General features: G+C 42.7%; 1 pseudogene across 1 annotated transcript; it reads right to left on the bottom strand.

Moving 5' to 3' along the window:
* Positions 1 to 3072: 3072 nt before the first annotated feature.
* Positions 3073 to 31197, bottom strand: LOC307047965 (U3 small nucleolar RNA-associated protein 25 homolog; annotated as a pseudogene). Its single transcript has 12 exons — positions 30949 to 31197; positions 29792 to 29831; positions 28856 to 29087; positions 26687 to 26857; positions 24224 to 24312; positions 22112 to 22522; positions 19934 to 20153; positions 12395 to 12597; positions 11031 to 11213; positions 10782 to 10894; positions 9812 to 10057; positions 3073 to 3618 (listed from the first exon to the last, which is right to left on the bottom strand). The product of its transcript is annotated as a U3 small nucleolar RNA-associated protein 25 homolog (transcript).
* Between the last annotated feature and the right edge of the window lie 19477 nt (positions 31198 to 50674).

Genomic DNA, 50674 nt, shown 5'->3' with positions numbered 1-50674 from the left:
GGAAATAGAAGATGGGGGTAATCAGAGTCCCTTCTTCCTCATATCTCTGAACTAGGCAAATAACTCATTTCTTTTCTCATAATACACAGGCTCTATGGTAAACACAGCACAAATATGCCAATAACCACAGGGCACTCTATGGATAAGACAATTCTTTGTAGAGTGGATACATGTATAACTGATTTGCTTTGCTGTACACCTGAAACTAATGCAACATTGTAAATCAACTATACTCCATTTTAAAAATATATATTTAAGAAAATGTTCTTTGTACCATGAGTTTGGCTGGCTTAAGCCTATAAATTTGCAAAACTTTAGGAACCCATCTATATATGGAATGAATAGTTCTACTCTCCATGTTGAGAGACAAATAAAAATGCCTATTTAAATATCTAGCAGGAAAAGTACCCCAAAAGTGATTTCACTTTTTTTTTTCTTAACATATTCTTTTTTTTTTTTTTTTTAACCCCACATTTGTTTATTTATTTATTTTTGGCTGTGTTGGGTCTTCGTTTCTGTGCGAGGGCTTTCTCTAGTTGTGGCAAGTGAGGGCCACTCTTCATCGCGGTGCGCGGGCCTCTCACTGTCGCGACCTCTCTTGTTGCGGAGCACAGGCTCCAGACGCGCAGGCTCAGTAGTTGTGGCTCACGGGCCTAGTTGCTCCACGGCATGTGGGATCTTCCCAGACCAGGGCTCGAACCCATGTCCCCTGCATTAGCAGGCAGATTCTCAACCACTGCGCCACCAGGGAAGCCCTTTTTTTTTTTTTTTTTGATGAGCAATTTTAAGCATGTCCAAGAGGAAGAAAATCTGTACCAATATGGGTTGTTCCACTGAGCCTAATGGGAGCCACATGTCTATCTGACAAGGGAGTTACAAGTTTGGAAAGGGAGAAAACAAAAGGAACCCTGTGTTGTTAGTCTGAAATTGGAGGTAAGGTGTAAATTCATGGTTTTCAATATATGGATACAGAAATAAATTTAGATGTCATGGGCACATAGGTATGTGTATACATACACACACATGCAGATATTCCCAAACTCTGACCACTGAGATGGCCTGGGACCAGTGGCTCCACAACAGTACTGGGTACACTTAGCACTCAAATCTTTGCTTTAAGATAATTTTCCACTAAAGAAAGCAGGGCTGGAATAGGGAAAGTACAAGACAAACTTGGAATGTCTTATAGTGTCAGAAAATAAAGAAATGCCCAAGTTAAAGGGGGATGTGTCAAGAAGACACAGGAGCCAGCTTGAAGGTGTTCCTGCTGGCCATATCTGAGACCATTTAAGCATCTAAAGGAATAACGATAATAACCAATTACAACCCACTGAATAAAAACTGAAGAATCCATACTTGTAATATTAATATAAATTAATAAAGGGGGAATGAGTGATTCTATAGTGGAAAAGTCTGGCAAGCACCACCTTAAACAAGTGGTCAGTTAGTGTCATAATGATGGGACAGGTGGAAATCATGCACCGCTTGAAGAGATGCAGCGAGGAAGACGCAGCATTGCTTCTATGCTGCTCCTGCCAAAGATGCATAAACTAAACCTAACCTAACCTAATCTGACAGGAAACACCATCCAAAGTAACTGGCCTGTAATCTTCTAAAGTGTCAACGTCCATTACTCAGCCATAAAAAGAAATGAAATTGAATTATTTGTAGTGAGGTGGATGGACATAGAGACTGTCATACAGAGTGAAGTAAGTCAGAAAGAGAAAAATACCATATGCTAATGCATATATATGGAATCTGAAAAAAAAAAAGGTTCTGAAGAACCTAGGGGCAGGCTAGGTAGACGGAGACGTAGAGAATGGACTTGAGGACACGGGGAGGGGGAAGGATAAGCTGGGACGAAGTGAGAGAGTACCATGGATTTATAATACACTACCAAGTGTAAAATAGATAGCTAGTGGGAAGCAGCTGCATAGCACAGGGAGATCAGCTCGGTGCTTTGTGACCACCTAGAGGGGTGGGATAGGGAAGGTGGGAGGGAGACGCAAGAGGGAGGAGATATGGGGATATATGTATAGCTGATTCACTTTGTTATAAAGCAGAAACACCATTGTAAAGCCATTATACTCCAATAAAGATGTTAAAAAAAATTTTTTTAATTAAAAAAATAAAGTGTCTAGGTCAAGAAAAAGCTGGGGTACCATTCAGAATAAAGGCCACTACAGAGACATGACAACTCAAAGCAGTATGTAACTCTGAACTGCATCCTTTTGCTATAAAGGTTATTATTGGGACATTTGGCAAAATCTGAATGGGGCCCAAGGATTAGTGGCAATTTCCTGATTTGACAGTTGTTTTGAGGTTACATAGAAAAATGTCCTTGTTTACATGAAATACATACTAAATTCAGGAGTGATTTTTAGGAGTGACAGGCCCAGCAACTTGGCAATTTATTTTCAGATGATTCAGGTTCTGAATTGGTAATTTTTCTGTCCGAGAATAGTTCAATTTTTTTTTTTTTTTTTTTTTTGCCACGCTGTGCAGCTTGCAGGATCTGTGTTCCCTGACCAGGAACTGAAACTGGGCCTCGGCAGTGAAAGCGCCGAGCCCAAACCACTGGACCGCCAGGGAACTCCCTAAAAATGTTTTTAAAAGTGTAACTTCTTTTCCTTTTTATGTTATATGACTTAAAAAATGACTATAGCAATGAAGACAGTGATGTTGACGATGAATTTGCGACATCAAGAATTTCATAAAATTATTTCTTGAAATAAGGTAGAAATTAATGTTATTTTATATAATGTGATTTTTAAGTATATATTTTCATTAAAACATTTAGGAGTTAAAAAAAGATCAGTGAACGAATGTGCTCTTCTAGGTTGAATTAAAATAGAATATTTAAGGTTTAAAAAAGTTTGGCTGGGGAAAAATAACAGTTTTGCAAAACCTTTGCGATCCAAAACTAAGATGATATTCAACAGCAAGAAGTATTCCAATTTCTCATAACCAGTTCTCACAAGCAAAGAAATGCATGCCTCACTTTAAGAAGGTGTCAAATAGAAACAGGCAAATCTGAAAGAATTTACCCAGTGTAATAAATTAGAGGTGAAATCACAACAAAAGAATTTATGGCGTACAAAAAAATTCACAAGTAGAAGATTCCTTCTATCAACTTCTCAGAGTTCCATGAGCTCTCCCCTGACCTCTGAAAGATGGGTTTTACCAAAATCTGGTTTACACGGAACTTTTCAGGTATATATGGTCTGAAAAGAAAGAAGTATCTGCTAAGAACCTGCCTGGTGCTCCTTCCTTGTTGCAGCCCTTCTTTGTGTAAGTGATCAGAATCAGGTCCAAGAGACACAGAATCAAGCATGACATATCACACCAAACACCATTTCCTGTCCAACCAATTCTCATCTCTCTCCAGTAATGAAGAGGTGGACGTTCTTCTTGGACTGCAGCATCTGTGCAGCCCGCTCCACCCCGACCACAGCAGACAGCCTCTGGGCATCGTACTTGGAGTAGGGGACAGTGCAGGTCCAGGCAGCTTCCTCTCCTCTGGTGGTGGCTTGCAGCATGTTACAGACTTCACTGTAGAAGTGGGGATATGTTGGCAGTTCATAGAAAATTAGGTTCCTGATGCCTTTTATTGTGTATCTGTTAGAAGGAGAAAGAGAGGCTATGTCTACATGAGAAATTCTATGGAAAAGCCACCGAAGAGTTTTACAGGGACATAGTCACTCTCGCTGTTTCATGCAAGGAGAAAGACCATGGCACAAATAACACACAGACCAAAAGTTACTCTAATTTGAGCTGGAGGGGCTCATTTTTTGTGACAGTGTATTTGAATTCCTAATGTTTGGCTTAAGATAATGATAAAATGAATTTGCACTTCTTGAGCCTAATCTGAGCAGACTGAGGTAGGGTGGGGAAGAATAGTAGACAAGGATTAGAAATCTGTCACAGAAAATTTGAAAAGCAGGCATTTCCAATTTAACGTTATCCTAATTATAATCAGGCAAAACAGTGTTCTGTAATGGAGATGAGGTCAGACCAGACCCAGTACATAAAATAAACAGCATAAACTGTAAATGCACTCCCATTAGTCTTTTCTTGTCATTCTGTAGACATGTTAACTCCATGGCAGATGTCCCAAGTTCACCCATTTACAAAATCCTGCCCGAGGACCCATTAGGCATTATGGGAAGGCAATTAATTTCAACAGCTTCCTCGCTTCTTTCCCTGCTGCACAGGGCTGCATGGTGTGTGTGTGGGGGGGGTGCAGACCCTAGGGACGCGCCTTACGGTTCGGGTTGAGATCAATCATTCCCTCTTGGGCTCCATGACCAAAGATTTTATACGTTGACAAGTTTCTGATTTTTCCTGTTAAGACTCTCATACAGGGCTGATGTCAGACTCCCTCGGGAATTTTATTTTGTTCATGGACGGTAAGTTTTCCTTGTCTTTTTATCCCTTGGCTCATCCTGATCTCTCTGGAGACCCTCCTCTCCCAAAATATAACTGCAGTCCATTACTTGGATCAGCTTTCCACATCCTCTTTCCATAAAGGAACTTTAATGGCTAATGATGTTGAAAAAACACAGTTCTGCCTCAGTAGTTATCAAAACAAACACAGAGTTCCATTTCTGCTTAGTATGTAGAAAACTCAAGAGAATACTGCTCCCATGCTAACAAGAAAAAGATAATCTACAACAGTGTTCCTTTTCCTGAGCCTAGACAGCTGATGTCACAGGGCAACCAAGTGAACTGATTCAACGGTGCCCTGGTGTGTGTTTAACAACTGATTCTCAGTGGGGGAGGATAGGTGCTGATTTGAAGCATTTGCCAATTTCTGTGGTGTAAATACTCCATTTCAAGCTACCAGTGTCATGTTGCTGAACTTGGAACTGGGAAGAGATGTGCAACCATACCTTAAGAGCTGGTATGAGCCAGCTTCAGCCCATCACTGACTGAATTCCAAAGAGTGACAAGATGGTCTGAAGAAAGACAGGACATATGAACCACTTCACCTTTGGCAGAGCACAGTGGGGAAGAGGGCAGCTGCTAAGAAAGTGGGTAGGAAGAAAAAAGCTACACTTTTAACAAGTTCTTAAAGGGCAATTATGGGCTTGCATGACAGTTCAGAATCCCTGGGATTCCCGGACACTCCTTTACTTCACAGTCATGAGGGCTTTTCCAAAGGTCTCCACTGGGAGCCCTGGAAAGACTGGACGCAAGGCAGAAGACCTGAGAGACCCCGATGGTGGTGCAGACATGAAAACTCACTCTCTTCTCAGAGCCATGTTGTATATGAAGCTAAAGCCTGAAGCCAGTGAGAGGGGCAAAGGTCAACTGCCAGGGGGGAGTCAGAAGCAGCAAAACTGTGTGCCCTAAGGGAGGAGCATTAACCCCTCACCCCATCCCTCCCCACCACAGGACTTACATCCAGTAAAAAGAGCAGTCTGGGCAAAGGGGAAAGGGCATGAAGCCTGTTCAGCCCAAGATCCTGCACTGATGTAAGCAGATGTTTGCCACCACTGCAGAGAAGCAGGGAACTCTTTCCCACCAAGACCCCTCGTAGAACAAGGCAGAGGCTGGCCACCATGGAGGGTGGTGCAGGAGCCCTGAGAAAGCGCCAGCTCCAAAGCCCAGGACGGACAGAACCTGCCTGCATCTGAGCTGGACCAGGAGGAGGACAACTGCCCCACATCAAGCCTTAGGGGAGGAGCGAGCAGGAGCAGCCTGCTGCTGGGGGAGGGGCCGGAGCGTGGGAGAGGCTCTCCCTCGGCACAGGGGTGCAGGGCACGGTGAAAGCTGAGAGGGGAGCAGGACACTGAGACAAGGCCCTCCAGCACTGGGCCCCACAGTGGGCCACTGTCTGCTGGAGGAACTGGCAGTTTGTGGTAAATAGAAGGCAACGACGGTAACAACCAAATCCTCACTAGATTCACAACTGCCACGCTAGTGGCCTGACAGAAGAGGCGTCCAGGCCAACTACTTACTCAGGCACTACATTCAACTGACAATTACAAAAAACACAGAAAAGCAAGAAAAAGACATTAAAACCATGAGGTATCATTTTGACTATCAAGTCACTGGAAAAAAGGAGAATTTACAGAAATATTTACAGAATTTACAGAAACAGGCTAATGGAGTATAAATTATTGTGTGTGTATTTCACCGGGGAGGGGAGAAGATGGGAGTGGCAACACACAGCAAATTTTAAACTGGGTACAGCTTTTGAACAAATAAGTTTTCCTTTCCAAATTTATCCTAAGGAAATGCCTAGGCAACTATGCTATCAACTATGCATATGGATGCTCTTGGCATTATTGTATATAATAACAGAAAACAACAAATCAATATGCCCATTAAAAGGAAACTGGGTTAATTATATACCCATACAATGTAACACTATGCAACCATTAAAAAGGATGCTATACACACCTTAAAGGTTACTTATAATTACACAGAAAAGGTATTTTTACAATGTAAAGATTTAGCAGACCTACACCTTGACCAAGTGATTACATTTAGTATCACCAAAAATGGGACAAACTGACACCCTGGGCCTCTTGAGGAGATGCAGGGGGAAGTACACAATATCCTCTATGTAGAATTCTTACTAAAATAATGTTTAAATCTTTGGTCCCCGAACTCTGATGCTCACTCAATCACCTATTTGTTTTTTAAAAATACCTGTAATTGGTCCCCATCCCCAAACACCATGATTTAATTGATACTGGGGTATGATCAGGGCATTCAGATTTTTAAAAGCTCCCCAAGGGGATTCTAATATGTAGCAAAGTTTGGGAACACTGATCTAAATAATAAGAAAACAGCCAAATCCAGATGTGGGACATTCTACAGGAAACTGGACTGGACTCTTCAAAAAATATCAGTATCACAGCAAGAAACAAAGGAAGAGAATTATTCTAGATCAGCGTTTCTTAACCCTGGCACTACTGCCATTTTAAGCCAGGTAATTCTTTGTTGTAAGGGCTGTCCTGTGCACTGTAGGACGTCTAGCAGCACCCAGGCCTTGACCCGCTTGAACCACTAGACCACTAGAATAACCCTCCAACTGTACCAACCAAAAATGTCTCCAGATATTTCCAAATGTCCCTTGGGGAGCAAAACTGCTCCTGCTTGAGAACTGCTAAAATAGACTAAAGAAACATGTCACGCAAGTGCAATGTAGGATTCTTAACTAAATCCTGGATTGGGGTGGGGGGGTGGTGAGAAACAGCTGTAATAGTCATTTTGGGAACAACTAGGAAAATTTGCATACAGACTAAATATTAGATGGTATTACTGCAGTAATGTCAAGTGGTATGTTAATGGTGTTGTGGTTAGATAAAAGAATGTTGTTTTTAAGCTCTACAGGCTGAAAGATTTAGGAGTTAAGTGTCATGAAGCCTCCCATAATCTACTCTCAAATGGTTCAAGAAGAAAAAATAAGAGATGTGAGTGGAAAGAGAGAAGGAGAGACAGAGAATGTGGGTGCATGAGAATGTGGCAAAATGCTAACAGCTGGTGAAGCCTAAGTGGAAGGAGTTAGAGATGTTCACTGGGATAGTCTTACAATGTCTTTTGAAATGAAATCTTCCCAAATAAAAAGTTGGAGCGGGGGCAGGATATAGTAGAACTATATATATATATTAACTTAAAAATACATCCATAACATACAAGTATATACCAAAATGCTAACTTATTTAAGCTTTTTTTCAATAAGCACATGAAACATTCAAGATAAAAGAAAAAAAATCCAAATGCGTACACTGTGATCCCAATGTTGGTGTCCTTTTTAAAATGCCTGTGTCTGTGTGTGTGTGCACGTGCACATGTTTTTTACATCAAAGAGACAGGAAAGAAATACACCAAAATGGGTATTTATATCAGTAAGATGATAGGTGATCCCATTTTTTTAACCTAGATTTTCTAGGTTCTCTACAATAATTGTGTAATACTCTTATAATGAGAGTATTTTTAAAGCAAAATAAAACAACAAAACCAATTCCAATAGGTATTATATTTAAAACCCAAGAAAATCTCTCTTAGTACCAATTCGTGCACAGTAGAGACTAGGCATCTCCTGGAAATAAGAGCACGTGACCAGAACCTCTTCAGAGGGGCAGTTAGTAACAATTCCCATGACCTTCTGCACCTCTTCCCCTGCCTTCCTCCTCTCCTGTATGTGCTTTGGGTCTTCGGTGACCCCTACAAATATGGCGTAACACTGTGACAGGACCTAAAACTAAGGACATTCCCGATGTCTATGTTACCTGACAACTGTTAAAGATAAATGAGGCAACCACAACTGACTTGCAAGGCTGGCTCCTGCATACAGTCTATAAAGACGAGGTCTGTTACTTCTATAACTGGGGTTCTCCCTGAGGCAGGGAGCACTCAGAAACACCCCACTAGCGTTTCCCACCTCCAGAAATCCTACCTCCAGAGTTTCTGATTGCCCCCTGCTTAAGAATCCTTCCTGTGCTAACCCACTGATAATGCTCAGAGAAAGAACTGTGAACTGTCCTCCCCTCAGGAGGGCCATCATGACCAAATGCCCATCCCATCCTAAGATTCTACTGGTTTCATCTCCCCAAAGAAAACAAATCCTCAGGATGAAAGTTTTTTGCTAGCTCACAAATGAACTGCAATATGTCTAACACGGCCTACTTCCATAGAGAATATAAATACAGAATTTTAAAGCTGGATACTAAAGTGTAAAATACATGTACTTTTCCCAAGGTCAAATGAAAAAATCAAATCACAAAGACACTGCAGATCAAAATACCCATCATCACCTTGGTGACCTCTCAAGCAAAAAAAATCTATAGCTGGGAACCTTGAGATAATTGGCAGTTGCAGATTATCTCCATTCAACTTAAACACCCACTAACCTGGTCCAGGGTACAAAGCTAATGGCACGTGTTCGGTTTGTCTTTATAGTGACTTTGGGGACAAAACAGTTTGGTCAATAAATGAACAGTGTAAGACAGAAGACTGTCCTGCCTACTTAAGAGAAAGGGCTCCTTTGACATCATGCCCTCTCCTTGAAAAGCTGCTACTTGAGAGCAGTCTTCATCCCAGCTTAGTTCACAGACAATCACGCTGGGAAGTTTTCCAATCCATCCACTTCATTTAAAGGACTTGCTTTGATGTATCAAGCTTTTGGAAAACTAAGGGCTCTTTAGACCTGCTGAGTGCAAACTCCCCCAAAATACCATTTCCAACATGAATGAAAACAACAACTCACTGGAACAAAGCAAATAATGATGCCAGCAAGAAGCAAACCCTGAAGCCCTTAAATACTCACCTCTAAGCCCCTCACCTTTTGCTTCTCCTAAACTTCAAGGAGCCCCTTAGTCCTGGTTCTCCTTGGTGCAGAAGTGTGTGTGCACTGCCTCAGGACAAATGAGAGCTTTCTGAACACTGACCCTGTACTCAACTTCCATCTCCACAGACCACACAGTCCCCAGTGTTTCATCTGTGCTTCTACGACAGGTTCCTCCCTTTCCTGTATTCAGTTGAGAGCTGCTCAACTCTGTAATATCCTTCTTGAGGGGTATACCCACAGCTACAGGAGGTACCCTAAGTATGGACCCACTCCAGATCTATATACAGGTTATGCTGTAGTCACTCATTCGTTTCTACCACCTTTTCCAACAATGCCCATTTTGAAAGAAATCCAACCAACCAATCAAGAAAAGTCTGTCCAGCCCCCCAAACTCTGGCTTGTCTGCAGGAGGTGAAGCAAGGGAGGACCTTATAACACAGCAAAGCCCACCATGCACTTGGAAGCAGACCCTCCAGAGAGGACACTTGAAACCTGGCCCTACTTTACCTTTTGTAGAAATGGAAGTGCTCTGTGAGGAGCAGGAACTGCTTCTCTCCTTGAAGGAAGAAGTGTCTGGCCCTGGAGACACCAGACTTCTGGGTGTACTCGCAGATATGAGTGAAGTTCAGTTCCTCCTTCTTGAAGTAATTTCGGAGACGCACAAAGTCAAAGTAGGAGGGGACATAGATAAGCGTGTGAGACATGACTGCATCACGATACTGAGGCAAAATCTTGTTGACGAAAAAGTTAAACCTGATTTGGAAAGGCAAAGGGCAGAGTCAGTGGTCTAGAGGTGAGCCATAGTGTCACTGCCAACTGCATGACCCTGGGCAAGTCACAATCGCCTTCTACCTCCCCTAAGAGGCCAATTTGGCCTACCTCATTGCAAAGAGATTATATAGGGATAAAACTTGTTAAGCACATCAAAAAGTAAGTGCCAACACTATTCATCATAAAGAATAGATGTGATGCTTGTATATCCCAGAGAATTATTCTAGGAAGTACGTAACTGTATCATTCATTCATTCAGTTGTCAATCAGTCAGTCAACAAATAATTACTGAACACCTACCATGTGTTAAGCACCATTCTGCTACCATGGGTCCCCTGACTAAACACAATGAGAAGACAGGGGGAAATTACATAGAGAATTAGAAAAACAGTTGTTGCCCTGAAGGGCTTAGAATTAAGTTGTTGACATGAGGCATTAAAAAATTAATGTAATTTTAAAATGCCACAGTCTAGGGGAAAGTACCCTTGATTTACTAACCCTGACACTATTGGAACTAGGACAACACACCATTTCTCTGGCCTTCAGTGTCCTCCTCTGTCAGTGGCATGATTGGATTCAATTATCTCATTTCATTTCGTAAATGGTAACTAAGAAAGCCAACACGGAATACAATTCTAAATTTGAACGCCCAAGTAAAATCCCTCTCTGTGACCCCCCAGGGATCCAATGGGACAGGGGAGGGTACCTGGCATCAATCACTGAAGCTAGGTTTTCAGGTTCCATCCTCTGGAAGACATGTGGGAGCTGCACCAGGACATGACTGATGCAGCCTGTCATCGGGACATTCCTCACAGCCACCTGCCAGGAGTCAGTGAGAACATTAGGAAGTGAGCTATCCCCATTGTTGACCAAATGCTGTCCTCTCCTTCTGCCTCATGACCCAAACAATACACAATACTTCATGAAAATTCAGAGAAAGAAGGAGAGAACCCACCTGGCCTTGCACATTGACGCAGTACTTGTTGAACACAGAGTTGATCTGGGCATCCTGCAGGACCCCAAACAGCAGCGTCTGACGATAGTACTTGGACCAATTATTGGGGTTCCACATGCGCACTCGAGAAAAGTCCACCCCATGTGAGTCCAAGGGCAGTAGGTTCATGTGGTTCATCAAATGCTTTGAGCAGAAATAATACTCCATTAATACTTATTGAACACTTAACCTGTTGGGCGTTGCTAACCTTTCTATAAGCCCATCATCTTATTTAACCCCATGAAGTAGATACTATCATCTCCCAAATTACAACAAGAAAACAGGCTCAGATGGGTGAGTGACTTGCCCATAGTCAAGCGAACAAGAAGAAAAGCTCAAACTGGCCACCTTGTGGATCTTTCAAAAAGGATCAAGATGCTACCTATACAGAATATTTCTTTTAAAGGAAATTCTGAAATGCCACTCTGGTCACTCTATAAGCCACTCAGTTCCAGACTTGGACAAGAAGGGAAATGACATGGAAAACAGAGCTGCTGTCCTTCCATGACTTGGTTCCCAAAACGTTAGAAAATTCCCTGAGTGACTACATGTGCCTTTTGCTCAAAATAAAGATGACTCAACCATCGACGTGCCTTTCCTATTTTAATCATATTTTTACCTTGTAATGTATATTGAAGGGTCACAAGTACTATAAGTTTATTCCCTACTTTATAAATAAGTACTCCCCTTTATCTGTCCCAAACTTACTCCAAGTCCTGGGGTTGTAGAAAAGGTAAATTCTCACATGCCTTATAAAAATAAACCTATAGTTCTGTGATGAGGATTGTTCCAAAGCACAATCCTAAACCCCAAAACATTGCAGAGTATGTTGAGAGGGAGAAAAAAAATCATAGTACAAATTACAGTAGGGGGACAAAAACATCTTACGTTTCTCTGTAAAACATCACAAATTAAGAAATCATGAGCAATGTTTTCCATCTCCACTGAAGACCAAACAAAAGAGAACGAGCATAAATAGGAGGAACTATTTTAGATAAAAACATTCCTGGTGAGGAGGGATTTCAATCAACCAACCAACCAACCAACCAACCAACCAACCACACTAAACTGGTCTATTACTAGAAGCAACTTTTAAGGGGAAGAAATCTTTTCTGGAGATTTGAAAATGTTGACAAGAATTTTTATCTTTCTGGATACTTTACTGACCAACTTGTGGGTAGAAGAGGGGACAACATTTCCCGTTTTCAAATTGGAAAATGTGGAATATTTCCATTTCCAAGCTGAGTTTTAATCTGGACTTTAATAACCATTTCAGACTCAAACCACTGAGCTTCTTGTCTCTAAATGTTAATGACCAGCATTACCAAGACATGCTCCCAGTTCTGCATCAGGTAAATGTCAGCTTGATCAATGACGAGAAGCTCAATAGAAGACAGAAAGTCAAAATCTCTCTTCTTCTCTCCTTCTCCACCAATGATGGTCCTCAAGCCCAGAGGGGAGGCAATGAGGATGTCTGACGAATAGAAGGGGGCATAAAGTCGGATGCTTCTCTGCAGTATTGCTACCCCTATACACAAAACAGCCAAGCACACATCAGTTCATGAGTCACCACCAAGCCATTAGCTTCCACCCTCTCAAACTGCAGCCTCCCCTTGTACCTTCCACATCTTCCCCTTTGCATGTAATTGTGCTCAAACTGCTTTAATTATTAAAATCATCATCGTCATCATCATCATCCCTCCTTTGCATCTACGGTCCCTTCTAGCTCCCACCCTCTTCTTTTCCTTCACTGGCAAACCTTCCAAAAAATTATCTCTACTTTAAAATCTCCCACTCACTCCTTAATGTACTGCAATCTCCCTCTGAGTCTCAGGACACCACTGAAATGACTCTTGCCAAGGTCACCAACAGCTCTCAGTTACCAATTCAATGGCACTTTAGTGTTTCTTGTCACGAATGCATAAGCACACCCTCCTTGAAATGTTCTTTTCCTTACTGGTGGTTTCTATCACTTTAACACTTACTTCTATTACTGACCTGGTCCTTATCTATTTTTCCATATTCAAAGAGCTCTTCAACAAATCCCTGGATTCACCCACAAGTTCTCTTTCACTCTACATAAAGCTTTGGATAAATATATTCACTAATTATGGCTTTAACATTATCATCACAAAAATTTATATTTCCTGCCCACATCTCTTTCCTAAGCAACAAGTAGCAGTCTGTAAAGAGCCCAGATCATATGTGAAGGAGATTCACTTGCTAATCTTAAAGCATCTACCAGAGGGGCAGAAGTTGGCTGGGACTCTCTCTGGGGACAGAATGCTGGCAGATGCCATTTTTACAAATTCCCTCTACCTTGATGGCACTGGTGGGTGCCACTTTTTTGCACTCTCACTCTAAGTTGCTAACAGTGGTGGTGGGTGAGTACCCCCTACCCCACGGCCCTGCACTGCCTGTGTGCAGCACTGACAAACATGGACAACGAGCAGCCACGCCTACCCCATCTCATGCCACTCGCGGGACACGACCTGAGGCAACAATCGCATGTAGCCCACACAGGGGACACTCCTTGAGCACCAGGCTCAGGCAGATGGGGGTGGGACTGCATTTCTAGACTCCATGGGAGTGAAACAAACAGTTTATAAGACGACCAAGAACTAGGAAAAAGTTAAAAATACAGTTCATCTCCCACACAGGGCCACTCCTTCAAGACGGGGCAGTAACTGTTTTGCATAATACACAGAAACAAACACGGAGAGTCAAGCAAAATGAGGAAGCAGAGGAACATGTTCCAAATGAAGGAAGAAGATAAAACCCCAGAAAAAATATTTAATGAAACAGATGTAAGTGATTTATCTGATAAAGAATTCAAAGTCATAGTCCTAAAGATGCTCACCAAACTTGGGAGATGAATGAACGAACACAGTGAGAAACTCAAGAAAGAGACAGAATATAAGAAAGTTCTAAACAGAACTCACACAGCTGAAGATTATAATAATTGAACTGAAAAATACACTAGAGGGAATCAACAGCAGACTAGATGGTAGAAAAGAACAGATCAGTGACCTGGCAGACAAGGCAGTAGAAATCACCCCAACAGAACAGCAAAGAGAAAAAATATTTTTAAAATATGAGGACAGTTTAAGGGAACTGTGGGACAACATCAAGTGTACTATCATCGGTGTTAAGGGGTCGCAGAAGAAGAGAGAGAAAGGGGCACTAACATCCACATTATAGGGGTCCCAGAAGGAGGACAGAGAAAGAAAGGGGCAGAAAACTTATCTGAAGAAATAATGGCTAAAAATGTCCCTAACGTGGTGAAGGAAACAGACATTCAGGTCCAGCAAGAACCAAGAGTCCCAAACAAAATGAACCCAAGGAGATTCATACCAAGACACATTATAATTAATATGTTAAAAGTCAAAGGTAAAGAGGGAATCTTAAGCAGCAAGAGAAAAACAACTAATTACAGACAAGGGAATCCCCATAAGAATATCAGCTGATTTTTCATCAGAAACTTTGTGGTCCAGAAGGAGATGGCATGATATGTTCAAATATGCTGAAAGGAAAAAACTTCCAACAAAGAAGGAAGGAAATAATAGAAGTCAGATGAGAAATACTGAATAAATGAAATGGAGACAAAAAAAAAAGATCAATGAAACTAAGAGCTGGTTCTGTGAAAAGATAAACAAAATTAACAAACCTTTAGTCAGACTCAAGAAAAAAAGAGAAGGGGCCCAAATAAAATCAGAAATGAAAGAGAAGCTATAACTGACACTATAGAAATACAAAGTATCATAAGAGACTACTACAAACAATTATACACCAACAAGTCAGATAACCTAGAAGAAATACATAAATTCCTAGAAACACACAATCTTCTAAAACTGAATCATGAAGAAACAGAAAATGTGAATAGATCAATTACTAGTAATGTGATTGAATCAGTAATCAAAAAGCTCCCCCAAAACAAAAGACCAGGACCAGAGAGCTTCATGATAAATTCTACGAAATACTTAAAGAAGATTTAATACCTATCCTTCTCAAACATATTTCAAAAAACTGAAGAGGCGGAAACACTTCCAAACTCATTTTATGAGGCCAGCATAACCCTGATACTGAAACACCACAAAAAAAGAAATGTACAGGCTACTATGCCTGATAAACACAGATGCAAAAATCCTTGACAAATTATTAGCAAACTGAATCCAACAATACATTAAAAGGACCATACACTATAATCAAGTAGAATTTATTCCAGGGATGCAAGGATGGGTTGACAAAGTGGGTATAGAGGGAACGTATCTCAACATAACAAAGGCATATACGATAAACCCACAGCTAACATCATATTCAGTGGTGAAAAGCTGAAAGCATTTCCTCTAAAATCAGGAACAAGACAAGGATGCACACTTCTGCCACTTTTATTCAACATAGTATTGGAAATCCTAGCCACAGCAACTAGGCAAGAAAAAGAAATAAAAGATAACCAAATTGGAAAGGAGGAAGTAAAACTGACTATTTGCAGATGACATGATACTTTATGGAGAAAACCCTAAAGACTCCACCGAAAAACTGTCAGAACTAATAAATAAATTTAGTAATGTTGCAGGATACAAAGTTAACAAAAATCTGTTGTGTTTATATACATTAATAATGAACTATTAGAAAGAGAAATTAAGAAAACAATCCATTTACAATAGCATCAAAAAGAATAAACTACCTAGAAAAAAATCTAACCAAGAAGGTAAAAAACTTGTACTTGGAAAACTACAAGGTATTGATGAAAGAAATTAAAGATGACAGAAGCATGAAAAAATACACCATGCTCATAGATTGGAAGACTTAGTACTGTTAAAATGTCCATACTGGACACCAAGGGGGGAAAGTGGGGGTGGGGGTGGGGGTGTGATGAATTGGGAGATTGGGACTGACATGTATATACTAATATGTATTAAATGGATAACTAATAAGAACCTGCTGTATAAAGAAAGAAAGAAAATTCAAAAACAAAGTCCATACTACCCAAAGAAATCTACAGATTTAATGCAATCCTTATCAAAATACCCATGACATTTTTCATAAAACTAGAATAATCCTAAAATTTGTACAGAGTTGCAAAGGATCCTGAATAGCCAAACTGATTATGAGAAAGAAGAACAAAGCTGAAGGTATAACACTCCCTGATTTTAAACTACACTACAAGTCTACAGTAATCAAAATTGTACGGTAATAGCACAAAAACAGACACAGATCAACAGAACAGAGAGCCCAGAAAGAAATCCATATTTATATGGTCAATTAATCTATGACAAAGGAGACAAGAATATACAATGCAGAAAAGACAGTCTCATCAACAAATGGTGATGGGAAAACTAGACAGCTACATGCAAAAGAATGAAACTGGACCACTAGCTTACACCATCTACAAAAATCAACTCAAAATGGATTAAAGACTTGAACATAAGACCTGAAAACCACAGAACTCCCAGAAGAAAACATAGGCAGTAACTTCCCTGACAACAGTCTTAGCAATATTTTTTTGGATCTGACTCCACAGGCAAGGGCAATGAAACCAAAAATAAACAAATGGGACTACATCAAACTAAAAAGCTTGTGCACAGCGATGGAAACCATCAATGAAACAAAAAGGCAATCTACTGAATGGGAGAGGATATTTGCAAATCTAGTAAGGGGTTAAGATCCAAAATATATAAAGAACTCATGTAACTCATTATCAAAAAACCCCAAACAGGGCTTCCCTGGTGGCGCAGTGGTTAAGAGTCCGCCTGCCGATGCAGGGGATATGGGTTCGTGCCCTGGTCTGGAAAGATCCCACGTGCCGTGGAGCGGCTAGGCCCGTGAGCCATGGCCGCTGAGCCTGCGCGTCCGGAGCCTGCGCTCCGCAATGGGAGAGGCCACAACAGTGAGAGGCCCGCGTACTGCAAAAAAAAAAAAAAGAGGACCTGAATAGACATTTTTCCAAAGAAGTCGTACTGATAGCCAACAGTCAAATGTAGAGATGCTCAACATCACTCATCATCAGGAAAATGCAAATCAAAATCACAATGAGAAATCAAAACTACAATGAGGTACCATCTCACACTGGTCAGAATGGCCATCATTAAAAAGTCTACAAATAACAAATGCTGGAGAGGGTGTGGAGAGAAGGGAACCCTCCTACACTGTTGTTGGGAATGTAAGTTGGTGCAGTCACTATGGAAAACAGTATGGAGTTTCCTTGGAAAACTAAAAATATAATTACCATATGATCCAGCAATCCCACTCCTGGGCATATATCTGGACAAAACTATAATTCAAAAAGATACATGCACCCCTATGTTCATAGCAGCACTATTCACAATAGCCAAGACATGGAAACAACCTAAATGTCCATTGACAGATGAATGGATAAAGATGTGATACATATATACAATGGAATACTACTCAGTCATAAACATGAACAAAATAATGCCATTTGGCAGCAACATGGATGCAACTACAGATTATCATACTAAGAGGAGTCTGTCAGAAAGAGAAAGACAAATACCATATGATATCACGTATATATGAAATCTAAAATATGGCACAAATGAACCTATCTACAAAACAGAAACAGACTCACAGACCTGTGGTTGCCAAGGTCAGGGGTGGGGAAAGGGATGGATTGAGAGTCTGGGGTTAGTTGATGCAAACTATTACCTTTAGAATGGGTAAACAACAAGGTCCTACTGTATAGCACAGGGAACTATATCCAATCTCCTGGGATATGCCATAATGCAAAAGAATATAAAAAAGGATGTATATATGTGTATAACTGAGTCACTGCCGTACAGCAGAAATGAGCACAACATTGTAAATCAACTATACCTACTCCAATTAAAAAAAAAAAAAAGAAGAAGAATGTATCAGGTGGCTAGTAAGTGCTGTGATCAAAATGAAATAATATAAAATGATAGGCTGTGATTTTGGAGTTATAAATTCTTACAGCCACCATGTATTATAAGTTGCTATTAACCAAAGCACAGAGAGAAAAAAAACCACAATGAGATATCACCTCAAACCTGTCAGAATAGGTCTTATCCAAAAGACAAGAAATAACAAATGCTGGCAAAGATGTGGAGAAAAGGGAACCCGTGTGCATTGTTAGTGGAAATGTAAATTGGTGCGGCCACTATGGAAAACAGTATGGATGTTCTTCAAAAATTAAAAATAGAATCACCATACAATTGAGCAATTCAACTTCTGGGTGTTTATCCAAAGAAAAAAACCCACTAATTCAAAAAGATATATGCACTCCTACGTTCAATGCAACATTTATAATAGCCAAAATATGGAATATGGAAGCAGCCTAAGTGTCCACAGATGATGAATGGATAAAGATGTGGTGTGTACACACACACACACACACACACACACACACACACAATGGAATATTACTGAGCCATAAATGAATGAAATCTTGCCACCTGCGACAACAAGGATAGACCTTGAGGGTATCACAGTAAGTGAAATAAGTCAGACAAAGACAAATATCAACAGCATGTGATTTCACTTATATGTGGAATCTAAAAAACAAAAAACCAGACGGATACAGAGAACAGACTGGTGGTTGCCAGCAGGGAGGGCAGGGTTGGAGGGTGGGCAAAATGGATGGGGGAGATCAGGAGGTATAAAACTTCCAGTTATAAAGTGAACAGGTCACAGGGATCCAATGTATGCCATGGGGAATACAGTCAATAATACTGCATTAACTTTGTATGGTGACAAACGGTAACTTTACTTATTGTTGTGATAAGTTTGTAAGGTATATAGACATTGAATCACTATGTTGTACACCTGAAACTAATATGTCAATTATATATCAATTAAACAAAAGACTGATTTATCAGCTCCTTGTTGGCCGCCTGCATATGTTTAAAACTAACCATAAGCTCTAATCCCCTTGCACTGCACACTCCAGCCATGCTAAAGCCTCTGAATCCTAAGTCATGCCGGTTTATTCACCCTGATGCCTCCACACTTCCCGTTTCCTGTCTGAAACTTTTTCTTCCACTCTCATCGCTCCACTTTGTACCTGGCTAAATCTGACTCAGGTTTCAACTTAGTATGGATGGTACCTCCAACAGAAGGCCTTCCCTAACAGTCCTGAGCCCATTTTGAGTAAGGATATTTGCTTTAAATACTTTAACTAGAACACCCACTATCCTCTAACCGTAACACATCTCATCCCATACTGTCTGATTTGTCTTAAGGCTGGACTTGCTTAACAGTAACTTTTAATTCCATATCTCCAGCTTAACAGTGCCTGGCACATAGTAGATGCTTAATAAGTGGTAAATGGGCATACGTGACTAATAAATATTTTCCAGGAACTTTTTCAATGAACAAGCAACCAAGTACATGGGAGCTGAATGACAAACAAGCAAAAATGTGCAAAGCTGGGGGGGAGTCAGTAAGTCCAGAGTGGAGATAATTCAGGTGTGGGCACTCCACATGGCAGGCAGGAGGGAAGTCCATTACGTACAGATGCTCTAGTTTATTCATCTTCCCCAGGCTGACCCACCCAGCCCCATCACCTCCAACTCCCCGAAGAAGCCCTGTAGCATTGACTGTGAGCTACCAGCTATAGGCATGCTGAGACATTTGTTATAAACATGCAGGTGCCTTTCATACATGCCTTCACAGACACTCCATCCCATTAGCCAAGTATGTACCCCATTAGCCAAGGCAAGACTCTCCCCTGGCAGACGAGTGGTCTCAAATGCGTCCTGGTTCTGCTAGGAGGCTGAGACAGTGACCCTCTGAAAGAATGCCTAATTCCAGGCTTCTAGCTTCCAGCTATGTGCACCTCACACCTCAGGTCCCTCAGGGTCTCAGTTTTGACAAGGAGGAATTACCAGTCCTGAAGTGGTCATCGATGTTGCCGACAAATACAGCTTCATAATCCTCAGGCCTCTTCAGGTTGGGTGGTCTCTCCTTGGGATCTGAGCCATACTCTCCATTAAACCTCTTTTTGTTGCTTACAATTATTTTCTTCTTGCTGTCGCCCTCAAGAAGACTGATGAAGAGCTGTACCACCCGCAAAGCAGCTTCCCGGAATGGCACCACTATCAGCACCTGTGGAGGGAGTGATGGGCAGCCTTGGAGGGGCACGGGGAAGGAAGGACAGCTCGAGGTGAGCCTGCTGGGGACCTAAGGAGCCCTCCGTTCCACAGCCCCTGGCCAAGGACCACATCCGTGTCACCCCCTTTACACAGGACCTGACTCAGTACTGAAGGCTGAGCATCTTTCCGACCCACAGCACCATGTCCTATGGACTTCAATCTCATGGCTCCTTGGGGTGGGGGGCGCAATTCTTAAGCAGAATGTAGAAATTTTTTTTGCGGTACGTGGGCCTCTCACTGTTGTGGCCTCTCCCGCTGCGGAGCACAGGCTCCGGACGCGCAGGCTCAGCGGCCATGGCTCACGGTCCCAGCCGCTCCGCGGCATGTGGGATCTTCCCGGACCGGGGCACGAACCCGTGTCCCCTGCATCGGCAGGCGGACTCTCAACCACTGCGCCACCAGGGAAGCCCAGAAATACTTTTTGAGGTAAGTCAATGCCGTTAACAGAGGTGTCCATTAGCAAAAACCCAAGGGCATAAACACACAAAGCTCTTTGAGGACAAGAAATTTTACTCATTTCTGTCTCCCACAGAACTTAGTTCAGTATTTTGATCCGTAAGACCCAAGGAATATGCTGAACAAATGAATTAGATGTATTAAGTAGAGAATAAAGTTAGTAAGGAAAGGACTAAAGCATCATTACTTTTCTAGTACATTTCCTAGTACATTTTTCAGAAATGATGATAAAGGATTTCTGAAATAAGATGATATTTCAATGGGAAATATAGGATTCAGTTTTCCAAACATTTCCAAAAGTGCTTAATTTTAACTGTTGAGGAAAAAAAACAGAAGATGCTTAACAAATGATTACCTTCTAACTACTCTTGTGTAAACAATACAATCAATGGATATAACCCCAGTCAGATCAGGCAATTCACCAAATTCTGAATGTGATTCATGGGTAATCTACCTCATATTCTATTTTGCAATTCTAAATGGAAACAGATAATCTTATTATCCTGATGTTCAAGATTCTGAGATAGTTTCTCAGAAAGGCAACCAGCACAGCCAGAGGGGTGTAGTGATTCAGTTTGGTACAGTGCAGGGATGATGGATCAGTTTTGAAGAGGACCAAGTTACTGTCCCGGCTGTCACACTAAGTAAGTGTCTAGGCTTTGGTTTCCCCAACTATCAAACAAGAGGGTTGGACTAAGAAATCTCTAAGAGCCATATCAGTATCAAAATCCTAAAATCCTATTAAGCCCAATGAGAAGAATCTAAGAAGATGAGGCTTCTTCAATATAGACACAGAGGCTAAGGGGTAAGGGGGTATGGGTGGCACAGTATCTAGCTCCAGCACATCATGAAAAATGTAGACAGAATTAAACGATGTAAGCTCCCAATCCACTGGAGCTTAGGCTTATGAGCCACATAAATGTAATCATCACTTTAAGCAGTAATAAGGATACAATGCAAAAACAGGGATTTTGTTTTCCAAGGTTTACATATTTATGTGGCTTGGTGAAGAGAATCCTTGGTTCTAGTCCTGTCTCTGCTACTTTTTCCCTGGTTCTCTTTAGCAAGGTCCTCTACGAATCTGGGTCTCTGTCCACAGGTGTAATATGTAGGGATTGAATAAAAGGCTCCTTAAGGTCCCATCCAGCTCTGACAATCACAAAGAAGAGATTTATAGTGGAGTGTTACTTATGTAGGATCAGGGTTTAGCTTTAAGGAGAGAATTATCATGGAGGTACCTCCTACTCCAGTTTCCAGTTAGATCTGCTATTAGAGACAGTCCACTGAGCTGTCTGCAGCACTGCTGTGACATTACCTGGCCCATCTAATATGCTCATTCTTGGACTCATTCATTATTCCAATCATTAAAACATCTGAGAACCTGCTAAGTGCCAGGACCCATATGTTAGAGCCTTACAGCCTCCTTGAGGGCAAAGTTCTGCTGCTGCCACTCACCTTGGGCCTCGTTAGCCCTTGGTCCCTGAAGTCATCATCATCACCCAACCCAAGTTTCTGGCTTCGGCATCTGCTGTTGTTGGCAAGCACCTGGGCATTGGCTTTGAGAACGTGATTTATCACATGCAGGCAGTACACGTGGCGAATCTCTTCCCCTTTCTTCAGGGCAGTCCTTTCTGGGTAGAACAGGTCCCGGTAAGAATTCATAATTAAGAAGAGCTCTTTCTGGAGGGGTGTGAAGGGGCTACTTGAATTTGGGGGACCAGAGAGGAACTGGCTGTTGGTCTTGATCCAGGTGGATTCCAGAGGCTTCTGGAGATGAAGTGACTTTAAGTCAATGTCCTTTGGGGGTTTAAAGGTTTCCAACTGTTAAAACCTGGATGAAAAGACAAGCTGGCCCAGGATGGGCCACTGTGGGAGAAATGATCAAGAACTAAGTTAGAAATGAATTATAGTACCTTACATTCATATAGTGCTTTATAATTTACCAAGGCCTTTCACAACTTACAGATCCTCTCACTTTATCCTCACAACAACCTTACAAGCTAAACACTATAATGCTCTTCTTGCAGTTTAGGAAATGCTGAGGTTCAGAGCTTATAGGATTCAGACAAACAGAGGCGAACAGAGCTAAGGGTTAGAGCCCAAGGTTTCTGACTTTAGAAACCTTGTGAGCTCTTCACTAGATCAGTGGGTCACAAACTGTCCTGTGGACCACACTGTAGGAAGTCAAAATTTACTCTAGACAAAAGAAAAGGGGGCCCAACGGTCAAATAACTTCGGTAACCACCACAAAACCTAATCCCCCTCAGGGAGAGTCACATGCAGATCGGACACTAAAGGTTCTGCTGAGTCCTGTAACAAGGACTCCGTTCCACTTCGTTTGACCCAGAGTTTTCCAAATTTACTTGGACGTGGAACAAGGTTTTTGTTGTTGTTTTGGATTTTTTTTTTTTTGGAGACATATATTAGAATCAAAAAGAATAGTATTTTGTGGAATACCAGTTTGGGAATTTTTGCACTGTAACAAACTGCTGATCTTAGCAATAAAGAAAGGATGACCTCTGCAATAAAAAAGAATTAACTATTGATATATGCCAACAACTGGGATGAATCTCCAAGGAATTATGCTGCGTGAAAAAAGCCAACCTGTATGATTTTATTTATATAACGCTTTTGAAATAACAAAATTATAGAAATGGAGAACAGATTAGTGGTTACCAAGGGTTAGGAATGGGGGAAGGGAGGTGGGTGTGGTTATAAAATGGCACCAGGGAAGAGGAGGGATCTTTATGGTGCTGGAAATGCTCTGTATGTTGACTGTGGTGGTGGCCAGGGCAACCTACACGTGATAAAACAGTAGAGAACTAAATAACACAAAGGAGCAGGAGCAAAAGTGAGGAAATCTGAATAAGACAGGTAGGTTGTATCAGTGGAAATTTCCTACTTGTGATATTGTACTACAGTTTTGTAAGATGCTACCACTGGGGGAAACCGGGCAAAGGGCACATGGGATACCTTTGTATTATTTCTTACAACTGCATCTATAATTATTATCTCAATAAAAATTTCAATGAAACAAGGATGACCAATTCTTATGAATAGCATCAGTGGTGAAAAAAAAAATCACCGAAAAAAGAAGCAAAAACTGCTCCATACTGAATAATTTAGGTGTGAACTTATCTCAGATATTTCAAACAAATGAACAGCAGTAGCTACTGTCTGACTGAACACTTCGTACATGTCTTCCAGTAAACTAAATTACTTTATTTTGATGCAGGCATTACTGTCCCCCTCTAACAGATGAGAACAGTGAAGATTAAAAAGGTAGATTAACTTGCCTTAGGTCATGAGATAGCCCCTTGCAGACGTTGGTCTAAACCCTGGTGTACCTGTCTCCAAAGCATTCTTATCTTATTGGTCCCCACCTTCCAGCTTCCCAGTGCCTTTTCTAGCTATGCCTGTGCCTTACTGGGCTCTTCCAGTCTTCCTCTATCTTGCTCCCTATCAAGCCATCTGCCACGGGTGTGTATCATACATTCAGGGAGACCACTAAAACCCAAGACCACTGCTTTTCTCCATTTGTAACTGTGATGATGGAACAATGCTTACTTTTAGCTGGTGGGTAGTTTTGGGATTTGTGGCAACAGCCTGGATTTCTTTTTCTTTCAGTTCTTTGTTTACATGTTGTGCAAATGGATCTAATTCAGAAATAAAGAATATTAGAACACTTAGGGCAAATGACAGGGATTTTCCAGTCTTCCCCTGTGAATGACATCCTGTTTTCATGATGTTAACTCATCTTTTTCCCCATCAACTTTCCCCATCATTTATCCCAGTCCAGAGCTTAAAAGTTTCTGACAGGTTCATCTCCCTAAAGCATTTCTTTAATCACGTTATTCCCCACCTCAAAAACCTTTGAAGAAACTTCTTGGACTGAAATTCAACATACACCTCTAACCTACCTCTCTAATGTAATTTTTGAATTACGTGGCTCTCAAATTCTTCTGCCACTGTGGCTTTCCTTCCTTTAACTGAAAATTCTATCCTCTTGTTCACCGCATTTCTATATATCCAAATAGTATCCGTTGAATGTTACCCCCTGACTCACAGTAAGTAACTATTTCCCAAGAGCCTACTGTGTCAGGCACAGTTCTGGCTCCAAAGAAGCCATCTCTGGTCCCCTATAGACAGTCATCACTTTCTCTCAAGCGCCCCACCCTGCCCTCAGTTATCCACACCAACACATATATGTGCATGTCCTACCTCACCTAACTAGACTGCAAGATCCCTGAGGGCAGGTTCCATGTCTGATTTAACCTGCACTGGAAGACAAATATAAATGCTCAACACTCAACTGAGGTGAACAAATGATCAAAATGGCAGGGTCAGTGCTCTGCACTGGCCACCCAACCTTCTCTTCCAGCCCCACTCATGTAAGAAGCAAAGTTAAATGACCCATTCAGGGACCCAGGTAGTAAAACTTCAAATGCAGTGCACCTTATATTAAGACCTAAGATAAAGGTGAACAATAGGAAATAAGAATTCTAGGTGATAATATATCAGTACAGACCAAACAACCAGAGAAACTTTAGGATAGTCAAGCCTCCTAATGTTTCCTCCAGGGTTTTTTTTTTTTTAACGTTTTTTGAGTTCAGAACGTGGTTTTTGCCCAAATTCTACCTGCTACTTCTTCCTCTTGTCTAGAATAGCTAACAGAACCAAATGAGGATTAAAATTTCAACTTCAGTGGCACAGCTGGTTGAAGAATGGCACTGGGACCAAAAAAGGCAGTCAGGACACAGAATGAGACCAACCTGACTTGCCCACCCAGGCACAGGCTAAGACACAGGACCTGAGAGACAGCAGAGCCCTGCCTCAGCCTACCACAGGCTTGTCTAAGTAACAGTCATGGGGACAGAGGCATGGCCCAGTGTTCTGTATCTTGACTTTGGCGATGACAATATAAATATACACATTTGTCAAAACTTATCGAATTATATACTTAAAATGGGTACACCTTGTTGAATGTAATTCATACCTCAATAAAGTTGATTTTAAAGTTAAATTAAAAAGTCGCCTGTGGGGACTTTCCCAGTGGCACAGTGGTTAAGAATCCGCCTGCCGGGCTTCCCTGGTGGCGCAGTGGTTGAGAGTCCGCCTGCCGATGCAGGGGACACGGGTTCGTGCCCTGGTCCGGGAAGATCCCACATGCCGTGGAGCGGCTGGGCCTGTGAGCCATGGCCACTGAGCCTGCGTGTCCAGAGCCTGTGCTCCGCAACGGAAGAGGCCACAACAGTGGGAGGCCCGCGTACCGCAAAAAAAAAAAAAAAAAAAAAAAAAAAAGAATCCACCTGCCAATGCCGCGGAGCAACTAAGCCCATGCGCCACAACTACAGAGCCTGAGCTCTAGAGCCAGCGAGCCACAACTACTGAGCCCATGTGTCACAACTGCTGAGCCTGCGTGTCACAACTGCTGAAGCCCGTGTGCCTAGAGCCTGCGCTCCACAACAAGAGAAGCCACCACCGTGAGAAGACCACGCACTGCCACAAAGACCCAATGCAGCCAAAAATAAAGAGAGAGACTGGGGAGACAGGGTGGAGCTTTCTGGCTTCTGAGGTGCTTCCTAGTAATAAGGACCAATCAGATTAGCCACTGCCGGGTCTCACAAATCTGTAAAATTACTGCTCCAGTAAGGAAGAGCAAGTGAAGGATAGAGAGAAAAATGCAAAGTACTTTTCTCCTCTTTCTCTCCCTTCCCTGCTTGGGGAAAAAAATCAGAAGTCTTCCCCTGACCCCAGCTGTGGATCGTGAGCTTTGAGGAACTGGCCTTCCCTGCTATCATTGTTCAACTGTTTGTCCTCATGAACAGCCGCGCCCACTCGCAACACTGCCTAACCCTGAAAAACACAAAAGATCTCGGAGAAGCATTTCTTTCCAGCTCTACATCTAGCTGCTAAACTATCTGTTTCTATTACTGCTCATTCCAATAACAAGAGATTTAACAGGTATTAGACCACAACCACCCATACTAAGCACCAGCTGAATTCAAACAACATGAGCTGTGCTCTGACCTTGTGATGCTTTCAGAGAACAGTTGCCTCCTCTTTCCTCTTCGAGAAAGTTGGTTCCTAGGCTGAAGAGTGACTCATGTTTTGCATCTGTAAACTCCTCTGGGGATTCCTCTGCTGTGCCAGGTGGCCCGTGCCCATCTTTTCCCTTAGGGTCAGCAGGTAAGGCCGCATCTGCAGTTTTGATAAAACATTTTGTGAAATTATTTACTACTCATAAATATAATTACACTTCTGTTGACAAATGAAATCTAATTCCTTAGGCTATCATTTACTTTTAAGCAAATTCAGGTAGAAGACATAAGTCTCAAAACTGAGCTTGACTGCTGACCTAGTACCTGTAAAGATGTTCAAATCAGCGTTGATATAACAAATAACTAGAAAAAATGATTTCGTCATTTCTATCGAAGGGGTACTAATTAAATTACCACATATTATTTACAATGGAATACTATGTGATTAAGCTAATGTGAACCCAGTTACACACGTTATATCATTAAAGAAAAAAGTAACTTACAGAAATATATGAGGCCATTATGCACATACACACAAATATATATTCACTCATATATCCATAAAAAAGTAGTCTGGAAGGTTCTATAAAATGTTAAAGGTGTTCATCCCAGGGTGGAGGAGATATATGTTAACTATATCACCCTCTTAAATTTTTACAGGAAATATATATTACTTTTATAATTTAAAAAACCAAACTTTTCATTTTTAAAAACCTAAAACATGAAAGAAAACTGGAAAACCAACAAAATCAAAAAAGTCCCTAAGTCTGAGGCAACGATTTTTTTATCCGAGTACAAGTGATGAATGAAAACACTAAGAATGGTGTGTGACACCTTAAAGTATAGAAAAAAACACAGTAAGGCAAATAGGCATTAAGATAATAAAATATAAAAAGTTACCCAGATATATTCAGACAATGGACTACTATTCCAGTAATAAAAAGAAATGAATTACTCATATGAACTACACGGATGAGTCACAACAACATGAGGAGCCAAAGAAGCCACATGCAAAAGGGTACTTATTGTGTGCTTCCATTCATATGAATTTCTAGAATAGGAAACACTAATACATAGTGAAAGAAAGCATGTCAGTGGTTGCCTGATGCCAGGCCTGGGAAACTGACTGTAAAAGGACAAGAAGGAACTTTTTGCAGGTATTGGAAGTGTTCTGTATCTTGACTTTGGCGATGATAATATAGACAGACACATTTGTCAAAACTTATCAAATTACATACTTAAAATGGGTACACCTTGTTGAATGTAATTCATACTGCAATCAAGTTGATTTTAAAGTTAAATTAAAAAGTCACCTATGGGGACTTCCCTGGTGGCACAGTGGTTAAGAACTCGCCTGCTAATGCAGGGGACGTGGTTTCAAGCCCTAGTCTGGGAAGATCCCACATGCCGCAGAGCAACTAAGCCCGTGCGCCACAACTACAGAGCCTGTGCTCTAGAGCCCGTGAGCCACAACTACTGAGCCCATGTGCCACAACTACTGAAGCCCACGTGCCTAGAGCCCATGCTCCACAACAAGAGAAGCCACCACAGTGAGAAGCCGGCGCACCGCAACAAAGACACAATGCAGCCAGAAATAAATTAATTAATAATAATTTTTAAAAAACTAGTCACCTAGATGTCCGAGTGAGACAGAGTTCCTTTAAGCTTTCAATCCCAGCTCTTCTCTGAAGCCTCCCCTCATGCACCCTGGCAGCATGTGACCACTTTGCACCTCTTTAACACCTTATATTTATCGGTTCCATTCAGATTTGATGCTTGAAAAGTTTTGTATATTTTATGTCTATCTTCCACTAAACTTGGTTCCTCTAAGGCAGGAACAATAATCTCTTTCATAAATTGAGACCATTACAAAAACAGAATTTTGTTCCCTTTCCTCTCAATCAGGGGAATTTGAAGTAGGATTGATGAAATCCTGGAAATCATAAGCAAAAATGTCATTTCTGCATTTTTATGGCCAGAGGGTCCTTCCTGTGTTTTCATCAGATTCTTGAAGATATCACAGAGCCCAACAATGTTAAGAATCTCTGCTTTGAATCCATGTGCTTTCACCCAGCTCTATGGTACAAGGCACCCTGCCCCTGGGGCAATCTGTCTGTGGTCCCTGCAAAGATGATAAACCCACATCAAAGACACTTACTCTTCTGCATGTCAGTAGACTCTACTGCCGTCTCTTCCTCCACAACGATGTCACTATCGCCGTCTTCAAGATTCATTTCTGCCTCATCTATAACACTGTCTTCTTCCTCTTCCTCCTCCTCATCTTCCTTGGAAACATCCTTTAACGTGGCAAGTAGTCTGTTGTAACCAGAAACTTGTTCTGGTTCACTCTATGCTTCACTTTCAGAACTTGAAGTATCTAAACCCTCTGACTAAAAGGAAAATGGGGATTTTAAAAACAAAAATTATATTGTTCTTGTTGCTACCCCACGACTATCATCAGGCCCACAGTGGAACCAAGTTCAGACTTTTCTAAATAAAAACTAGCTTTTCTGCAAATATGCAATCTCATCTATTCAACCAAATCTAGCACCAAATTTGTTTAAAACAGCTAATCTAGCTATGATTCTAGAAGCTCTTCCTCTTCTTTGAACTGCTAATGTACCACATGGGAAGACAGCAAACTAAACACATGGAGCTTTAGGTTATAAGGCGATCTAACCTATGTGTCAGACACTTGGCACCTTTAAAGGAGCAACAGGAAAACTTACAACAAAAAAGTGTACTTTATTTCTGAGTCTGGGGTAATGAAATAAGACCTTTGATGATTTTGCACTCTATTTTATGTTAAGTAAACATGACATTCCCTCTTAGGATTCACCAAGAGCCCTCTGGTAAGCCTCCTTAACAGGTTCTAACAGGCTAATCTCTCAGGACAGTTTCATACTTTATACTATATTAGTTATCACAATGGCATTTTAACAGACACCTGCACTTAAAACTAAGCAATATTACTAAAATATAGCTTACATCTAAAATCAAAAAGAGTGGAAATGTAGCCAAACTTTATTACCATATATAATCTTAAAAGTAACAGTCCAGAATCTACTATCATAAAGAAGGTATAAAGCATTACCAGTTGACAAGTCTGTGGTTTTGCTTCCTTTCTGGAAACCCTGAGAAGAAACAGGCAATGTTAAACTTTAACTACTAGTATGTAGCAATTAGGAAAAGTCTAATGATACAACTTTAAATGAACATGGCAGACTATACCGTTATAAATACATTATATCTATTGTCAAGTAAAAACTCCATATGCATTTGGACAGGTTTTGTAAGGATATGCCAAATAGATAATAATAGATGAATGAAAAAGTCTAACAAGACCACATGACAAATACTACAGTCACACAGTAACAGGCTCTCATCCAAAAGATGGGAAATTTTGGCAAATAAAAGCCGTCGGGGTTCACCTTTTCTAGCAAATTTCTTAAGTAGGCTATCCCGCTAACTGTTGATAAAGCAGCCCAAAGGGGTGGGATGAGCACTGAGATCATAACTGAGAGTCTGGACACTTATAAAGGAACCCACAACTACCCAAACATTAGTTTCCTCATGGTCACTGAATACATAGGTGATGTCGAGGGTCCCAAGCAATTCTTTTCTTATTTTTTTTTAACTTATTTATTTATTTTTGCCTGCTATGGGTCTTCGTTGCTGCGCCCGGGCTTTCTCTAGTTGCGGCGAGCGGTGGCTTCTCTTGTTGCGGAGCAGGGGCTCTAAGCTCGCGGGCATCAGTAGTTGCACCACCCTGGCTCAGCTGTTGTGGCTCGCGGGCTCTAGACTGCAGGCTCAATAGTTGTGGCGCACGGGCTTACTTGCACCGCGGCACGTGGGATCTTCCCGGACCAGGGCTCGAACCCCTGTCCCCTCCGTTGCCAGGCGGATTCTTAACCACTGCGCCACCAGGGAAGCCCCCAAGCAATTCTTTAAAAACATACAGAACGAAAACAAGCTTATAAAATCTCTGCCCAGTCGCCACACAGGAGGCGTGCCGTCTAGCATAAAACTACAGGCTCAACAAAGGGTAGGAAGACCGGTGAAGAACCCCATCTCAGGCGGGAAGCCGCCAGGATCCCCGGGCGAGCTAGGCCGGCGCCGGGGCAGCGTGGGACGCGGCGGGAGCTGCCCTGTCACTACCCCCGGGGCACCGGCGGACCAAACGCGGGGACACGCGGGCTCCCACCGGGAAAGGACGCCGGCAGCGCCGGTCCCAGCCTTGCCTCTCCATACGTGTCATAGAAGGGATGCTCCTCGCCGAAATCCCTTAGATGCTTCTTCTGCTTTTTAGTTAGGGAGCTGAGCAGCTGGCTCTGGCTCCGGCTCCGGCTCCGGCTCCGGCTCCGGCTCCCGCGTTTGCCCATGGGGAAGACAGCAAGTCAGCCAAACCTCCAAGAATCGCGTTTTGCCCCCGGAAGTAGTCTCGTCAACCCACTCACGCGGGCTTGCCAACGGCGCTTTACGGCGGAAGCAGGGTGCCATAAAGCAGACCCGCTTTACGTCGCGCTTGTACGACAGGCGTTAGAACTTCCTGTTTCCCATTCTGCCCCCTAGCGAGGCTCTTTGGAAGCACGTGCACGCATGCGCAGCTTTTCTCTGAGCCCCATAAGGAAGGAAGGCAGGCAGGCAGGGAGGCTTCGGGCTTCCCCAGGTGGGTAAATGGGTGGGTGTACTTTGTGCGTCTGTTTTGGCTGTGAGAATCAGCCTGCATAAACGTGTAGTGACTGAGATGGTTGAATGCAGTGCCTTTATATTATGCCATAATACAAATACCAACTAACATTTAAGGCTGCCGGTGCATCTCAATTCATCCTCACAACAACAGTAAACAAATAGGCCTTGTTAATAAGCCTGATATTGGAGATGAGAAAGCTGATGCTTACAAAAGGTTACATACACACTAACAAGAGAGGAGATGGAAACCTAATTCTCTCTGATGCGACCACAGGCTTTTCCCACTAGGATCTGCCCCATGCGTGTGCCATGTGAAGAATGGGGACGCAAGGCTGAGATGCCCGCCCTTACCCTACCCCCTCATTTTCTGAAAGGATTGCAAGGGCCCTTGGTAACAAATCTGTTCTGGCATTTTTCATGTTATAAAAGCAAAAACACATCCAGAGAGGTAAAGTGACTTTCCTAAATCACCCGGAGAGTCGATGTTAGAGAAAGCAGTAAAACTCAATCAAGTGTCTCAAAACTGATTTGGGGCAAAGTGGGATGGAAAACTTTTAAAGGGTAAGTAACTTTTCTATATCTGGGTCGTGGTGGTGGTTACACCTTGTATACAATTACCGAAATTAATCAAACTGTACCTTTAAATTTGGTACCTTTTAATGCAAGTAAATAATAACCTCAATAAACAAAGAGGTAAAAACAGCGCAACTGGACTTAATACTCTAGAGACAGGCAGAGTGTGCAGGGATACTTAAAAACCACAGGATAGGGCTTCCCTGGTGGCGCAGTGGTTGAGAGTCCGCCTGCCGATGCAGGGACACGGGTTCGTGCCCCAGGTCTGGGAAGATCCCACATGCCGCGCGGAGTAGCTAAGCCCGTGAGCCATGGCCGCTGAGCCTGCGCGTCCGGAGCCTGGGCTCCGCAACGGGAGAGGCCACAACAGCGAGAGGCCCGCGTACCGAAAAAACAAAACAAAACAAAAACCACAGCATAAACACAGAGACACTTTGTTTCTAATAGTAACTTACAATGTCAATCATAAACCACAGAATTCACCTGAATATTTAAGGTAAAATAGGAGCCATCAAAGATAGTGTTCACTGCCTCTGCTATTAGACGAGCGTCTGTGAGAGAATTGGACCTTTGTCCAATACCATGTCACACCTATACACGTCGCACTACAACTATTCAAATCCTAGTTTTCTCCTTCTGGGGACCATCTACTCCTAATTAGATTCTGGGACCTTAGGGTGGGGGAGGGAGGCAAGGGGAGGGAGGATCAAGAAAATATGCAAAACAGCAGGTGGTGCCAGCAGGTGGCCCAGCCAAGGAACCCAGAAACAAACACACAGCTGTCTTCTGTCTCATTTCAACATAAAAAGTACAGTCACTTACGTAAACAAAAGGCTGCTTGCAAATCTCATCATACATACTAAGGCACTAACCACAGTATAACCTGGCTATGACAATAAAGTCATACAATGTTTTGTCTCCTCCCACCCTATTCCAAGTGCCCCAGCTTCCCTCCCCAGAGGCAACCAGTTTCTTGGTGTTCTTCCAGAGATCTGCTCTAAAAAGCTATACTCTTGAGCACTTGATGTGACTCTTTACTCTCTCCTGCTTTCCATGGCATTGTAGTCCTATGGACAGGTCTAGACTGTTCCCAGGTTCAGACACAACTGTGCCCTAGCTCCACCCAAGTGGTCTCATCATTGGCTCACTGAGCCCGCTTCTGAAAATATTTATATTAGCCTTTGACAACAGAAAAGGGGATGCTTTGTGAAATTTTAAAATGAGAGTTCAGAATTTAAACATATTTTTCATGCCTCCAGTGAAAGTTCTCTTGGTAAAACCCACACAAAGAAGATGCATGTGTCAACTAGTGAAGGCCCTGGGAAAATCGTAATAAAGGCAAAATTTGTTCTTCCCTTTCTTCTTCTCACGCTCAGCCCTTCCTTTTCCCTCCTGCAGGGTTTTCTTTGCCCTTTGCCCTCAAGGACTCATTATTTTCAGGGGTAAAAACAATCCAGGAAATAATCTTTTATACTAGTTTGTAAAGAGAGGCTGATGAATTAATGTTACTTGGGTATTTCAATTCGGGGAGACTCCCTAGGATAACGATCTCAAGGGGTGGGAGGGCGGTGGCTGTCCCTTAACCCAAGATGGTCAGAGTGTTCAGAAAAGTGTTAGTTTTTCTTTATTAAAAACTTTTTCTTTGGAAAATTTCAAGTATATACAAAAGTAGACAAAACAGTATAATGCACTCCCATGTTCCCATCCCTCGGCTTCAATGCAAGGCCATCTTGTTTCATTTATATGCCCACCCACTACCCCTAACTCCCGCCCCTGTATTATTTTTGAAGCAAATCCCAGACATTGTATTATCTTATCTGTAAATATTTATTTCTAAATATCTAAAAGATAAGGGTTCTTTCTTTAACATAGCTACAATGGCACTATTTCACCTAAAAAAAAGATGATAATTATTTAATATCATCATGTAACCAGTCAGTATTCAGATTTCTGATTGTCTCATAAATGTCGTCTTTTTTTTTACACTGTTAGTTGAACATGTTCTGCTGTTCTCTGTTTCTCGCGAATACATTGTGGGATTTAGAACTTTGATCAGATTTCATGATAGCTGATATTTTATACTTCCATCAGGAGGCGTACACCGTCTGGTTGCCTTTCATTTTGTGATGTTACCAGTCATTGGTAGTCAATGTCTAAATTCGTTAATTCATTAGAGGTCACATTCTAATTGTATCATGAGGTGATATTCTAATTCTATCATTTCTTCTTCACTTACTTGCTGGACTATTTCTATGAAAGCAAGCTTTTCCTTCCCCTAAATTTTGCTTACCCAGTGGTACTGTTTGTCTAGGAAAAGCAGAAGAAATGCTTGATTCTCTCCCTTCATTTACTAATTTTCAACACAAGGAGTCAATTCACTGGATCTTCTAATGTTGACCAATCAAGTTTTTTTTTTAATTTTTAGTATCATTATGAACTCATGGAATTATACAAATTGATGTGTTTTAATCCCTTGCAGATATTATGGTGTACATGATTGGAAAGAGCTTATTTGACATATAGTGATGTATTTGAAAAGACAAACTATGTCCTAATACAAACCACAGAAAGTAAACAGGAGTCTATCTGAGATTCTCAACAGAGCAGGAATGGGAAGGTGGGGAAGGAGCACAATTTGAGGATACAGATCAGATGCTGGGGAAGTTTGAGTTTTGAAACTTATGTGATAATATAAGTGGTAACAAGGGCACATGTGTTCAAGATATGTTGACAGGGAGCCATAAATAATCCAAAGGTATGGCTCTCTAATTATGAAAGCTCTGACACCTCAGCTACTGATTTGGGAAGATTCTGGGGAAGGTGTGTGTGCACCCACACATCTGTCTCCTCCTAGATGCCTCAAATCAGACAGTCTCCTCCACCACATGTATGCATACACGTCTGTATACACCCCAAAGCCATCCAGCCTCTTCCTGAGAGTGCTGGTAGAAATCAGTCTCTCGCTACCAGTATAATGAAATGAGCTTGTTTATTCATTAAAAAAATGTTCTAAACACCATGTGCCAGGTGCTGTGCTAGTAGCTGAGGCTGGGGGAAAGAATAAGATCCATTCCAGCCTCTTCAAGGAGCTCTCAGCCTCATCCAGGTATGGATAAGTATGCAGACTATTACGATACACTGTGATAAATGCTAAACTGATAGATGCTGGGTGCTAAGGAAGCAGCTCAGTCAGGGTTTTGGTGCTGCTGGGGGTTGGGGGCCGGGGAGCAGGGTCATCTGCTGCCTTTGAGCGTTTGTCAGCCTGTCACGCTCATTGAACATCGGTATTGAACTTGAGATTAATCTAGATTGTAGATTTTAGGCTGTATGAGTTGTTTCAGCTGACTTCATGAACAGCATGTGTGTGTGTTCAAGACAGGGTATGAGGGATATAGGGCAACAGGAAATTAGAGAGCTGGGTAGTCATCGGATTCCACAGTGTTTATTGTGTAAGGAGCAATGAGCTTTCTAGGTGGAGCATGTTTTAGATAACGAGATTATGTCTGAAAAGAGAAAAGCTTTGTAGTGCATTTCAATGCACTCTACATAACTTGAAAATGTAAAACACTATTATATATAGTGCCTACCCTTTCTATTCATCTGTACCCAGAAGAACTATCCATTGTCAAACCCAGAGCCTGGCATAGAGTGACCTGTAATAATTATGTTTCCTCAAGCTTATCAGAGGTTGTTTTATATTAGGCCTAGCCTAAAACTGAAATATTTTATCAGATTATATTCATCTGACTGAGAACAAGGCTAAAATGCTACACTAGAGGGGATAAAGTTTTACCTCCCTCTCTCTAGTGGAATGTTGGTGTAACTACATTCTGTTTTTCACATTTTTCTGGCAGAGGCTTAGCAGGCAAACCTTCATTCATTTATCAAACATTTTCTAAACAGTTACCGTGTTCCTGTCATAATGTTAGGCATTAATGATTTAAAAAGCTCAGACCTCAGGCTTTCCCCTTGAAAGACCTCATAGTCTAATTGGGGGAGACAAAGCAATTAACAAATAATTATGTTGTCATGGGCTAGATTAGAAGGGTGTCTACAAAGGGTTTTAGGAACCCAGAAGATAAAGAAGCTCCTCTTGCTGTGGAGGAGAGAGGAAAGGTCATGGGGAGTTGCACAGAGGATGCACTGAGTCAGGGTTTCCTGGGAAAGAAGGTTCCAGGGAGAGGGAATAGCATGAGCAAGGTGGAAAGATGTGTTTGGAGAACTGTCTGTGGACCCTGTTGCTGAGGTGGGTGGCTGGGAGTAGAGAGGTTGGAGAGACAGACAGGTGAGGATTCAGCCCACTAAAGGCCTTGCATGCCTTGCTGAGGCATTGAGGCCCAATCCCATGTAAGGTGAGGAACGCTTAAAGGATTTCAAGCAAGGGGGTTATGTGAACCGATTTGGACTTCAGCGAAATCACGGTGATGTCTGTACGGGTGACAAGGACATTAAATCTTCCTTTCCGACGCCTTCCTGGAGCAGCCGATTCGCTACTGATGCTGCCCACCTCCAAAAGACTTTGGAGACTTTTTCATGTTTTTTTTGTTTTTTGTTTTGGTACGTGGGCCTCTCACTGTTGTGGCCTCTCCCGTTGCGGAGCACAGGCTCCGGACGCGCAGGCTCAGCGGCCATGGCTCACGGGCCCAGCCGCTTCGCGGCACGTGGGATCTTCCCGGACTGGGGCACGAACCCGCGTCCCCTGTATCGGCAGGCGGACTCTCAACCACTGCGCCACCAGGGAAGCCCTTTTTCATGTTTTTACCAAGGGCTTCCTCCCACTTCTCAACATTTCTTGAAGCTAGTATTTCAAGTCTCTCCTGATAGAATTATTCTCAGTTGAGACTGGAGTGAATTCACTTTGTGAAATCCACGCCATCCATGCTAGTTCCTGTGTGGGGCGTGGATACAACATGAGGGGATCATAGGGGCCAAGCTAATGGGCCCTGCTCCCCATCGCTGTTAACTGCTTCTGTTCTCCCTCCGTTCCTGTGGCTCAGAGACCCTTTTATCCATCTTGACAGATACTAAATGATCGTCTGGGTCAATGCTGCCTTAATGAGAACATTTGTGCATTCTCACAAGGTAAAGTTTCCTTCCCTGTCATTTTGATGACTGATAATGCTACTGTAAATGTATTTGGTTTTTTGAAGCTCAGAGGGTATTAATATGTTGGAGCACTATGTAAACTTAAAGAAGTCATAAACAGAATTTATTACTTTGGTATATCAAAAAAAAGTAATGTCAAGATCATTCAAATCACACATTAAATTTGAGGTTTCTATTAGACATCTAAGTGAAGAGGTCCTGGAGGCAGTCAAATATGCATGCACATCTGGGATTCAGGGGAGAGTCCAGGATGCCCAAATGGGAGTGGTCAGCATATGAATGAGACTGAATGAGATCACGACGTGTAAATACAGAGAAGGAGCCTGAGAACCGAACCCTGGGGGCTTGTAAATTTCAGGGGCTGGGGGGGCGATGAAGAAGAACCAGCAAGGTGATGGAGAAGGAGAAGCCATTTGGGGAGCAGGAAAGCTGATATCTTCTCCCATTTACTGATCAATCCGTCTCAGGAAAGGCAGGTTTACAAAGGGCTTAAGACTGAGGGTATTGGACTCAGTTGGATCTGGATTCAAATCTCCATCACAGTAAGTACAAAATGAGTTTACACTTCATATATGCCACTGGAACTAGTATAGGACCTGGAGGGTATTTGTTCAGTAATCACTGATTGCGCATTACTGTACACTGGGCATATATTGAGTGGCAAGGGAGTTTATGAGAAAGAATAAAACAGAGGCCCTGGCCTCAGGGAGCTCAGAGTCCTGAGGGAAGGAGGAGTCCTAGAAGCCGATGATTGTCCATGACATCACAACATGGTAAATTCTTGAATGAAAGTAAGAGCCATGCACCGAGAGAACAGAGGTGGAGTGATTAATCCAGCCTGCGAAGGCCTGACTTAAATGTGATGGGTTTTTTTTTTTTAGCATTCACCTTTTACATGCCATTTTGCCCATAAAATTCATGACTTTTCTGAGCACCACCAGTTAACCTACATGACAGTTTATGAGAATGCTTTTCTTTAGGAGAAAAGAAGTGGGGGAAAAGATCCTCAGGATATAGACTACGGTCCTACATTTAAAAAAATGAAGTTAAGAATTACCATCTTGAATGAAAGTGAATCTATAATTGCCTCTTAGCTCAAATTGACAGCAGCTGCTATGTTCTCCCACTTTTGACTGTTAGCAAATCACTCCCTGGTGTGGTTCTCCCATCACAGGCTTAACTGCCCAGCCTGTTACATCTTGTGTGGGAGGCTTCAGTGATCGATCTTAATCTTTTTCCTTGGGCGCTGATTTACCTTCCATTTTGGGGGCAGCTTTTCTTATTCAGATAGTGAAGCCCCAAGAATGTCAGCCTTTCCCATATTGAACAACCATACATTTCTCATGAAGAAGATTTCCAGCATCTTCTTGTGGTTTTTATTTCTCCTTGTTTTCCTCTCTGTGCATTTATTCTGACTAGAACTAAAAATTTTAGAAATAAAGTTTGCAGCTAAAGATGTCCTTCATGAGTTTACCATAAATTCTTGCACTGAAAATTCCACAAAGGCAGATTGCAAAGCTGCTTGTAAGTCAGTGTTGAAGGCGGACTACCTTCATTCTGCAGACTTAGAACTCCTCCAGCTCTGCCTGAAGAGGGGATTGTGGAGCCAGATGAATGTTTGGATCATTGTGTCCTCCAATCCTAAAGTAACTGTACTGTAGTCTCTTTGATGGCTGGGGTGGATGACAGTGAATGTATCTGGGACAAGGCAGGAAGAGAGATGAGGGCAGCATGGGTAAGTGTTGAGCACTGTCAGCTGGGATCCAAGGAGGACATTCTCTTCAACCAGCCAGGAATATACCCAGGAACCAGTGTTTGTTCTTCCCAAAACAAAAAGACCATGAAGACTCATTAAAAGAAAATAAAATTAGACAATTGTGTAGCCCTGATTCAAAAATGAAGAAAACACTAGCTTTTTCTCTTAGAAAAGATAGTTAAGGTTTATTTCCCTTGAAGGGTATATATTATTTGAAGAATAACTGCTCTTCAAAGTTGTCCCTGTACTTCAGCCTTTAACTAAAGGGACCAAGTCTCTTTTAAAGTTGGAATCCCAACGACACTGAGTACAATGGACTGAATATTTGTGTCCCCATGCCCCATTGCCAAATTCATATGTCAAAATCCTAACCCCCAATGTGATGGTAGCAGGAGCTGGGGCCTCTGGCAAGTGATTCGGTCATGAGGGTGGAGCCCTCATGAATGGGATTAGTGCCCTTATGAAAAGGACTCCAGAGAGCAACCTCGTCTCTTCCACCATGGGAGGACACAGCAAGAAGATGGCCTTCTAAGAACTTAGAAGTTGGTCTTCACCAGGCACCAAATCTTCTTGGAATTCCCAGCCTCCATAACTGTGAGAAATAAATATCTGTTGTTTATAAGCCACCCAGTCTATGGTACTTTGTTATAGCAGCCCAAATGGACTAAGACACCAAGTTTCTCCAAGAGTAGATTAGCAAGGAGTTCAGTCTTCCTTCTGGTTTGGCCAAGTCTCTCAATGATGTTGACCCAGTCCAAAGGGTCAGTCCTGGTTACATTCATCAGCAGTCACTGCTGAAGCCTGGCTGTGCTCCAGGGGGCAAGAGCAGACATTCTCCCCAGCCCTCCCTGTGCCCTCCCAACTCCCCCCAATTTGTTATACTCAGTCTCAGGCATGCCACTAGCTCCCAGTGGTATAGCTCTTTAGGGTCCGAGTTCTTCACTTGATGAGTGCATGGCCATTTCCCTTGGCACACCCATAGTGTCAAGGCAGGTGGGTTGGAAGGAGGCTTCAGCATCAGCCTCATGCCGTTCCCAGAGCCAACTCACCCCTATGATGGGCTCCAGGCCCTAGGTCACTACTGTCTTACGGTGAAGGTCATTTCAGTGGCCTTGTCACAACTGTCTGTCATTGAGCCTTGTCAGGACCCCTCTAGTTCATCTGACATGTTCTGGTGACTCTGAATCTCAAAGAGACTAGATCTACAAAGCTCAATGTGAGCCATTATTGTTGTTGAGCATCATTTTCTGTCTAAGCATAAGTTCCTATTAAATTAAACTGAATGAAATAGGAAGGTGGGGAGGAGTTGACTCTGCCACTCGCAGATGAGTGTGTGTGTGTGTGTGTGTGTGTGTGTGTGTGTGTATGTTGTGGGGGGAGGAACAGGCTATAAAGACCTGAAAGCACATTCTACTGGGGTCCAGGACTCTAATTTTCCTTCTTGTGATTTCCTAAGAGAATCTAGGGTAGGACAATACCAAGGTGTTGAAGACAGATGTGGGGTGACAGGGAAATTTTATAACCTCTAGCCGTCATCAGAGTCAACTGTCTAAAATTCTTGAACCTTCAGCCAGTTTGGGCAGAGGCCTTGCACTGCCAGTAGTAACAACATAGAGCACTTCTGTAAGTTTTTACAATCACGTGACAGGCCAGATAAAAATCATACAGTAGGTATGCCAGGAAACCCAGAGAGAGCTGCTAAGAGCCCTGGGAATCCAGAGAGAGGCAGACATGCTTCTCTGGTCTATCACAAACATCAATTTTTCACAACCCAATTAGCAATGCTGAGTATCTCCTCTATGCTACACCTTTAGGGAATGGAATGCGCTGGCTCTTCCTGTGCAAGAGTTGATCACCTCCTTGGGGAAAGCAGAAGGATGCACTCCTAGAAATAAATAATTAAGACAACAGACTCTGGACAAGGCCCCTGGGCGTGACCTTTAGCTACCCTGGTTACCACTGTATGACCAGCTACCTTCAGAAGGAAATGCTATATACCTCCCACATGGCCACTCTACATAGCAACAACCTGATTCCTGGCATTAAGGAAGAGTTTGCTCCTAGTGGTCAGGGCGTTTGGGTTGAGAAGTGAGATGGCAGCAGCTGGCACCCCTTCTGTCCGTTGCAGAGCTAGGGTAGACCATTTATCAAAAGGCTTTACTCCAGGCTTTACCATTCATCAAGAAGGCACAGACATCTCCCAGGAGAGGGTGTCTACTGTGCCGGGAGAGCCGGGTGCCTTGTTGTAGTGAAAAACCATCTGAACAAATAAAAAGACAAGGCTAAGTCAGGGTAGGTGGGAGCAGACACGGGCGGGCAGGGACATCTACCCTCGTATTGGATTAGAAGAGGTTGGCCATCTCCTGGGAGAGTGAGGTAGGTATTTCTTACAAAAAGCAAAGTCCCCCAGTTTCCTACAGGGCTATGAGCAAAAGTGCTGTTAATTATGTTAATTACAATAACAGAGCACTTCAGTTCTCAGGAGAGCTTTTCATCTTCAAAGGGACTCCAGGACGGAGCATTACCAGTTGACATGAAAGTCTCTGGAGTTTCAGAACTGAAGTCTGAAGTCCGAGGGGCCCTAGCTGTGTGGGACAGGCAATGCCCAAGGAATTCTCTTGCTTCAGGGTGGGGAGCAGGTCAAGGCAGGGTTATGTGTCCAGAAACTGGCCCTTGCCTCCCTGAAATTGGAGAGGCAGGGGGATGGAGTGTCAGCCTCAGTCCAGTCCAACCAAGCCCTGCCCCCTATATTGGGGTTGCCAGATAAGTTCAGTTAAATTTGAATTTCAGATAAGCAAAAAGTTCACGGATGCACCAAACAATTATTTGTTGCGCGCGCGCACACACACACACACACACACACACACACACACACACACAGCCCCTGCGCAATCAGAGGCTGGGCTTCCTACCCAGAGACTCCTACCTGAGAGCTCAGTGAGTCGGGACGCGTTCCCCCAAAGCCACAGGGAACAGGTGCTCTCCAGACCTGCCCAGACCCAGTCTCTTTCCCGCCCTCCTGTAGGAATGCGAGAAAGTCCTCCTTTCAGGGACTCAGGACTGGGCTGCTGGGCAGACAGTCCAGCCTTCCCAACTCCCTTATTTGCCTTGGATTTGGGGATGAAACAACCTCAGGGGCGGAATGTCTCAAGCTTCCCTTCCCTCCCCCCTTTCCTTCTCCACACACTGATATGCACCCCACCACTCTGTAGCTTAAGGGAGAAGAAGCCCGTGGCCACCCACCCACCCCCATCGCCCTGAACTGCTGGAATAGAAATTCCTCTGTGACAAAACCCAGGGAGAAATGGTCCCTGGGCTGAGATGAGCTTTCTGCCTAGGCGGTGGAATCCAGGCCACCAGGACGGGTCTGGGCCTGAGCTAGAAACGCCTCTGGTTTCCCAGGCTGGGCGGGAAGGGAAGGCAAGCTGGCACTTGCCACAGCGCAGAATAGCAACTGGGAGTTGGCCATGCCTGCTCTGAAACAGCGAAACTCTTGGGGCCTCCAGACATTGAAGCACTTAGAGAGAGGTTCCCCGGCCCCTAAACCTCCAGATCCAGCCCCTGGGTTCAGTCAGTCAGGGTCAAGGACAGAGCATCTTGCCTTCTTCACACCCCCAGGACAGACACATGGTCATGCACATTCACATCCTGGGATTTTACTTCAGGCCCGTGGGCAAGATTAACATTCCAAAGCTTGGGTTCCCCTCCATGACCTAATGCAAAGGACACAGGGGCAGGCAGATCGGGCCTGGCCCGCTTCCTACTCACCATTTACCAGCTGGTAATTTATCCATTTACCTTGGGTAAGACTCTTTTAAAGATTAAATTTAAGAAAAATCCCCCAATGGACTTGAAAATAAATCCACTAAAGGAAAATGAATGTGTGCAAGATGAACTGACTGGCCAGCAATGCAGTGCGTGGGGTTCTGGCACAGAAAGCAGTGCACTGAGCCGTGATTGTGCCTTCAAATACAAGCTTCTGGAAAGAGTCCAGAAATTGGTAAATTACTCTCAGAATTGTTGAGAGGAACAACAGCTTTCCCCTGTGAATTGTAATAGTTGGCAAAACATGCTAGTGTTTCCTTCTCTCCTTATCCTTTCTGAATAAATTGAAAGTGTATGAATATATGAATAAAATGTGACACAGTTCATGGGCATCATTCAAATCATTCCCTGCCAATTATGGGAGTCTGTTGAACACTGAACAACAAATGTTTCTTGACTGACTAAACTATTGTCTGATTTGATGAAGGGAGGAAGAGAGGAAGAAAGAGGGAAAGGAAGGAAGGATTGATTTTATGGCAACTGAGTAGATCTTAGCAGAAATCCTGACTCTGATTTTAGAAGCCTCAAACACTGATATTCTATTTCCCCAAATCCCCCTTCACTGGCTCTATTGTTTTCCCACCTGCTTTCCTTCCTTTCTTTTTTTAAAATTAATTTTTATTGGAGTAGAGTTGCTTCACAATGTTGTGTTAGTTTCTGCTGTACAGCCCCCCTCCTTTCATTTCTATGTATGCAGCAGCCATGAGCAGCTCTGCTAATAATGTTTGCAAAAGAGTGAACTAGATCAGAAAAAGCCTTGTAGCTACCTGGTACCCCTAGGGATTTAGTCATCCAGGATCCTGGACAGCAAGATCTGGTGGGTCCTTGTTTGGATTTGAAAGACCCAGAAGAAACTGCTACTGCTAGCAACTCAACATTTTACAGATGTCACTGTGCTGGGGAGGGACAGGTGGTGAATGGGCTGCCTCATCTCTGACTCCTAGGTCTGAATGAGATAAGAGAGGGAAAACAGTCCCAGAGAACGGCATCAGAAGTTTCCCAGGGGGGTGAAAATCAAGTGGAGCCACACACAGGCCATCTGAGCCGTCCCCACATCCTGGATCGGGGATGGGGGTGGTGTAAGGGGCTGACGAAGAGCTGTTTCTACTCTTCTACTCTTAGTCTACCTTAATCCATCTTTCTTGCAAGACATTTTGTCTATTTCCAAGTTCAGAGATTTGAACTTGAACCTGAGTGTGGCCACTTCCCGTGTCATCTGTTGTCCTCCATGAGCCTCAGTTTCCTCAAGCGTACAATACGAATACTAATAACTCACACATACATATACATTTAGCAAACATGTATGAACACCTACTGTGTGCCAGACTCTGTGGCAAGCACTGAGAACACAGTGGAAATAAGACAAAGTCCCTGTCCTCCTGGAGCTTACTTATACTCCAGGCAGAAGCCCCCAGAGGGCAGCTCCTATGCGGGGTTTTATATACAATTAAAATTTTATACGTAATCAAAAATTTTTAAAAACTTGTTGCAAACATATAAAAAATTGGAAGATTTTATATAAAAATCTAGATTTCCCAGTGGCAAAACTGGGCCTGTCTTTCTGTACAGCAACCATCAGCCAGAACTCTGGCTGCTTCCTTTACAAGGAATGCATGCTTTCCAAGTAGACACAGTCCTCAACATTCCCGGACACTCTTACCTTGTTAAAGCTTAAACAATATTTTTGTTTACTTGTTTGTTTACCTAAAACCCTTCAATGTTCCCTCACTGTAAATAGGAGAAAGTCTAGCTCTTTGATATGACATTCCATTCAAGGCCTTCCAGATCTGTTTCCTGCCTAATGCCTCCCTATAAATGCTACACACCAGTAAACTGCAGTTTCCTGACCCTCCCATGTGGTACCTCTGAACCTGTGCAGTGCTATTTTCTTTGCCTAAAACGTCCTTTGTTTCTGTTTTTCTATCCAGATAATTAATATTGACATTTAAGGGTCATCCTAAACACCTCCCTCTCCCTTTGTGCAGGCTTCCTGTGAGGAAATGCCCAGAGGGTCACATGGTCTGGAGACCCATAAAGATGCAAATGGTCCACTTGAGACCAAAAGGGAATCAAGTGTTCTTTATCTTATGGTTGGGCCCAGGGACCTTCCAATTGGTGGCAACTTGTAAAAAGCCTCAGCTTTCCCAATAAGTGGGGACAAAATATAAACATTAAATGAAATAATGTCTGTAAGTGAAATTAGACAATACTTTTTAAAAAATTGAATGGAATTATTGATGCTGGATAAGTAGCAGCTATTATTCCCGTTGTTATTATTATTCGAAGTGGAGGCCACTTCATCAAGGATGATAGGTCAGCCGCTGCCAAGTGTGTTCGGGGAAGAAGAGTCTGTTAGGGCTACAGGGTAGCAGAATAGTAAGAGATGTGATTGGACAAACAGAAGAGGGCCAGCAAGGGGCCTTCCAACTCATCTCCCTGCTTGGCCATTTTCTCCTTTCTCTTTATTTTAAACACAGCAGCCAGAGTGATCCTGCAGAACAAGTCACCCCACGTCACTTTTCTGCTCAAAGCCCCTAGTGGCCCCCTATCTCTATCAGAGTAAAAGCTGCAGCTATTAGATCTCAGATCTCACATCCCAACCGTCTCCCCTCTCTCCTCACTCTGCCAGACACTGGGCCTCATTCTGACCTCCCTGCTCATCCTTTAAAGTGTGCTCTTACCTCAGGGCCTTTGCACTTGCCAGCCTCTCTTTCTGGACCCATATTCCCTCTGCTATCCCCAGGGTTCCCTCCTTCATTTTCTTAGATCTTTACTTGGATGTCTTCTTCTTGCTGGTTAGTCTATCTAAAATTTTACTTCTCCCTCGCCCCCTCCACTTCCTGACCTGTTGCTTTATTGCTCTTAGAACTTATCACCAACTAACATGCTTTACTTGTCGTACTTGTTTATCTTGGTTATTGTCTATCTCCCCCACTAGAATATAAGCACTATAAGAGCAGAAGTTTTTATCTGTTTCTCATGCTCACTGCTGTATCCCCAGCACCTAGAACAGAGCCTGACCCATCGTAGACATGCAATAAACATTTGTTGGATGAGTGAATCAAGTTTCTTGATTCAATAAACATTGGGAAATCACAAAATGTTTTTGACCAGAAGAGTAAACCGATCAGAGCTCACAAAGGGGCTTAGGATAGATTAGGGTAGGGGATAGGATTGGGCCACAATAGTAGAAGGATACACCTGGGAAGGTTTAAACAGAGGGCTTCAGTGGGAATAAAAGAAAACAGTAGGAGGCAGTAAGTTTCATGAGGGCAGGGATTTTGTCTGGCATATAAGAGGCGCTGAATAAACATTTACTGAAGGATGAATGAAGGAATGATGCTTGTGTCTCATGTGGGATGGATCCAGGGCTCTGGTTTGGGTCTGTCTTAGAAAAGATATAAATCCTTTTTGATCTTGACTCGGATGCGCTCGTGGTCAGGGCTTACACGAGATCAACACTGAACTCTTATATCTGTATGTACATCTTCCCTTTCTTCCTGGATTGGGCTAACCCTCCATGGCATTTAGTCACCTTGTAGGCCTCAGTTCAACTCAGACAAATTGGGATTCAGACTGTGGGAATTGAGGAGGGGGGTTGAGCTGTAGGTGTCTAGGAGCAGCATCCAGATCGAATGACCTGTTTGAATGCTATGCAACCAAAGTTTTAAGAGATGTGGAGAAATTAGTGTGGAAGGCAGCCCATAGTGTGGAAAATCAGTGTGCCAGTCCAGAGCCACTCAAGAGAGAGGAAATCCCTGTGGACACCATCTTTACCTTTTCTGCAGAATGATAGGTAATGGAATAGGAGGCTAATCTAGGTTGAGGTTGTGTATGTGGACACTGTTAAGAGAAAGTTCCCACAGTGGAGGGGTGGAGGGATGGAGGGTACTTGGTCAAAGAACCTCTCATTCATGCCCTCCCTTGTCTACCCTTTAGTTAGCTACCTCTCCTCAAAGGAATTACTCACTAGGCTCTGATATCCACACTTGGACCTTGCCCCTAATACAATCAACAGAAATGAGGTGCTTCACATTCTCCCTACCCCAAGAATAAATAATACAGTGACTCATTTCTGAACTCTTCAGGTTTTAATTAAACCAATGCCTGGTGACCAGAACTGTGCCAGATCCTTGCCTAAATATGGGAGGTGCAGCAGTTGAGAAAACATACATTTGCTGCTTCACTTATTTGTTGCTTTACTTATTTCATTTAATCCTTCTGTCAGTCCTGAGAAATAGGCAGTATCCTCATGCATGAGTTGAGTAAACTGAGGCCCAGCCAGCTCACACAGCTAGGAATTGAAAGAGGGGAAATCTGAGACAACTTTTGACTAATTCCAAAGCACAGGTTGTTTTTCTGAGGACGTCAGTTCTGCCTCTATAAGTTACTTGTAGAACTAGGAATTGTTAGAACTAGAAGGTGATTGTGGGATTTGTTCAGCTCCTTCAGATAAAGGGGCTCAGGCTCAGACAGAAACGGTGACAAGCTCTGCTGTCACCAAGCACCAAAGAAAGATCTGACACCCAGGTCTCTCCTGAGTCCCAGGTGCTCTTGCTTCTTTCTTTAAAAAAAAAAAATACTTATAATAATATTTTTCTTAAATTTTATATATATCTGCTTTAAAAATTAAATAGTACTGAAAGTTTTATAATCAAAATATCAGCCCTCCCCACTCCTTATTTTTGTTAACATAATATTTCATCTCCTAATATTTCCTGTTGAAATCTTTCATCCATCTTATCTCCCTGCCTGTGCTTTTGTCCTCTCTTAACCTTGTGGGTTAAAATCTTTTTTTTTTTTATTCCTTCATTGTCATTTTACTGGAATGGCCTGGGGAGGGAGACATGATAAAACATATTTGGTCAATCAGTCTTACTGAACAGAAGTCCAGTTTTTCGTCTCACTGACACCCAATGATCCTGTATCCCCAGATAACTCATTTTTCTGAAGTCAACACATTCTCCATTGCTCGTGGAGATCGCCCTGCCCCTAGCCCTGTGCCAGGAGCTCCTGACTTACAGGAGTTCCTGTCTGGCCTGTGCCTTGCTGCCCTCAAGGACTTGACTGAGGCCTGGAGAGAATGATTTACAGGAGGAAACAAAAAGCAGATAATAGCAGTGAGAAGCCCTCCCATCCACACAGCACTTGTCCAATTTCAGAGAGCTTTCATATCCACGATCTCATATCATAGCCATAGAAAATCAAAGGATAGGTAGTTTGGTGCTGACCAAAGTCAAAATCAGGACACTGCTCTGTCCCAACAGGGAAACATATTTGAAATCAGGACTATGAACCCTCACGCTCATGGTGCTTGTAACTTCTTGTTTGGCTCTTTTATCTGCAGGTCCAGTGACAACTTTCTTTGCCAGGGGAGATGGAAGTGGGCTGTTAGATTGGTGCTGAAGGGAAGAAGTTTGGAGGGAGGGCCCCAGGTGGGCAGCGTACTTCCAAGGGAGTTACTGAGCCTTCTTTTTCCTCCTCCTCCTCTTATACAGGTCCAAGTTTGGAATAAAGAAAGCTGCTTCTCTGAGAACACTTACCAGTGCTCAGCTTGGTCCAAGGATAAGAAGAGAGTCAGAAACAAGTAATTCTGAACACGTTAGTGGAGAATTCTCCTAAAGTCCAAAGCCAAAGTCTGTTTCATTGTCTGGGTTGGAAAGTGAGATAGATTCATTTATGGATTTCTGCCAGCACTCTCAGGAAGAGGCTGGATGGCTTTGGGGTGTATACAGACGTGTATGCATACATGTGGTGGAGGAGACTGTCTGATTTGAGGCATCTAGGAGGAGACAGATGTGTGGGTGCACACACACCTTCCCCAGAATCTTCCCAAATCAGTAGCTGAGGTGTCGGAGCTTTCATAATTAGAGAGTCATACCTTTGGATTATTTATGGCTCCCTGTCAACATATCTTGAACACATGTGCCCTTGTTACCACTTATATTATCACATAAATTTCAAAACTCAAACTTCCCCAGCATCTGATCTGTATCCTCAAATTGTGCTCCTTCCCCACCTTCCCATTCCTGCTCTGTTGAGAATCTCAGATAGACTCCTGTTTACTTTCTGTGGTTTGTATTAGGACATAGTTTGTCTTTTCAAATACATCACTATATGTCAAATAAGCTCTTTCCAATCATGTACACCATAATATCTGCAAGGGATTAAAACACATCAATTTGTATAATTCCATGAGTTCATAATGATACTAAAAATTAAAAAAAAAAAACTTGATTGGTCAACATTAGAAGATCCAGTGAATTGACTCCTTGTGTTGAAAATTAGTAAATGAAGGGAGAGAATCAAGCATTTCTTCTGCTTTTCCTAGACAAACAGTACCATTGTGTAAGCAAAATTTAGGGGAAGGAAAAGCTTGCTTTCATAGAAATAGTCCAGCAAGTAAGTGAAGAAGAAATGATAGAATTAGAATATCACCTCATGATACAATTAGAATGTGGCCTCTAATGAATTCACGAATTTAGACATTGACTACCAATGACTGGTAACATCACAAAATGAAAGGCAACCAGACGGTGTACGCCTCCTGATGGAAGTATAAAATATCAGCTATAACGAGATCTGATCAAAGTTCTAAATCCCAGGGCTTCCCTGGTGGCGCAGTGGTTGAGAGTCCGCCTGCCGATGCAGGGGACACGGGTTCGTGCCCCGGTCTGGGAAGATCCCACATGCCGCGGAGCGGCTAGGCCCGTGAGCCATGGCTGCTGGGCCTGCGCGTCCAGAGCCTGTGCTCCGCAACGGGAGAGGCCACAGCAGTGAGAAGCCCACGTAATGCAAAAAAAAAAAAAAAAAAGTTCTAAATCCCACAATGTATTCGCGAGAAACACAGAGAACAGCAGAACATGTTGAACTAACAGTGTAAAAAAAAAAAAGATGACATTTATGAGACAATCAGAAATCTGAATACTGACTGGTTACATGATGATATTAAATAATTGTTATCATCTTTTTTTTAGGTGAAATAGTGCCATTGTAGCTATGTTAAAGAAAGAACCCTTATCTTTTAGATATTTAGAAATAAATATTTACAGATAAGATAATACAATGTCTGGGATTTGCTTCAAAAATAATACAGGGGCGGGAGTTAGGGGTAGTGGGTGGGCATATAAATGAAACAAGATGGCCTTGCATTGAAGCCGAGGGATGGGAACATGGGAGTGCATTATACTGTTTTGTCTACTTTTGTATATACTTGAAATTTTCCAAAGAAAAAGTTTTTAATAAAGAAAAACTAACACTTTTCTGAACACTCTGACCATCTTGTCTTAAGGGACAGCCACTGCCCTCCCACCCCTTGAGATCGTTATCCTAGGGAGTCTCCCCGAATTGAAATACCCAAGTAACATTAATTCATCAGCCTCTCTTTACAAACTAGTATAAAAGATTATTTCCTGGATTGTTTTTACCCCTGAAAATACTGAGTCCCTAAGGGCAAAGGGCAAAGAAAACCCTGCAGGAGGGAAAAGGAAGGGCTGAGCGTGAGAAGAAGAAAGGGAAGAACAAATTTTGCCTTTATTACGATTTTCCCAGGGCCTTCACTAGTTGGCACATGCATCTTCTTTGTGTGGGTTTTACTAAGAGAACTTTCACTGGAGGCATGAAAAATATGTTTAAATTCTGAACTCTCATTTTAAAATTTCACAAAGCATCCCCTTTTCTGTTGTCAAAGGCTAATATAAATATTTTCAGAAGCGGGCTCAGTGAGCCAATGATGAGACCACTTGGGTGGAGCTAGGGCACAGTTGTGTCTGAACCTGGGAACAGTCTAGACCTGTCCATAGGACTACAATGCCATGGAAAGCAGGAGAGAGTAAAGAGTCACATCAAGTGCTCAAGAGTATAGCTTTTTAGAGCAGATCTCTGGAAGAACACCAAGAAACTGGTTGCCTCTGGGGAGGGAAGCTGGGGCACTTGGAATAGGGTGGGAGGAGACAAAACATTGTGTGACTTTATTGTCATAGCCAGGTTATACTGTGGTTAGTGCCTTAGTATGTATGATGAGAT

The sequence above is a fragment of the Hyperoodon ampullatus genome, assembly GCF_949752795.1.
Source record: "Hyperoodon ampullatus genome assembly, chromosome: 2".
Lineage (NCBI taxonomy): Eukaryota > Metazoa > Chordata > Mammalia > Artiodactyla > Ziphiidae > Hyperoodon > Hyperoodon ampullatus.
This window is presented reverse-complemented; position numbering and strand designations above follow the sequence as displayed.